Here is a 72089-nt window from a genome sequence, read left to right as displayed (position 1 = left end):
TAAGCTGCATGTTCAAGCTGCGTATTTATGTTTTATAATTATTTACCTTAAAGTTAGGCTGCATTAAAGCTAACAGAATTAAGTTTTAATCGCCTTTTTTGCCGTTGAAAACAAATTAAAATTGTTTGCCTCATAGTTTAAGCAAATTACAGCTCTCATATGAGTTTTGTTTAAGGTTGTAACTCATTTAACTGGCGTTACATTAAGTGTTAAAAGTAATGCAACAGACATAAACAAATGTGGGACACCCCACGCTGAAAGTTTGTTGAGCTTATTGGATGTACCAATCATAACCTTAGAATATTCTCAACTGAACTTGGCAAACCTTTCACTGAAATTCATTCTGTATTAGTAAAAGATTTATTTTAACTTTTTTTACTATTATTAATTAACACTAACCCAGACCTGATTGGATTTTTGGGTTTTCCCCAATCCTTGCAACGAATGTTGGGTCTGTTTATAATAAGTTTATCAAATTTAATATCAAAAACATAATTTTCAATACATTTAAATTTAATTTTAAATATTTTATGTAATCTTTTTCTTTTATCGTCGACTGTTCATAGTTAATAAATAAATAAATAAAGTTTTCGGTTTTTCACTAAACATAAAGTATTAAATATTTTCTAGATTTTTATTGGGACAAGTCTTCATATTTCCATAACTAGCTCAAAGCGAAATCGAATAATCGAATTCTATGGTAAGTCTACTGCATTAAATAATCTTTTCCATATTTAACATAATCTTGAGTTTTGACTCTTTTTTAAGTAGGACACAAAACTATTCATATTAAGATTGTTGCTTAATCATATTCTTTGTATCGCTTCTATATTTATCCTTTACTTATCAACAAATTGAATTAAGCCAAACGATTTGAAGATTCCATGTGCCAAAACCAATGCACCCCAATATCCTTCCAATATATAAATATGTATTAAAACTCAATCACATATCATACCATTTGCGCATAAAATCTTTTAATAGCTCGGCATATTATTATAAAACTTGAACCCACTTTTAAATGCGTGCTTTAGGCTCCTTAAAATATATTTAATATTAATAGCTATAGCTTGCAAATGTGTTCAACACTCGAGTAGCCAAACTCAAGGCACAAAAGGCACTCAAGACAGCTAAACATTCAATAAAAAAGATGACGATAAAATTACATAAATAAGTGTATATAATTTATATATATATGTATATATGTATCTGCATGCACGTAAAATTTGCTGAGTTGTTTTTTTACGGCAGCAACGTGCGCATTTAAAATGACTTTTGATTTGTTGCGCTTGTTGTTGTTGTTGCTGTTGCTGTATTAAATTTATATGTCAACAGCTCACGCACTTGTAATTTATATGGCGCAAGAAAAAAAAACAACAAAGTTTATGTCTACAGCCGTAACAACTTTATTTTTCTGGCATTTAGCTTATAAGGTGTATTTTTTATACGACACACAAATTCACAAATTCATAAGCATTTATTATATTGCAAACTTAACGCTAAGCGTCTTACACACACACACATACACACAATGGCATATGTATTTATCATAATAAATAAGCAACTTTGGCAACTAAAAATTGAGTGCTATCAATAACCAAAAGTTGTGCAAATAGTTTGTTGTTTGCGGAAATTATTGAAATGCAAAAATGTAAACTTGAAGCTTTCATAAATTGATTGTAGTAGAAACTTGTTGAGCTGCCGTAGAGTTGTGAACAAAAAGTAGCAACAAATTTGCATAGCTAATGCTTATGATGATTGCTTGTTGTTGTTGCAACACCGTAAAGAGGTGAGAAGTGCACATCAGATTAGGCAAACGAGTGTTTGGCAGATAAGACAAATGGTGAATAAAGTGAGGCGGGGCTGGGGGCTGGGGCTGGTGCTCGCCTCAGTAAAAACAAATGCAAAGCCGACAGGAACTGTTCGTTCGTTCTCTTGGCTGTGTTGGCGTGTTTGAGTGCACTTCACATTGTCGATGTGAATGTCTGTGAGTGTGTGTGGCATTGCCGTGTGGCACGTTGCATTTGCATGCCACTCAGTTTGGTTGCATGTACGCATCATTTGGACTTTGTATTTACGCAGAGAGACAAGCCAGACATCCTTGCTCAGTTGTACGTACATTGTTTTCGCTCTAATTGAAAATATTTTTGTTTGCACTTCATTAAACTTAAAGGCCACAACAAAGCTATAAACGAAAGAACAGCACAAAAAAAAAAAACAAGTGAAAGAAACAGACAGAAAATTGTGCAAATTTTTAAAAGTATTTTACTGCAATTCACAGCATGACTGTTGCTGCTGCTGTTGTTGTTATTATTTTATTTTAATCCAAAATGCAATCATTGAAATGCATTTTATTTAAGCTGCATTCGTGTATTGCAATTTTTGCATACAAATTTGGTAGCTTTTGTACCCGAATGCCCCAGCGACTTATTTTTATATGCTTACAACTATTGTATGTTTCTTTTTTTATATGCGCCACACCCAACACCAACATTTTGGCTGTGTGTGTGTGTGTAAGTTCAATGAAATTTTGTGCTTTTTGCAACTTTCAGTTGATTCTTTATTGTCAATCGAACAATAACGAAATCATCGGGCAAGTTACGCCAAACGTCGCAGACACAGACAGAGGGCCCAATGATGAAGAAGACGCAAGCACGGCGCAAAACTTTAAGGTAGGCAGCAGCAGCAGCAACGTGGCATGCCACCAGCACCAGTGAGATTTATATGCCCAGGCGATGTGACTCAATCAATGGCATTTGTGTTGTGTGACGACAACAACAACAGCAACAACAACATTGTGTAAAGCAACAGCAGCAGCAAAAGCACAGCAGGACAACAGACAGTGAGCGGGGTGGGGCGGCGCGGCGCTTTATATAGGAAGAGCGACATGCACAGCATTTTGTGTAAAGAAATCAAAAATTTATACAAACTTTGCACAATGAATGAGCAACAACAAAAGCGCCAGAGCAAGAGATAGAAAGCTGTAGCTGAAGTGAGAGAGGCCAAGTAACTGGGTGCCGCATAGCAATTGCCGAAAATTGTTGCAGTTGCTGAGAGCCCAGAACACGCTTTGACGTCAGCAGCGGACACAGGAACTGAGCAGCTGAGCTGAACTGAACTGCAACTTGCAGTTGAAGCAACAACAAAAGCCAGTCAGGCTCAATTGCCGGACTGCTGAGGATATATGTATGTATGTGTGTGTGTGTTGCAAGCAAAGCATGTGCAACAGAATTAATTAAAAATTCCGAAAATATCCGGTTAGCTCTTTATAACAGTTTCACATGCGCTCACTCGCTCTCTCTCTCTCTCGCTCTGTGTGTGAACTTTTGCATCTAGGCCAGGTATTTTCCATTGTGTGTCTGTGAACTTTAATATAGAGCCAACTTTTATACTCAACAACATACTATTTCCTGTCTATTGATGCATTCAAATGCATAAATTGTGGGTTTGCTTAGGCAAACTAAACGTTTGCTGCAAATTAAGTCTCCATGTTAGCTCAAGTGCTTGCCTTAATTTATATAAAATTTAAATACACGCTACAAAACAAATTGCTGCAAATTTAACAAGACAATTAGGTTGGGTCGGAAGTGAGCTGGGCTCATTGATTGCATTGAATTAATTGCCAAAATTAAAAAGAACAATTTAACGCTAAACGCCAGCCGAACAGCAAAGGCCAACATAATGACAAACTTGGCCAACAAGCAAACAATAAACGAAACGTCTTAAGGCCACACGCACACAAATAAAGAGAGAGCGAAGCACGACACTCAGACACAATTGAATTTATTATGGCATTTCAGCACGACAAGCATCAATTGAATATAATATGTATTATCAACGCCCACAAATATGTAGACTCAATGCCAAAGTTGTGTGCGGCGGGAGGGCGTGTCTCTTAGCCTTACTTGCAATGGCATTATTATTGAACTAAAGCAAAACTATTTGACTCAATGGGCCACAACACAAGACACATTTCTAGCAATAGTCAAGTGGCAGCTCGATAGAGATAGAGAGCAACAAGATAGAGACTGAAGCCAGCCAATGGCCCTTTGGGGTATATTTTTCGACACTTGCGCTGCTGCTGCTGCTGCTGGTCACAAAAGTGTTGACTGTCTTTGCTGATTTTGTTTGTCTGCAACGCGCGGCGCTTGCCACACTAAAAATACACATGTATTGGTGCAAAAGTTTAGCATTGAATTGAGTGTGCAGCCCTCGCTATATTTTGTGTATAAATTTATGAGCAGCTTTGGCAAATATTTATTTTTGTTAGACGCTTGCATGTTACAGCCAGCGAGCCGTAGCAACCACAGCTTACAAATATTACGTATACGTGCAGACTTACAAAAAAAAAGGCCCAGTGAGTAATTGACTCATAATAATGCATGAGGCATTAACAGAGCACAACGTTGATTTTACAATACGTGCACATTTGTGGTAATTAACATGGCTTAATTAGCAACTGGCTTAAACACAACATGCAACTTAAATGCAGTTTAAGCTATCAAACACATAATCAGCTAGAGCAAATTAAAGCAAGCGCTGTAATCAAAAGCAAGCTGCCTGCATAAGAATTCCAGGAAATGCATAAGCGCAGCTGAGTTGTGTGTAATGCTCTAAGCTTAATTGCTGCTCTCGATTTGCTTATTTACTGAAAAAGCTTCAGCATATAATTTTAATTACAGCACAGCACAATATGAAACTAAAATATTGATGCTCGTAAAGTGACTTTATTAAACGTTAACTTAACAGTAGCAGGTTTTTTTTTTAAGTGTTTATTTAAAATCTGTTCCTTCAGGGACAATCATTAAATTTTCTGGTATAACTTAGCCTAGGAGATACACTTTATTTTGACGATTCATATTACATTTAGGGAAAGGGGGTAGTGGTTGGAATGTCTTAGCCTGGGTCTCCAAAAGGCAAGTCTAAGGCTAAGCATGAAAAAAATAAGAGCTAAGCATCAGCATTGCAAGTTGAAAGTCAAAGTCTGAAGCTCAGCTTGAGCATTGCTATTTACATTTAAAAAGTTTATATAAGCATAAAAACTCTGAAACTTACTTGATTTAGATTTAATTTGAATTAGTTTGTACGCACATTTATTTTATAAGCAATATTTGTAATTTATAAAGCTACATAAATATCTTGAGAATCTTCATTCATTTATTTCGTCATTAAGCCTGAAGTCCTTTGTTGCTCTGGCTATACCAATTGTATCATAGCATTTAATTCTAGGCTACAATTAAAGTAAATAAATAAATAAATTTCGTTATTAAAATTAAATTTATTTGGTTAGGCCTCACATTTATGGATTGATCTAGTTAATTGACTGAAGTTTACTGTTTGTAATAAATAAAACTAATTCTTTAAAGCTGCTCTTTGGCTTTAGATGCCAAATTTATATAGCAGCTTTACTACAAGTTGCAAGCTGTGTCATTATATGTGATATATATGCAAAATCTTCGATATTATGCGCTGTTCAAACGGCATTAAAATCAAACTTAATTGAATAAGCTTAACATATATTGATTTTAATATATTTATTGTCTTACTGTTGTGTCGCTTAAGTCTTAAGCTTAGCATTTGCCATTGAATTTTGATAACAGGGTCCTTGGCTCTAGATTTTATAGATGCCGAATGTTTCTGTACTTCAAGCGTTAAATTTATATATACGCTTTAGCTTTCAAACCAGCTTGGCACTTCGCTATAAAGACAATATTGAACAGCAATTGACTCGCACTCTTTTCTTTTATGACATTGAACGCAGTAGCGTGACATACGACATGGCAGTTTTTACAATCTGCAAACAGAAATGAGTCAAAATATGACTTGGTCCCTCTGTCTGTCTGTCCGTCCGTCTGTCTGTGGCACTTACCTTCACAAAAGTTATCCTATTGGCCTCGAGAAAATAGCCGCGTATGCAACTGGCACGCTGGGCACGCAGCATCGAGAGCTGCAGCGTTTGCGATAAGCCCGGTAGCTGGCAAGTCATTTCCAGCCAGGAACACTCATAAATGGCCGCGGTAATTCGCATGCTCTCATCTTTGACGCACTCGCCGCAGTAGCAGTAGAGATAGACCTGAGCCAGAATCGAACACGTGAATGCAAAAAAGAAGAGCACATCGGGCTGCAGCAGATTTGTGGCCATCTGATAGCTGAGCACGCACAGATGCAGCGAGGCAATCAGAAACTGCACCGTAACCAGCAGACGAAAACAAGCGTTCAATGTGCCCGTCAAGTCCAAAGTGCGCTGATAAAGCGTCAGCAAGTCCAGCTGCCCCACCCCTCGTTGGGCGTTGTAGTCCGCAACGGTTGCGTGCTTGAATTTATGCTGCGCTATTTGAAACAAAGCGCAAAGGTTGTGCGTCAATGCGCAGTACAGCGTGTCGACGCAGACAGTGGGCAGCAGCACGGCCGCCGCGGCGCAGACATTCCACGCATAGGACACCGAATAGTTGAGCAAATGCCGATTGTGCCAGGGATAACTGCAAAGCACACATGAGCAGAAGTTTTGTGACTCGAAACTTCAGCAAGCCAAACACTTACACGCTGGGAAATGGCAGCGCGGGCTCAACTTGCCCGTAACGGTAAAAGATGTACAACATGCGCAGCAGCGGCATCAGGCACGCCGAGGCGGCCGAAACTATGAAAATATTTTTGTATAGCCCACTAATGAACTGCTCACGTTTATTTTGCTGCGCTATGATCGCTGCAGCGGCCCCTTGACGACACTCTAAGCAAAGAACTTTAGTTAATAATACTACAACAAAATTGGTTGAATGCATGCAATAAATTTTACTTCACATAAGAAGCGTTTAGAGTTTTCCTAGAACTCACATTGAGCAAATTAGCTGCCTAACGAACTTTTAAGCTGCAAATTCATTGCAGAAATCTTAATGGCATTACTAGAATACTTATACTCATTTCGGTGGAAGAAGCTATTAAGAAGACTAACTTATAAATCATAAGCTGATTGGCATTTGTTTCATTGCAGTAGACTTGAACAAATATTAAGTATACGCCAACTATTTAAATAAAATTATTTAAATAAATATTGAGAATTAATTCAGCTATCTAAAAAGTAAAAGTAAAGTTTAAGTAATTTGTTTAAGTAGCTAAATTAGTTATTAGACTAACGAATCTGACTCTCTACTTTAGTTATGCTCCGTCAAATGTTCCACTAAGTTATTAGTTAAGTTAAGTTAAGTTAAGTTATTAGTCGAGCCTGACTCTCTACCTCGCTCACTCTCCGACTCTCCATGCGCCTCTCGCTTTAATATCAGCGATTGGTCGCACACGAGAGCAAAGCAGCAAGGGAGAGTCAATCAGTGCTCGTCAGTTACCAGTCCAAGCTGATCGGACACACACGAGAGCAGAGCAGCAAAAGCGAGCCATGAGCAACGCCCATCAGTTATCAGTCAAAGTTTAAATTGATCGGACATGTAGTCCAGGCGACTCCTGCATTTTAGTCGAGCCGAACTCTCTACCTCGCTCACTCTAAGTCAATCATTCGCTCACCTAATACAAGACAAGCAAAAACCGAGAGAACATTTCCATGCAAGTCTCGCCTTTATAAGCGACATTGACGAGCGATCGATCTCACACAAGAGCAAAGCAGCAAGGGAGAGCCTGCCAAAGTGCCCGTCAGTTATTAGGCGACGCTCAAAGTGAATGGACGTGTAGCCCAGGCCGATCCTGCATTTTACACGAGCCTGACTGAGCTAGAGACCTCGCTCTCTGTCCGTCAACCAATCGCATGCAAGTCGAATACAAATTTAGAGAAAATTTCCATTTCTCGCTTTTTGAAGCGATATTGATCAGTGGTCGGTCACAAACGAGAGCAAATCAGCAACGGAACGCCCGTCAGTTGTCGGGCGACGTCCAAAGTGATCGGATGCATATTAGAGCAGAGCAGCAAAGCAGAGCCTTGAGTAGTGCTCGTCAGTTATCAGACGACGTTCAAAGTAAACGGATGTGTAGTTTGCACCTGCATTCTATAACATAATAGAGTAATCAGTTGGTCGTGCATGGCTTAGAAGTGAATACAGTTTTTGCTTTTGCTGTGTCGCTTAGATTTTTGATAGAATAAGAATAGAGAAACTCAAACCAGATGCTTTTTTTAATTTGATTGCCAACGAAATAACCAAACATATTACTTTTGATACTTTGGAAGTGCCTTAACTGATTGTTAATTGTTGCATGAACGCAAACTGAAACGAATATTAAGTATACGACTATTTCATACGATTCTTTGTACATTCAACAAATGCTTTTGTCTACAGTTTAAATCAATTTGATTTAATTTCACACTCACTGTGTGAAAGTAATGGAAATTTTCATCAGCAGCATAAGCAGCTTTAAATATAAACTCCGCGTAGCTTTATTGCATGCAACCAACCAACCAACCAAACAAGCAAAGAGCATACTTACCTTCATGCAGAAGCTGCTGCAAGCTATGCAACAGTTGCATAATATCCTTATGTCGGCAGATTAACAAACCGAGCTTGAACACAGCCAGCACATCAATTAGCAGAGAGCAGAGCGCATCGGTTAAATTGTTCAAGTTTTGTATATGACGCAGTCCAAAGCAAACAGTTAATGGCAGAAAGCTCAACACGGCGAGCAGACTGGCGAAAGTTCGATGCGGTTGCTGCCAGCTGCAGCTGCAACTCTTTGCTAATAGTTCAAATCCCAGCAAGCGAAAAAGGCAGCTTTGTAGCTTAAGAAACTTGTTCGTCAGCATGTTGCAAACTTTGATTGATGCGCGCCACACACTGCGGCTTGCTTTTATAGACAGCTAATGCGACAAGGCAAGTGGCAGTTGCAAGGCCACGCCCACAGACAAAGACAAAGCCAAAGACAAGGCAAAAGCGTAGGCGGCATAAATTAGAAATTAATCGATAATCAATATAAAATGCCAGGCGCACAACATTTAGAATAATTTAACAGCCTATAATTTGTAGTTTAATTAAAGCAAACGCAAAAAACCATTTGCCATATAAACTTGAGCGCTTGATCTCTTAATTTGCTGCACAATCAACTTTAAATGGCATAATAATAATAATGTTTAATAACAATGCGCTATATGTTAATGCAGCTTTGAAGTGGTTTTCCAATATATATATATATAGACGAAATCTGTTGTTGATTTCATTAAAATGCAAATGCAGCTTTATTTTTTGGTTGGCAAATGACTAAGCAATGCATAAGTCCTTAGACTGTAAACAACAATTGGCAGCAATGAGTTGAAAATTGTGCTTTTGTTGCTGCTGAGGCTGCTGCTTACTGTTGTTTGCGCAATAAATTATACTTAATTAAAAACAATTAAAAGCAAATCCAATTTTGTTTTGCATCGAGAGCAACATTGCCATGACCCAAGGAACTTGTCAACTCTCATGCTGTGTCAGCTAAGCTGCATGTTTGCAGCTCTGCATTTCATTTAGAATCACACACATATATAGGTATATATATGTTGCTTTTGTTTGTGTAGCATGTGCACATGCCAAGGCAAATATTTGGCAACATTTCTGCCAAAAACTAAACAAATCTTTTGTAACAATTCAAATGTGCAAACTTTGCTGCTGCTGCTGATAATCTCGCTTTATATGTATGTGTGTGTGTGTGTGGCATTAGAAAATATTTTAATTATGCCATGTCTTCAGTTAAATTCTCGGAACTCAACAGTTGGTCAAAACGGTTGCCCCACAAATTTCAATGCAATTACAGTTTGCCACCCGAACTTTGCTTTTTGATAAATATATTATATGCAGTTTGCAGATAAAGTGCGAGTATTTGACAAATATTGACAGCATAATTAATTTGTCGCATGCATTTTATAGTTTGCTTTTGACATGCTATTTAATTATTAACAGCAACAATTTCATTTAGGCAACTTTGACGTTATACAATGTTAATTAATTACAAGCAACGTTTTTTTTTTTTTGTTGTTGTTGTTGTTGTCTAGTTTTGCAGTCTAGGCGCATAAAATAAACATTGACATGCAGCCACGCCCACTGTAGTTTTGAAAAGAGTTGCAAACTTGCAACAAAACACGCAGCATGAGCAACGGGCAGCGGCCAAGAAGTTTTTTCGTTGCTACGTGGTATTGTTATAGCAAAAAATGTTTGTTGTGCAAAATACACTGCAAAAAATAGAGTAGCAAAGCGCAGGACATGCAGTTGGACATCAATGCTAAGCAAAGTGTAGCTGAGTCTTCGTTGCTTGCTAGCCAAAGTTTAGTTTAATTTGCCATTTTGTTGTTGCTGTTGCTGCCCGTTGGCGTTGCAATGCCTGGACAGCAGTTGAATCCAAAATGAAATACTTGATTTCAGCCTCTATGGAATTTTCGCCAGAGCGAAGTTGGGCGAAGTTTACAGCTTCTCGCACAGGAAGTCAACTTGGCAAACGTAGCGCCTGCCAACGCCAACGTTGAGCCAACTAGAGATGAAGTTGCGAGCGAGTGAGCGCATAGGCAGAGTCAGAGCCAAGGCAGTTTACTTAAAATGTTTAGTGGAAAGTGTTTTAAAATACATTAAAAAGTTCACGGCTCTCTGCTGTGGCACGCATAGAATTTATGCGAATTTGGTGAACTCGAACTTTTTACATTTGTGCGCGCGCCAGCGAATCAACTTAAATATTTGTTTAGCTCAAGCAGCCGCAAAGCGATTGCTAAGCAGCAAGGCAAATGCACATATGTTTGTATATATATAATTAATGGTCAAAAGAGCACACGCGCTATATTAAATTACAAGCCACACGATATGCATATGGCCGCAAGTAACTGACATATCAATAAAATATATATTACAGCCACACGCTTAATGCTTTGCGTTTAAATTTAGACATTTATGGCTGGCAGCTGCTTTGGGCCCACTTTGACATTTAGCTAGCTATGTTTGTTACTTGTTTACCGTTATAAATGTGTGTGTGTTCTGTTTACGCCACAATTTGTTACGCTTGGCAGCAAAACTGTCGAATTTGCGTATTTTATTTATCATGCTTTTGGTTTTTGGTAGCTTGAGCAGCTATTGAGCTTTGTATGTAAAAACAAAATATTTTTACAAATAATCAAACCTATATTGCTCATATATATGCGCTGAAGTAAGTAATTTGCAATTTTTCCATTTAGTTGGGCGCGTAGCGAATTTACTCATGTAATTTTTATGGACTTAATACAATTGCCAATTGTTTATATGCGAATACTTGCGCGTACTATTGAGCATATGTAAATATTTGATAAACAAGTGTAACGTACGCATTAAATATTGTTAGCTTGACTTAGAATTGGCTTAGCTGCAAGTTTAAGAGCAGCTAACATTGTATTCATTACTTAATTTTTTTAATTACTTTTGCTTTTCAGCAAGCGCATTTAATATTCGCTGCTTTAATATTTTTATGCACCCCTAGCCTGCTCGCTTTTATTTATTATTACAATTTTTGTTGCGCAATTTTACACAATTGTAGCTCCTCAATTTGCTGAAACATTCAGTTGCTTATCAAGCAGCACATCGCGCCGACAGTTGTCGCGCTCAAAATAAAAATAAAGCATTAAATTTTAAATAAATATATACAAATGTATACGCAAACAATAGTAAAGTTGAAATCAAACTGATATTTTACACAATTGTTGGCTTAATGCATGCATTAAACGCATTTAATTAAATAACCTATTTAAATTATTACGCGCTGTAAAAAACGTAAATGTAAAAGCATCGCATATTGAGTTAATTGAACTTGTGATAATGATTGGTGGAGAATAAACCAAATTGGTTTATATATTGCTGCTGTACAATGTGTAATGAAATTAGTTGAATAGCAATGGTTTATGGCAATTGCAATTGGCAGCATCAATTGCCATTCAATTTGCATGCATATGCAATTGTTAAAGCTTAAGTTTAAATTTATGCTTTGTAGTTAGCCCAAACTGTTGCTTGTTTATTTATTTAGTAAGCTTTGGCTGCTGCAAAGTCTTTGCATAAATTTACAGTTTGAGCGCCATTGGCACAGCGCGCTGTCTGCCCTGCCCGTTTAGCTGCAATGTTGGCCAACAACTAAGCCAAAGTTTTTGGCTGCGCAGCGCAACGCAATGAAATGAAATAAAATGGCAGTGTTCCAATGCCAAAACGTTGCGTTTACGCTCTTAAAAAATAACTAAGAGCGCTACAGTTTAGCGTAGGACTGCCAAACTTGTCAAGTTTATGGCCTATGGCTTGAGCTCGCGCAGCAGCTTGTCAACAATTAGTTCGTCTTAAGCATATTTACACGCCTCAAGTGCCAACTGAGCGTATGAGCAATGCGCAACGGTTGGGGGCAAAGCAGCGCGTGAAGCTTTTTGGACCAAACAACAAGTGACTTCTTCACACATTGCGCCAGCAAATTGAATTAATTGCTACATGTTTGTTGTTGTTGTTGTTTGGACAGGTATTTGCTTTGGACGGCGGCCTTGGCTGTTAAATATGCGCATCATATACACGCATAATTTTTATTACCATAATGACAACAATTAAATATAAATCAAGGACGCCTGGCCCTGCGCTCACAGTCAGCCGCGCCCTCAATTAGCTTTTATGTGCCGCCTCTGGTCATGGACCGGATAAAGCGTACTTGGCGTATTTGGTAATTTGAAAATATGGTAATTATATAAAACACTGGCGCGGGCTCCTTCGATAAAAAAAACAACAAGAGCAGACAAAACATATTTCAAATATGTATTTAGAGCCGGCCACACCTCTGACATTGGCATTGTCTGTTCTAATTAGGGGCACATAAATTTTGCGCCACAAACAGGCATAAAAAACAGGCGAAAACAGGGCAACACACAAATCCTAAATAACAATTAAAACAATTTGCAAGATTATAAAAAACACCTTACGGCGCTGATGCTTTAATATTTTAATTAAAAATTCTTGAGGCCACAATAGAGAGCACACTATGGCCAAACGCAGTCTTAACTGCGCTCATGTTTTTGTTGCTGCTGTTGTTACTAATGCCGCCCAGCAGCAGCTACAGTCGGTGGTCGGTGAATGGTCTCCAGAGGCCTATGACTTTGAATTATTGCAGGCCAAGTCATAAATTAAATGCTGCAGAGTGCGTAGCTTAGTTGGGCGTATATAGTTAGTGCCGACTAGGGAGCAGCGCCAGCACCACAGAGCAGTGGCTTGCTGTGTGGTGTGGCTCTGTTGCAGGTGCAAGTAAATAGCTGTCGCCACACTTTGCCATGAACTGTGAAATTTCAATGGGTTGAGCGCAGCTGTAAGTAAGTTAAATATTTGTTAAATATTGCTCAAGGTTAAATTAATAGACTTGAACAATGGCAAGCGCATGCATTTGTTTATTTCTTAATTAAAATGCTAACCCTGTCATTGAGTTTAAGTGGGCGCTGGCTTTGAAATCAAAATTTGTTGCCTACCTTTGTGCGCAAGCAAAGTTAACCTTTTTTTTTGATAAATTTGTAATATTGCACCTCGTTTATTTTTTTGCTACATTCTAACTGGCGCTATCCAATAAAATCGGCTTGGCATATTTTTCGCAGGAATTTTTTATTGATTGCCTTTGATTTTAGCTGGAAACAAAATATTGCTTAATTTACATTTGTAATTTGAAGCTATTCAAAGCCTTAACCTAACTCAATAGAAACTTTTACTTATTGGTCAGTTCTCATATACAAATGCCACTATAAGTTGCAGCTGTAGCTCATTAGGGAAGGTGGCACATGAATTCCTTTCAATTGTGCATAATTTATTTGCAATTATATTTAATAGTTCAATTTGTCTGGGCTTTGGGCAAACTATAAAAGCCGCTTGACAGTTTCAGAAATGCTGCACAGCTTTGAGGATTTTCTCTATATACCGAATATTATTTTTCAATCAATTGGCTACGATGTTATGCATACGCCCAGACCGCTCTGTCAGCTTATGCGCTCTGATTTAATAATTTGCTTCACTGCTATATTATTTACTTTGTACTGTTGCGTTTATTCCAGTGGCAACTGTCGGCGAATGTCTTGATACTTTGCCTTGTTGTCAATTCGGAAATTAAAATATTCTCGTTCATCTACTATCGGCGCAGACTACGTGAGCTAATTAATCAACTACGCGACATTTATCCGCGCACCGATGCCGAGCGTCGTAAATATCGTGTAAAGGAATTTTATTGGTGCGCTTGGTTTTCTATTATCTGCTGATAATAGTGCTGTTTATTATCATAAGTCCGTCTATTGTCTCAGCCGTCATTTATTTCTATGAGCTACAGTCGGGCAAACAAAATGTCAAGTTTCGTTATTTAAGTGATTATCCCATGCCAGACATTTCGATGCCAGAAAGACACTCAATTATGACTTTAGATATTTTATCGAATTAACCTGCAGTCACTTTAGTGTGCATTTCAATTGTGGCACCAATATCTGGATAATGTTTCTAGCTGGTCAGATTTGCATGCATATCGCCCACCTGGGCACGCAATTGGAAACTTATGCGCCGCATAAGGACGATGAGCGCAAGGACTTATTATTTGTCAGCATCGAGTGTTGCTCAGGTTAGAAAGCATTTGGCTTAGTGTGTGATCAATTATACAAGTTTAATTTATGCCTCAGAGCTATTCATTCAATAGAATGTTGTCTGTTTAGATTTCGAAATAGAATTTTTATCAGCTGCCTCAGCAAGTGAACGCAGTTATGCTTTTGAGTCTTAGTGAGCTCCAATTGAAGTTAATATTATCTTATACTACTTCAATCTGTTGAACTGATTTATTATTGGTAGAAGCTTTCAAAGTTCAAACTTCAAGCGACTGTTTCTTAAACATTTAACTTAAGGTAAGAGTAAGGCTCAGTAATATTTATTTTAATACAATTACGCACATTTTTATCAAATTAACTAACAAGCTACAATTAAACTATTCATCAAATTAACACGACTAATGCTTTGCTTATACAAATTTTAGCTTTTATATTTTTTCAAAATTTATATTCATATCTTCTTTAGCTTGCGAACTAAACTGAACGATATATTTGGCATGATGTTGGCCATTAATCTGTTCACAACTGCCACTGCCTGCACCACTTTGCATTGTGGCCTACTATTCAATTGGAGAAGGCTTCACTGTAGATGGCACCAACTCGTTTATTTTGTTCTTTAGCGTTGCAGCGCAGTTCTATGGCGTTTGTTACTACGGACAGCTGTTAATCGGTTTGGTAAAGCCCTGGCTTATATGAAAATAAGTGCAATTTAAATACAAATATTTGCAGATTGAGAATCTTGGCTTGGCTGCTTGGTATGAGGGCACAATTGGCTATTAGAAGCAATTGTTGCTATTTATGACAAGAGCGCAACGGGCAGAGGTCATAAGTGCAAGAGGCGTCATAATAATAAATAAAGGGTGAGTATTGCATAAATTAATAATTGAGTCACTCTAATATTTGTTATACAACAGATGATGGCAATTAAATATAACTCTTAAGCTATAATGCGCACTATAATGGAAAAATAAATAGTTTTTATTTTTTATAAATTATAATTAGCAAGCTGCTATAAATCACAATAATTTTATTAATGCAACAGCCTCAATTTGGCTTTAATTAACAATTTTTAGCATTTAAATTAGTTTAAAATTTAAATTTCACGCTGCACAAAATTTCTTGCTTTGTATTTAACACCAAAAAAATGTAGCACACATTTGAGCTAAAAAATAAATAAATTCTACCTGAAGCCAACGCGTTTTTTGATTTATGTATAAAGTGTAGTCTTTAAGTGTCTGCTTAGGCTGAATGGCTGTCTGTTAATGTTTATGGGCGTAAACAGCTGCAGCTGCGTTAAACAAATGTCTGATCTGGGCCACAATTCAAACTTGTTGCTCCAGCAATTTGAGCGCAATAAAGCCGAGAGAGTCTGCATATTAAATCTGCACACACATACAGACATAAATAAAAGTCCAGTCGAAGCAGCGCGGCAGGCATATCGAAGTTTTTGGGCGTAGACGGGAGCGCAATCAAATTCAGATACTCGTAGAGACTTGACTGCGGCTGCTTAAGTGTCCTAAAGTCCTTCTGCGTGCAACAGCAACAACAACAGCAACAACAACAACTCAAGCGTATACATACATTGAAAGAGGTTTTTATGATTTATGCAACTATCGCCTGCAGCAGACCGCCCAAAAAGCCAAAAGCCAGACCCAGCGTCAGGCTCCATTGCCGAAAATCCTTGAGGCGCGCTCGGCTTGCTTCTTTTTTTTTTGGATAAATGTCTCCTTTGCCGGCGTCGTCGTTGCTTGGCGGCTCTTCAAATTGTGCAATTTTTATGCTGGCGGTGGTGGATGCTGTGCGTTGGGCGGTGTGGGTGTGGCATTCATGAATAAAAGATTTTCAAGTGTGCGCGCGCGCTCGCCTCACGCCGTTTGGTCTCAATTTATTATGCTTTTGGCCTTGCCACCGAGTACTGCAAATAATAAGCAGCAAGTGCACAGTATGCCACGCCCACAAGAACGCCTTTGCTTTTGCCGGGCACCTTGGCACTGTCGCGCACGCCCACACAATTGAAGCCACCCCCCCTGCCCCAGCCGCTCGCGTAAAATTAGCAAAGCAAAGAGTTGCAGTTTACTTGCCATTTAAGCGCCGCACTCGACAGCTGTGTTTGTCAGTGGCAGCAACAACAATAACAGCAGCAACACACAGCCCACGACAACACAAACAAACAACAGTGACAACGCTGAGGTTGCATTTGGTTTGTTTGCCGTCGCCGCTTATTTTACTTTATTTGTTGTCTGTCTTAAGAATGTGTGTGTGCTCTTCAGGCCAAAGTACAAACCGTAAGCCAAACAGACAGACACCTGCATGCTAAGCGCCCACTTTAAGTCTAAATAAAGCAGTTGAGTTTCGTAACTTAACACTTTGCTTAAAGAATTTCAAAATATAAGCAGTTGCTTTGTATACATTATTTGAATTCAAATTGGATTTGCGCCAAATTGCTTGTGTGGCGGCCGGATGTGTCATAACGCACTTTACAGCACTGTTTTGTGCAATGCTGTTTTAGATGCACTGCACAGTTTATTGAAAACCAGTATTTCTAATAGAGGTTGCAAATATTACATGAAAACGTTACTGTTTTAATTTATTTATTTATATGTCTCGTGCACCAATAACTGAATTACTGCACTCATTAAATGAATTTAACAGCGAAATGCGTTTAAACAAATATACTATTAGAATACTCTATTTTAATTCTAGATTAAATATTATTTGTTGTCTAAAAAGCAGCATGTTGAGCGTTAATTATTTCTTGGTGTCAAATATTTATCGGATTATTTTAGTAAAATATTCATAAAGTGCGCACCTAGTTAGAGTGACCATATAAATACTAGCTATAGGAAGCCGATAGCGATAACTATGTTGTTTGAGTTCAATTGGAAATAATTTTAATAACAATAGACGGCCTTGATCGTGTTTAATGCTTATTTTTTTCATGTTTAAATTGTTGCCGTCGCACACACTGCTGCTAACTTTTTACCAAAACTGTTTCTGCATGTAAGCAGAAGCAAAAATAGCGAAAATATTTCAAACCCGATAAAAAAAAGCGTTCGTTGTTCATCTCAATGGTATGAGTTCGACTCAATTGTATGAGTTGCAACGCGCTACTGCCGCTGCCAACGAAAGCAGCGCTGCTTGTTTCTTGCTTGTTTTTTTCATGTTAAAAATTGTTGTCGAATCGAGCGGACGTCGCGAATGTTGTGCGGCTAAATGTGTAAGGCATAGTTTGTGATAAATACCTGAGAATTGTTTAATAGCGCGTCGGTTAAGCTAACAAACGTGATGATGCTAAGCGAATAAATGCAAATGCACAAAATGAGTGCTTGAAGTTTTAAGCGTGCGAAAATAAAATGCTAACAAGCGCGTGCATTGTTTTGTTGTAGTTGTATGTGTGTGTGTATTTGCGTGTAACTGTGTGTGTGTGCGCTCAAGCATTTTGTTGTTGCGCAGAGCGCATTTTGAGTAAATTCCAAAACATAGCTGCACAGTGGCACCAGAGGCAACAAAAATAAATACAAAAACCTATTTTCATGCCCGGCTTTGTGTATGAGTGTGTGTGTATTAAATGCGTGTTTGTGTATGATTGGGTGTGCCGTTGTTGGCCGTGTTTATTAAAATTTTCCTCGTTTTATTTCGAACGCAACTCAAGCTCTTGTCTGTATGTGTGTGTGTGTGAGATTCTGTTTTTTTTTTTGTTTTTGGTGCGTCGCTGCTTTGTTTTTCAACTACGCTTTGGCCCAGTCTTTCACTATTCTTTCATTCTAAGCCTATTCGTAAGCGGCTGTCGAGCACCAGTCAAGTGTCATTGTGTGTAATAATGCGAGTATATGTGTATCTCTGTGTGTGTGTGTGAAGAAGCAACAAATGCGGCGATAGGTTCGCGTTACCAACTGTGGCTGGCACAATTATTTAAAATCTTGCTGCTGCTTCTTGCTCGGCCTACGTGATAAAATGTGACCAGAGGCAAGCAACATGAATAACCGGCCAAAACGCAAATGGTCGCTTGCTTCAAGTACCAATTAGAATTTATTATAAAATTTATTATAATGCTTATTCAACTTTCACGCACACACACACAAACGCAGGCAGACAAACCATTAGGCTCGTCAAAGAAATTTTTTTATAGGCATTTGCTTATGCGCGCGCTTTGATAAGACTCTCGCGCTCTTTGGCGCTCTCTCTTTAACTGAAGTTCCAAGAACAACAAATACAACAACACAACAACAACAACAACTACTACAAACAAGGACAGGCAGGCCAAAGGCAATTGGCAAACAAAACTTCTTTTGCTGTTGCTTTTGCTTTCTGCGTTTGGCTTTGCTTTGCGCGTATTAAATAATATACATCGTAATAAAAAGTTTAATTAATTGCAGCAAATTAGTGCAAAATGTGGCTAAAACGTGTGCGATAAAAGCAAATTACGCGTAAATACCATAAAGAGGAAATTATAAAATTACAACACAACAACAACAACATCAACATCATCATCAAGTGCAGTATCTGTGTGTGCGCGTGTGTGTGAGTGTGTTGCTGTTTATTTGTGTATTTGTGTGCGTTTGCAACAGATGCTGCCAACGTTACAATCTAAGTGTGTTTTGTTGTTGTTGCGCAAAGACAACAACAACAGAAACATCAACAACAACAACAACAACAACAACATTTTAATCAACGACAACAACGACGCCTAAACTAGAGCGAGAGTTTACTACGATACGCTAAAGCGAGAGAGAGAGAATACATACGTCATCACACAACTGAGAGCACAACAACAACAATTCCAACAACTGCAATTACAACAACAACAACATCAGCAACATGTTCAAGTGCATTCCAATTTTCAAGGGCTGCAACAGGCAGGTGGAATTCGTTGATAAACGTCACTGTTCGCTGCCCCAAGTGCCCGAGGAAATTTTACGCTACTCGCGCACCCTTGAAGAGCTTTTCCTCGATGCGAATCACATACGGGATTTGCCAAAGGTAATTATAACACACACACACACACACATACAAAAATTATAAATAAATTAAGTTATTGCGTAGACTAATTTTAGCAAAGAAAGATGTTAACTTTTGATTTATGGTTATTTAAGCTGACTTGTCTAGCATTTTAAAATATTTAATTACTTAATTTTGTATAAAACAAAAGATTTGCTAGTTGTCTGACAATAAATATCAAAATGTTAATCACATCGGTGAGATCAAACTAATATAGCAACATTTTTGAAAAGAACTACAACATTTTTTTAATTGCAAAAACGTGTTTTATTTTCTTTTTATGACTTCTTGCAACACTTAAATTTTATTTATTTTTTAAATTACATATTTAGTTGCTTGAAGCTAAAGTTCTAGCATTTTGCTCACTTTTAAAATGGAAATATCAAATATAATATCGATCTGATCTAAAACGTTTTCAAGCTTGTTTCTTGGTACTTTTTTAAATTGTAAAAATATTAATAATTAATTTAATATGTGAATTTCATACGTATTTAAATACGCTAATATTGCAAAAGATATTTTTGTAAAATTTATAGGAGCAGAAAAAAAGCAAACATGAAATCTTAGATCAAATATATATTAGATTATATTGCAAAAGCGTTTTTAAGCTTCTAGCTATGACTTCTTGGAACTCTTTTAAATTAAATGAATATGACTATATTTTTTTGATATATATATTTTGATTCTTGATGCTAGTATTCTATTATTTCAATAGATTTTATGCTCTCGATCTGAGAAATTGCGAAAGCATTTTTAAGCTTCTAGCTATGACTTCTTGGAACTTTCTTAGCTTGTGAATAATATTATTATTTTTATTTGCGATCGCTTAAGGGGTAAGTGGCGGGTAGTTGTTGTTTGCAGCTCAAGCTTTTTGCATCTTTTGTTCAGCGTCATGGGTTCAATGAACTCTGTGCTCTTTGTTGTGCACTTTTTTCACTATTTTTATGCAATTTGTTATGCAGTCCTTACTTACTCAGAGGGTCGCACTCCAAGATGCTTGTCCAGCTAGCTACCTAACTACCTAAACTACTCCCCATGGCAAAAGCTACTACAAACGCTAACCAAGTGGCATGAGCGCATCTTGAGCGCGCAACGTTGCAACAATAATTACAACAAAAGACGTCCGTTTGCTGCAGCTCAGGCGGAAGTCTTTAATTAATACGCTGAAAGTGAACAACTTAAAGAGTGTGGAGAGGGGCAGCAGCACTGGGTGGGCGGGGCAGGGCAGTGCTTTTTAACAAAGAGCGGCGAGTGTCTGTGGCATGCATAATTGAATCTTAAATTACAACAGCGCTGCAGCCTTAAGAAGCTTCAAAGAAAACACCGGTCAGTGCTTAATTTTTCCTATAAGCAAACTACAATTACAATTAAAATATTATTTGGGGTTGGAAATTGATATTTATTTGCATTTGTTGAAATCCGAAGGGTTGCCAGCAGCTGATAAAATAAACAAATTAAACAAACACAAGTTGTAAACAAATATGAAAGAAAAACAAGCGTTGACATAGCAACAAGTGGGGAGAATTGATTGCAGTCTATGCATAAATAAAATAAAGGGAAGTGGGTGGGGTGGGGTGGTGTAGTGTGCAATTCATTTTTGCGGTCGGTTACAGTTTTAGCTGCATTGTTGTGGTGCGCCAAGCACTCGCTAATAAACTTCTAATGCAAATGATATTGTTGTTGTTGCAGCAACATGTTGCTGACCGCTAACAGCAGCAGCAGCAACAATGCTTAGCAGCAAACAATGCATAGCACATAATAATGATGATGTTCTTTTAGCTCATAGATAAAGCCAAGCAAGCAAGCAGAATAGCAGAATAGTAAAAAAGCAAAGAGAGTAGAACGTTCGTTAGAATTTCAAAGCGAGTTGACAGACAGACAGACAGACAGCGTCGGATGTTCAAGCTCTGCTCGTACGTCAACCCTTTTGGCTCCGCAACAGACAATTTCCGCGTTGTCATAGCAACAATAAACATCAACAACAGCAGCAGCAGCAGCTAGAGCAGCAGCAGCAACAAGAGCAGCGCAGCCAGCAATCGTGCTTCAATTGAATTGCTCTTAACTCGACAACAATCTGCCTCAATCTCTCAGCTCAGTCTATTTATGTCGTTTGTCGTATTACTGGGACTGGGATGTTGCCCCCAACTAGAGAGCAGTCAAAATAGCTGGCAGTTAAAATTGAAATGCCATAACATTGCCATGCTAAATAATTTGTTAAAAATAAAATAAAAGTTTGCTTATTCACTTTGTAGTAGCAGTTGAATGCATAAAGTTTGCCTTTGATGCAGTTTTGCTGCAGAAAGTTAAAACAAGTTCTATAAACATAGAAGCAATAAACTAAACTTAGCTATATGCGTATTGAAAAATGTTTTAATTTGTTTAAACGTTCGCTTATTGCTTTATATAGAAAGCTTTTAATTTGTAATAACTTTCTATTTCTTAATATGTATATAGAAATATTTAAATTTGCTTAAACGTTCGCTTTATATAGAATCGTTTTAATTTGCTACAATTTTATATTTCCAAATATGTATATAGAAATATTTTGAATACAAATTTGTGCTGCTTACATTTAACTAACTTTATGCTCTCATAACTCAACGCTTTGTTCTAATCACTGCCTTTTAACTTTGGAGCTTAAGCCAACTCACATGGAATTCTTTATCATGTTTATTTGTTTAACACTCGCTATCATTATAAATTATTTTTTTTTGGGCATTGCATTATGCAGAACCTACCTCAAAGTATTTTATTTGTAGAAGCTTTAAAGTTGAGCAAGTTCTTTAGCTTGCAACTTGCATTGAAGGTCTTTAACTCACACACACATACAAATACTTTATTTTATTTTTTGGGGTCACACAATTAGTCACGCTTGTTGATAAGATAGCAGCGCCAGTAATCGCAGCTTATCGTAGCTAATGGGCCTGCCTTCCTACCTGTGACTGCTACTTGCCACACACACACACACACCCAGCTGAGTGGTTGTGCGGCTGTCTTTTTAGCCCAGTTATTGCTTTCGCAACCCGAAGCGTTTACGTGCTCTCATTCTCATTGCTGCTGCTGTTGTTGTTGTTATTGTCGCAGGTGCTTTGCCAGAACTTAACCGTCTGTCTGAGCTATCGAGCAACATATTGGAATACAATACGAAACGCCAGCCAGTCAGCCAGCCAGCCAACAGTGGCAATGACATCATTTAGCCCCAAAGCTATCAAAACACAACTGAAAATACTTGCGAGTCTCTCGCACATTTGAAAATTGAATATCGCTGCTTTTGCTTTAAGCCAACTTTACTAACCATACACTTCAGTTCCAGTCTACTCTAAATGCCAAAGCAATGTGCAAACTTTTTTATATTGATTTTCTGTTTTTGTTTAAAACATTTTTGGTATTTCAATTGGTCACAGTTAGTTTAAAAAAAATAAAAGCTGCGTGCTCAGCGCTTTGGTTTAGACGATTACGTAGACTCGTAGACTAAAACCGGTTTCAGCTTTAATAAATGTTCCCAAGCTATTTCAATTAGTTGCAATACCCTCTAAAAAATAAAAATCAAACAAAAGTTGAGCGCGGGGGTATGAGAGACTAAAGAGAAATGAGAAATAATAACAATTGAATAAAAATTTAAAGAGGGTAAGACTGAAAAGAATGTATAAGCTGAAATTAATTTTAGAAAAATATATAAATGTTAAATAATATTGAGCGAATTAATTTTAAATATTTTAGTTTGAAAAATAAATTTTAAATAAATTAAATAATGAGATAAGGCCTAAAATAAATTTTAAAAAATTCAAAATAATATATAGAAGTAATAATTAGTATTACAGAGTTTATTTAGTATTTATTTAATGACGACTGTTCATACAATCGATCGATAAACGGAAATGTTGCCTAAAAAGTATTTAAAATTATATATCATAATTTTCACAATTTATAGTGAAACTATAGCTCAAATTCTCGCAGTGCAGTGCTCTAGTTGAAAATGTTCCATTGCTTTTGGCATTAGCATCTTCCCAAACAATAACTGACGTCAAGGCGAGAGCGAGAGCGAGAGCGAGAGCGGTTAGAGCTTAATGTGTGTACAGTCGCTATGGCAATACAGTTGCAAGCATCGTTAATTGCTGGCTGGGAATGCAGTTGGGATGGGACTGGGAGTGCTGCTGCTGCTGCTTGTTATCGATAAATTTGTGAACTAAATTGCTAAAGTAACAAGCAGATAGCAATTGCGCTTGTTGTGACGCTTGCGGGCAGTTCGGGGCGACTTAAATATGATTTAAAACAGCTTTAAGCCACAAACACAGTTGTCAGCATGACAGCGGCGGCGGCAACAATAAGCGCGTGACTGCAACTAATGCGCGATGGGGATGTTGCAAGTGCGTGTGTGTCGCTAGAAAAATGAAGATGTACAGAATTGAGCAGGCGCACAGCTTTTGGCTGAAAGCAAAGCTAGAGACAGAGACAGAGACAGAGACTCTGCTGCTAGTGGCAGATGGCACACACACGCGGCTAGAGCAAAAGTATCTACACATATGTGCATCTGTATCTGCATCTCTGCAAACTGCAGCAGCAGCAGCAGCGGCTGCCGGTTCAGTCAGCCATATAGACAATCGAGTTGGTGCTTGCTGCTTTTCAGCTAAAGCTACTGAGCTGTTTTTATTGTTGTTGCTGTCGTTGTTCTAGCTCAGCTGGTTTTTCACATTTATGTAGATGCGCCAAGCACAAAAGATATGTGTGTGTGTGCGTGTGTGTGTATCTGTAGCTGTATCTAGAACTCGTTTTGGGCAGCGCGTTTCGCTTGCGACTCTTGCTGTGCGCCCAGTCATTTGCAACATGCACACCACCAAACATTAAACGCATATGTGTGAGCATAAGAGCGAGATACACACACACGCACAGGCACACACGCGCACATGTGTGTACAGAACTTGTTAGTTGCGAGTGCTGCCTTGATGAAATTACTGTAACTCAACCAAGCGCATTAGTAGCTTTGGCTAACGAATAGCTTTAGCTAGCTGTAGCTACAGTGAACAGTTGCTTATAGTTTGAGCATTAAATTAAACAATTCAATTATTACATTTATTTATATTATAATTTATACATATACTATAATTTAAAGCAGTAGTCATTTAAACAAAACTTATATCTAAGGATGAGGCTTGAAAGTCGCTCAATTGAAATAGTTGGCAGGCTCAGAACTTAGAGATATTTTAATGCCGAGATTAATTTTTTTATTTGTAGTAATACAAACCAGAATTATTATATGATTCAAATGACGTAGGCAAAACTTATGGTTATATTATAATTATTGCTTTAACTATAAATACTTATTAATTTGCCTGAGATCAGCGAAAGTTCAGCTTAATTATTTTTCATCAATTAATGCATCAAATGCAACTTTTTGTTACTGGCTACGATGCTGTTTTAATTTTAATTTGTTTAAATTTAATTTCTATAAACATTTGCTAGAATGAATAATTTAATATTTTAGCTAATAGATTTTCACGCTCAAAAGCTGAATGATATACACTTGTAGTAGCACTCAGCTTTTGAAAGTGTCAAAAGTACAAAATAAGATAATTAAACTAAGATAATTAGCTAGCTAAATATAAACTTCCGGCCCAGACGACTTTGCATTATTTATTTTCCACATTATTATGATGACATATTCGATTCTACTTAAATGCGAATTCTCTAGCGAATATTTGTTTGTTTCTTTTAAATAAATGTGTGTATCATAAAGAGAATTTTGTTTCACAGCTGCCTTAGTTAGTTCTTTTAAATAAATGCGTCAGTTTGCTCTTCCGCCGCATAGCTTTGTATATAAAATTGTATCGCAGCTTAAAAGCCTCAACAATTTTGTTCACTCAATATAATTGCTTTAGCCTTTTAGGCCATAACAATAGCCAGTGTCCACTGTACATGGCGCGCTTTGTTTATATTTTTTACTACATGTTTGAGTCATGGTTCAGCAAAGTTGCTGCTGTTGCCCATTAGAGGGCAAGTAAATTGGTTTTTGTTCAAAATGTGCTTTCAAACAAAAGCAAATTGCATTTGCTTTGACCGTAAGTTACTTTGACTAATTAATTGAATTATGTGCTGCTGCCTGGTTTATAGTTTTATATTTAATATGCAAGTTGCTGCCCACTGTACACACGCACACAGTCATGTGTGTGTAGTGCAGCAAACTTGCTTGGCCTGGTCTGCAACTACAACAACAACTGAGTGCGGCTACCTGGTCTATAGTTTGGGCCTGCTGCTGCTGCTTGCTGTGCGCCTGCTCCAACTAGATACAATAGTAAAAGTGTGCTGGCTGACTGAACGTATGCCAGTCGCGTCAGTGAGTGAGTCCCAAGTGTGTGTGTGTGTGTGTGTGTGTGTGTGGCGAGACTGTTTGTGCAACTTGTACGTGGCACAATGCGATGCCGGCCGGCCGGTCTGTAATTTATGTTGCTGCCAAAGAGTGACTGGCAAAGATACAAACACACACACAGTCGCACACACACACACACATACATACATAGGCAGCACTTTGGCGTGGGCTGTCATAGGCTTCAGGGCAGTCAGTTTACAATTCACATTCATTTTTATTGTCATCATGGCTTTGCTTGCTTGCTTTGGTGTCCTGCCTTTTGCATTTTGTCGGCCATTGCTCCGCTCTCTGCTCTCTTTCGCTGCCTGCCGCCCACCTGCATTTCCCCAACCCCCTTCATATGCAATTTGTGGCATTTTATACGCTTTTTTTTGTTTTCCTGCCTTTTGTCAACTGACAGTTACAACTTTTCTGACGCATGATTTGTTGCAAAGGCCTTGCGTTTGTTTATAAATATAGCAGCAGCAGCAAAAAATTGTCATAAATGTAGCTGGAAAATTTATGCGCCTTACAATTGATCAGCACACACAAAAGATTTTTCGTATTTAAACAATTTTTATGGCTTGCCAAAGACTTTGATGTTTAATTAAAATTTTAGCGCTAAATAAATTCATTTTGTATTTTCTTTAAGTTTTATTTTGACTGCTGTGTGTGTGTGAGTGTGTGCGTCTTATAATTGGGTCAGCATCGTTAGCAATTGAGGCAGTCGTCGCTCAATGCTCCAGTCATTTAATTGCTGAAGAATTTAATATACTTTATGTCAACAACTACGAATTATTTTCATTATTATGGTGACTGTTGCTGCTGCTGCTGCTTTTTGGGGTCAGATGCGAACCAACAATGGCCGATAAAAATCGCTGGCGCAAATATGAAAGCAGCAGCGTCGACTGCGGCTGCGACGGCGGCTGTTAACCTTGAGGTCTATGACTCAGCTCTGCAGCGAGTAGGGGGCGCTGCTTTCTTTTGCCCGAAAAAGCAAATGATGAGTGAGTTGAGTGTGTGTGCTCCATATTGCAAGAAGGTCAGACATAAAATGCTGACTTATGGTTGTGCCACGGCCGCCGCAGCGACGAGTGAGCGACGACGACGACGACCCTTCACTTTAAGAAAGCCAAGCCAGCGCTCTAGGTGCGCCGCAAATAATTTATGGCAAATCGAAGAACGTTGCAAAGAAATCGTGATTTTCATAAATGAATTGTATTTTTTTTTTTTTTTTGGCGACATGTTGCGCTGACGAATAGAAAGCTAACTAAGTAAAGGATGCGGCTGCTGCTAAATGCCGGACGCGGGTCACGCCGCCGCCGTCGCTTACGCTGACAAAGACACAACGACGTGGCGCTCGGGCTGAGAAAATTTATGACCATGAAAGCGAGATGAACTGCAACACGTTCAAGCGATTGTCTATGTCTATCAGCAAGGGGGGGTGGGGGTTGGTGGGGGGTTGTGACTGTTTGTCGTGCCGCAAGACTTCAACTCAAGTTTGTTTCTTTTCTGTTCGTTTCATTGCAGAATTTCTTCAGATTGCATCGCCTGAGAAAATTGGGACTGAGTGACAATGAAATTGGACGTTTGCCGCCGGATATACAAAACTTTGAAAATCTTGTTGAGCTTGATGTTTCACGAAACGGTAAGTCAAACGAAACACGACACTGCTGCACTGTGGCATGCAACAAGTGATTAAAATATGTCGCCTGACATGCAACAATTTTTATATACAAAAGATTAAAGCTGCTTTCTCTATTTAGACAGAGAACTACTAAACTTGAAGTTTACACATTGTTGAGTTGCAATCAGCGCGTCTCGCGCTTGATTCATTTTCCGCTTAAGCGAGCATAAATCCGTAAGCAGTAATCAGTAATTGGAGTTAAACTGCCAGCGTGTGTCTATAAATAAACAAAAGGCAATGCCAAGTATAAATATATGAATGCATTCATTGCTTATAACGCCTGCCATTCATAGCACTAAATTAACTGCCAGTTAATTATAAAAGCTGCAACTTCTTGTGGCTTCCTATATCCGTTTGGCTTCCAGCTGCACAACCCCAACTGCATATTAGATTACCTTAGCTTAGCCCAAGTTGATTGCGCTCATTAAACAAAGCTGACAATGCAGCTTGTGGCTTTGTTGCTTGGCTTATGCATATGACCCACAAAATGATCGAAAAGCAAATACAAATCCACAGCCAAAGTGAACGTTGCCGCCAATCGTCGCCTTGTGCTCGAAACTTGAGCTGCGCGCTCGACTTGGGTGAAAGGCCAGCCAGCGACTCCAAAATGCTGTGATGTGCGCCTAAAATGTGATCAAAGTTGATCACAGTGATTTTCACAGCGCGCTATGTGCAACACTTTTAAGCAGTCGCCATGTGGGTGGAAAAGCCTTTCACATGGCCAAAAGACTGTTATTAGTTTTGCTTCGCTCTCTTTCTCTTTCTCTCGCTTTGCTTGCAGACATGACTTTGAACTCTTTGAAAATTGTTTCAATTTGTGTGTGGCAGGTGCATTGCAATATTTTGGACCACACCTTGCATTTTTCATTTTTTAAACTTGCCCATTTTTATTTTTGTTTTGCTTTTTGCTCTGCCACTCGAAATGGTTAAAATTAGCGCCGACTGATTCGCTGCTGGCTTTGTGGTCATAACAATGCCAGTTCTCTACCATATAAATGCAGTCACACACACACACACACACACATGCATACATGTATAAATACCTGGCGATAACACAACAGACTGCGCACGCAAAGCATATATTACGTATACGCCCGCTTGCACTTGACAAAAGAATTGTGTAAAGCCCGCGCAGTCGACGCGACGTGCGCTGCATTTGTATATGGCTAGGCACAGTGGTGCAAAAGCGTTTATAAGTTAAATAAAATGCTTACTTCATTGCCAATAAAATGTAATTTATTATTTATATATAATAATATTTATGGCATTGACATTTAAAATGTTGCTAGGCACAGTGGTGCAAAAATAATAGAAAAATGTATAAAATTATAACTTTATTGGCAATGCATTTTTAATAATAATATTTTGGGTTATGCTGTGTTGTATGTTGCTTGGCACAGTGGTGCAAAAACTATCAAAAATGTATACAATTTTATTACTTAATATGCATGCAATTTTAATATAAATTGTATATGTCATGCCATGTTTTATGTGGCTAGGCACAGTGGTACAAAAATGTTACCTAATAAACATGCAATTTTAATAATAATTTATGCATGGCGTGCCATATTGTATGTGGCTAGGCACAGTGGTGCAAAAGCAACTAAAAATGTTTACTCAATGTGCATGCAATTTTAATAATAATTTATTTATGTAAGCTAGGCACAGTGCTTCAAAAATGATTATAGATTAAATTTAAATTATTGCTTTATTTATATAATCAATAATGACATTGCATAGGCACATTGGTGTAAAAGTGTTTAAAATTTAATAAGAAATTTTACCTTAATTGGCTATAAATTTCTGCATTAATAATTTCATTTATGCCATGCAATTATTACACAATTTGAAGCTGCTTTGGCACCACTGTGCAGCAACTAGCATTGCAACAGCTTGTGGGTGTGTGTGTGTGTTTGTGTGTGTGTATTATGCAGGTGTTGTCGCCATTAGCAGCCATAAGTTTTTGTATATTTGCACGTAAATTTTTATGACAAGTTGACCTGCTTACGAAATGCGCCAGCAGAGGGCGCTGCTGCAGTTCACACGCAGTCGCTGTTTTTGCTTCTCATTTGCTGCACGCTAATTATTTGTTTATTTGTGGTTAGACTTAAATTTCTCAATTTGTTGCAAATTTCATGCCTTGTTTATTACAAATACATACAAAAATAATAATAAACTAAATTTAGCTGCAGTCGTTGAACGCACGAGTAGCGCCTAGATAAGCTTGGTTTATTTATTTAGTTAGCAGAGTGTGAGTAAGACAGACAGACAAATAAACAATGCGTCAGAGTGCGAATTTCTATAGGTTATTTAAGTCTGTGTGTGTGTGCGTGTGTGTGTGATGAGAAAGGGAAGCATTGATTACTGTGGGAACAGACAATAAAATAAATATGGCAATGCTATTGGAAACGCTTGACGCACTGAAAAGTGAAATTTAAAGCCTTTTCTTGCAGTGTATATGAGTCAGCTTATTGCAGATTATAAAAGCAATAAATGCAGCAATTAAATGTCATGCATTTAGACTTATATTTGATATATAGAACGTATGTGAAGCAAATCTGTGCCATCTTTTCAACAAGTTTCTTGTGCTCGCTCAGTTGCAACTGAGGCGTGTCAACTGGGTCAAAGTTAAGCGCTGCATATAGAGTCGGGGCTTTTGTTGTGACATTCAAGTAGCTTTTGCCTTTAAGTCGTTGACAGCAGCAGCAACTAACAAACGCAACAGACACTAAGCTGAGCAAAAAGACAGCAGCGCACACACTCGATGGCTCAATATCAGAATAAGCATTATATATAGCAAGTTCTTGTCCATGACTTACACTAAAGTTCACTGAATGTTTATAACTTAACATTAAAGCTTGTTTAATAGCATTAAATTAAATTGCCAAATCAACAGCAACTGCTGCAAATTATAGATTTTGAATAATAGCAAAATCTATTTGGCTGTACCGTTATACATATGTTTATGTATAAAACAAAAAAGCTGCTGCTTGTGCTCCATTGACGTCACTAGCGTGTGCTGCAATTAAAAACTAATCGACAGTCGAAACAAATTCAAACACAACACAAAAATTCTCAATGCGAATGCGAATTCGACATGAGCTGTCGACATAGTGACTATAAACTTTTGTGTTTTCACTATAAATTATAAACGAATGAATTGAGCTGCATACTGATATACCCCTTTTGTTAATAATTATAGCTCATAAGCCAGCGCGCGCATAACAATGAACAATGAATATGAAAGCGCGAAAAAATTGATTGAAAATCTGCTGCGCTTCGCTGAGTTTTTGCCTCCTGCGCAGCGTTTGATAAGCGCCGCAGTCGCAGCTGCGGGATTTTGTTTAATTGAAAATAAAGCAGAGCAGAGCAGCAGCATATTAATGTGATTGACTGACAGCAAGTGCTAGAGCGGCCCAATAAATGATTTACATGTGTGTAAACCGCTCTAACTGCAACTGACAGCCACTTAACTTGCTCAAGTTGTTAAACACTTGCCGCTCAAGCATTAGAAGTGATTAGCTTGAATTGAGTGGGAGCATAAAATAAATTAGTTAGAGCATTTTTTGAAATATTTAATTTGACAGCTTGCTAACTTAAGCATTCAATTGAAATCAATAACAATCAAAACGTTGCTTGACTCTATATGGAAAAACTTAACAAAATATGCTAACTTAAACATAAAAGTGAGCACCACTTATTCCAAAAAAATGCACTTAAGGCTGCTTAGTTTGAAAATATTCAGAATATTCAGAAATTAGAGCCACTTAAGTTACGCAACTTGCGCGCGGTTCAAATTTACACAAATTTTCATACAAGCATTAGACGTAAAGATAATGAATTGGAATTAAATATACAAGCATTAGAATTATTTTTTAAGACTAGCTGCTGAAATTCATAATTTGATAAAGAACCTTAAACAAGGCTCAATGCTGTGCTGAATCTAATCAAGAGAGGCTTAAGGCTCAGCAGCAAACGCATCACAGCAATTAAAAATTTGCTTGTAACTGCCAAAGCTTCGAAAATTGCTACTATAGACGAGCTCAAAATTGTGTATGAAATCAAAGATAGTTTCTTGCTTTGCCTTGCAGCTATGCCAAAAATTGATTGATTAGTGTGCAGTTTGAAATTAGAGCCCTTGGCAAATTATAATTTGCACTTAGAGCAATGCAAAAATGTCCTGACAAGCGCATAAATTCCAACGAAAGTGCAACTGCAGGCTTATCGCTTATTGAATCAGAATTTTGCATGCAGTTCTCATCAAGCTTAATCGAATATTGTCAACAATTTGCCAACTATATTTGCCAAGCTGCCTGCCATGTGTGTCGTTTGCTTTGTAACTTTGCATGCGTTGACAGCTGCAACTCAACTCAACTCAGTTCTTTATAACTTAGTTAGTGCAAGTGCGCGACAAGTTTTGCACTAATCAAATAGCTTGACGCTGGAGCAAGCAACTGCAACTATTGCTTAATTAAATATAAAGGGGTTTGCTTAGCTAAAAAGTGTCTGAAGCCACAGGCTTGAAATTATATTTGCTTGTTAAACGCTTTAATTGCGTTTAATGCCACCTGTAGCTTTGACTACAGCAGCAACGCAACTTCAATTAAAAGTCATTTACTTAGCGCACTCCCTTGAACACAACTCAACTGCAGCTCAGCTCAGCTCAGAGCGCAGAGCTCTCTTGGCTGCCATAAAGCGCATGCAAAGGCGGCGGAAAGCCATTTCTATTTCCGCAGCAACGAAGGGAGGGGGGGGATTTGCTGCCAACAATGCGCCAGACAACGACGCTCAAGCAAATTGCAAGCACTCAAAACCCAAAGAGCGCTGCAGCCTGCAGAGAATTGAGGTCGACTCCACATTCTGCATTCAATAAAGCAAATGGCAAGCTGCCATAGCTAGAGAGCAGCTCATAATGCTGTAGCGAAGGGGCGACAGATTAAGCTTTGGTTACCTTTGCTGCTGTAATTTTCAAAAATGTGCAGCTCTTCATTAAATTGCAAAAACTCATATCGGAGCAGCTTGTGACCTCGATTGCTTTGACTGGCAGTCTGTGTTTGCCTTGGCTATATAACTGAGCACAACCTGCCATATGTTTGTTCGTTCAATGACATTGAAAAGAATTTTTCATATGCGTATGCGTGATTTTTTGCTTTTTGGCAAACGCTGACGTCGTCACTGACGTTACGCCTGGTCGATCTTTCAATCTGCTATGTCTGTTGTCTGGCGCTCATTTCAGTTTTGTCACTGAAATTTATAAGCTTTATAAATTCAGCTGCTTGTTGTTGTGCTGTTCCTGCTCTGTGCTATTTTTGAAGCTATAGACATTCGTCTACTGACTGCTTAGCACACACACGTTTATAATATTTATGCGCTGCTTAATTTCTGTGTGCACACCCAGGCGTAGCATGTGGCAATGTCTCGTATGCTGCTCTCATTGTCATTGCATAATTGCTACAATTTGATTACAATTTTATTTCATTTGTCGCTTCGAGTGTAGTGTAGTGTGTGTGCTGCTTGGCTATTTCCTCTGCCCATTTCCGTGACACTAAATGAGTTTCCAAAGCCCCAAAGCGCTCACCCCTGGGCAATTTAAAAGGTCAATGAATTGTATGCCCCCCAGAGGTGACGCCGACGCTGCGCCCTTCATCTTATGACCGCCAAGTGTGCCAAGTTGAATATGCTATTTGTCATACTGCCCAATATCCAGCCATATATGCATATAGACTAAACGAAATATGTAGCACAGCTTGTCTTACATTCAATACACGCAGCAACAATTAGCTCAACTTATTGAACAAGCCCAAGCCTAATGCAATTGAGCTGAGAGTAAAATTAATTGTTGCTCTAGAGCTGATTGGCATTTAGTTTGTCTCAAGTCATGCAACAAGTTTTATTCATTTTATACATTTAGCTTTATTTAAATTACTTTTTTTTACCAGATCAGCGTTAAAGTCCCTTGGGCGCTTTTTCGTTTTTTAAATAAAAATTGCGCCTAGTTCTTTTCACTGAATAAATTCATAGCTAAATTTCTATTGTTTAATTCAAGTCTTGTGCAGCTTTTAAAACTTTTAAACATCACTTAAGACAATAATATATTACATAATTTATTTAATAAAAACTTAGAATAATGTCTTAATATCTTTTGTTGTTTAAAGCGATGAAAGTCATTAACTCAGTCATATAAAGTTATCCAATTTGACAATAATATTTCCAATGCCTTTCTCTTGAATGTCTTTACATTTTTCTAGCTTTTCTCTCAGTGCCTTTTTCGTTTTAGTTGTGTGCCATATGTTGGCAATTGTTTTAGCCAAAAATGCCAGCCAGCCAGCGTGTACTTTAGCCAAAATAATTTGTGTGGCGGCGGCGGCGACGTCTACGCACTGCTGGGCGCAGCTTGAGCTCGTCGCACTGTCAAGAGCTTCGCACTAATGGCTGCAAATAAAACGATGAAAACTGCAATTTATGGCACTAGAGCAGCATTTATTGAATAATTTTAATTGAATTGCAGCGCCAAACAATGGAAATGAAAATGAAAATGAAATTGCAATGACTGGCAGCATAGTTAATTTAATTGCTCGTAGCTTTGGCCAGCATTGGCTTTGACCTTAAACTGCAATGCGACAGATACGAAATACGAATATTGTCTATATGCAATATAAATTAAAATCAGCTATTTGCATATATGCGCACAATATTTTTAATTAAATTTACTATCAGTTGTGTTTTATTTGCTGCAATGAAATGAGAGCGGGGCAAAGCCACAAATTCCAAACACGGGGGGCTTGCCAATTGTTTTTGGTTTACACAGATGTTGCACACATATATATGTGTGTGTGTGTGTGTGCTTGTGTGTGTGTTTTAGGGGTCTCTGACTGTGGACTTCCGCCAGTTGTAATGGCATTGCCGGCAAAACGTGGCGAGGCCAAAACAAAGTTCTCATTGTTGCTTGCATTGGGCCGCAACTCGAACATGTCCTGACAGTTGCCCTTACCTTAGCCCGCCCCACGCGCTTTGTTGTTGTTGTTGCATGTCCCACGTGTCGTATTAGTTACATCAAGTTATTATCCCCAGTTCGCATACGTTTGAATGCTTGTCTGAGCGACTTTATGTGTGTGTTTGTGTGTGCGTTTCTATGTGTGTGTGGGTGGACTGGTAACTAGGTCAGTTTAAAATGTTGCGTCGCGTCGCTTTCGTTGTAAAAGGATTGCCGCCCACACTTCAGCGAGCTCAGCTGCCTGGCGCTGACCTTTTGTATAAGTTACGCCCTTTTTGTGGGCGTGTTTGTAACCCATAGACAAACAGTCGAGCGCTTTATATATTTTGTGTGTAACTTTTGCGTGCATATTTCCGCTTTTATACGATCAACAAGTTACGTTTGTCGCTGTTACGCTTCGCCTCACGCTATCAAAGGCGCCAGCAATGTGGCAGCCAATTGTGCATGTTGCAAGTACATCAAACTGTTTTAAAGGCATTCAACAGCTGTTTAGCTCTTCACAGCCTGCGTATAATTTAGAAAATTGTATACAGTGGCCACAGCTTGTGTGTGCCACGCCTCTTGCCACATATTTATAGCAAATTTATAAATAATTATATATATACAGCCAATTCATGCGTAAGCATAATCGATTGAGCTTGGCACTAAACTGAATCTCTCTCTCTTTCTATCTCTTGCAGACATACCCGACATTCCCGATGACATTAAGCATCTGCAGAGCCTGCAGGTGGCCGACTTTAGCTCCAATCCCATACCCAAACTGCCCGCAGGCTTTTCGCAGCTGAAGAACCTCACCATACTTGGCTTGAATGACATGTCACTCACTACGCTGCCCGCTGACTTTGGCTGTCTTACCCAATTGGAGTCGCTGGAGTTGCGCGAAAATCTGCTGAAGCATCTGCCTGAGACAATTAGTCAGCTTACCAAGCTGAAACGCTTGGACTTGGGCGACAATGAAATTGAAGAATTGCCACCATATCTGGGCTATTTGCCGGGACTGCATGAACTTTGGCTGGATCACAATCAGCTGCAGCGACTGCCGCCAGAGCTGGGACTGCTTACAAAGCTCACATATTTGGATGTATCCGAGAATCGCTTAGAGGAGCTGCCCAATGAGCTGGGCGGACTGGTGAGCTTAACTGATTTGGATTTAGCACAGAATCTGCTCGAAACGCTGCCCGATGGCATTGCTAAGCTAAGTCGTTTAACTATATTGAAGCTGGATCAGAATCGTTTGCAGCGTCTAAACGATTCGCTGGGCAAGTAAGTGCAGCATAGCCAAGTTTTAATATTTAACTAACGTTTACTGCTTTGCAGCTGCGATAATATGCAGGAGCTTATACTTACAGAGAACTTTCTTTCCGAGCTGCCTGCGTCGATTGGACGCATGACCAAGTTGAGCAATTTGAATGTGGATCGCAATGCGCTGGAGTATTTGCCGCTTGAGATTGGCCAATGCGCCAATCTGGGCGTGCTCAGTTTGCGCGACAACAAGCTAAAGAAACTGCCACCAGAGCTGGGCAACTGCTCTGTGCTGCATGTGCTCGATGTGAGCGGCAATCAGCTGCTCTATTTGCCCTACTCACTGGTCAATCTGCAACTCAAAGCTGTTTGGCTGTCCGAGAATCAATCGCAGCCGCTGTTAACCTTCCAGCCAGATACAGATGCCGAGACGGGCGAACAGGTGCTCTCCTGTTACCTGCTGCCCCAGCAGGAATACCAGCCTATAACGCCAGGTAAGCTGACGCGTCTACTCGACCACCGTTGGTTGCTGCTCGTTTTGTTTGCTAGCCAAAGCTTCTGCTTATCTGGCATTCCGTTTGCTTTTGTTGCCTATCATGTTGCAATATCTGCAATCTATGCTTGCGATAAGATTAGATAGCCCAAAAGTCTAGCAAACAAAACTTAACACACACATACAAAATTCCAAATTAAATTTTGTCTTCATTTTGTGTAACTAAACAAAATTCTTTAACTAATATTTGGCCGCACCCCAAACAAAACTTCTGCGTGTGCAATTTTTCTATATACACTGTGCTATAACTTAATGCACCTATGTTCACCCATATATGTTTTTTTGTTAAAAAAGATTATCCAGCGCAGACGCTTTATAGATCAAGCGAAAAGTTCGATTCAATGGATTTCTTCAGTTATCAGCAAAAAGGTTTGACTGAACTGATATTTGTTGCATAATAACAAAAGCTTAACAAGCAACTGCATATTGAGCTGTGTGACTATCGATAGTATCGATTAACGATAGTGCAGCTTAGTGTGCATTTGATTGCTAGTTCATAGTTCATAGCTAGCTGCGTAATTTATTCATAGCATGTGCTCAACTCCTATGCATGTTTGATAAGAAACGTAACTAAATTTTAAACGCGCTGCTTGACCGCGACGCTGACGGCAGCAGCAGCAGCTTTAAAGTTGTTGCTCTTGGTTTTGTTTAGAAAAAACCGAAAACCAGTTTAGTTTGCCATAACAAATGACGTCATATAAATCTTATAACAACAAGTTGTAGCTGTGTGTGTGTGTGGGGCGTTGGCTTGTGGCACACACACACACACATAGAGATACAAACGTAGCATGTCTATTGGTTATATGCGTGTGTTTGATTTGATAATGTTATTATTTGCTGTCTGTTAGATTTCCAATGCCCTGTGCCTGTTTCTCATCAACACAACATGCCACATGCCACACATGCTGCTGCTGCTGCTGCTGCTGCTGAGTGGCAGATCAAAGCATCTGCCACTGCTGCAAACAGGCCCAGCGCTTTGTTTGGCCAGCGTGATGTCAACGCCGCCGCCTAGTGACGTCATTAGTAGTGTGTGTGGCATATGTGGAGCAAGATCGAACGCGCCACGTAATTCTCATTCAATGGCTACAATATTATTAATCGTTAACTGCTGAGCAGCTCTTGATGTTGTATGCATCAAATCGTATAGCGAGGCATTGATTAATGTGCCTGTCAGCTGGCCTACAGTGAAGACTGCCTTTAGAGAAATAGGCAAACAATTAATTTAATTTATACATTTCATGTCTACAAATAGAAATTTCTTGCTGTCGCTATTAATTGCATATTTTCAGTTTATTAACGCTTCACTGTCACTTATTGATTTTTATTATTCAACTGGTTGTTTATTGTGATATTTTACATATTGTTATTGTTATTGTTGCCTAGTCAATAACAATTTTGTACATTTCGTAACTTTGTTTGTCAGTCTCTAACCAGTTTAAATCAAATGCAAAACGCAACTAAAAATACTTCTACAGCTATTACGCAACTAATATTTGTTTAAATAATTTTCTGTGGCATATTTCACATAATTTACACAGCTGTGTAAATTGTCGGCTCATCAATAGTTTGAAACTTTTACTATATATGGGCGTCTAACTTTTAATTCACTTAGCTGCGGCTTCAAATTATTCAATTAAAAAATATTTATGCTGACGGCCAAGCGACGAGAGACAATAACAACGCCCCTATTCTTGTTAAATATTACATTGTTAGCTTACATTTACATAAATCTTCATCTGCCTGCGACTCACTTAAGTTGTCAATGTTGTTGGACTCCCTGCTGTTTGTCTCTAGCACAATAAAGATTCGTTTTTGAGTGAATTAACTCGTTAGTTACATACTTAAGGCTGTAACTGTAAGAACGCAACTACTTCCGTCATAAACAATGATTTAAAAATTTGTTTATAGCCCCTCAGTGGTGGGTGGGGCTGGCGCTGTGGCTGTGATTTGTGCTGCGCACATGCTGCAATTTAAATATTGTTTACATAGCTGTGTATGTGTGTGTGTGTGTGTGAAATTTATGGCACACACACACACTTCACGCATTTGATGGATTAGAGTGGCAGTGGTTGAGTTTGTTTATGCCAAAATAGTTGTACACATTGTTGTTTATATTTAATTGTTGTATTTATTGATTTTACATAGACGCATTAAAGTGCTTGCTTTGTATAATTTACGCTTGAAGTACACTAATTTTAGCATGCGCATGCTTCTTCTTCTTCCTCGTCGTCCCTCTTCTTCGCCTCTTTTATAACATAAACATTTGTTTTTAAATTTGTGCGCTAATAAAAATTCTTTTGCTTTTGCTTCCCGCACACACGACGCAGCACGCGATTTGGAATCCGATTCGGAGCCCTATGAGGAGCGTGAGCCATCGCGCACTGTTGTCAAGTTCTCGGAGGATGCCACACAGGAGAAGGATACGCCATTTGTGCGCCAAAATACGCCGCATCCGAAGGATCTGAAGGCCAAGGCGCAGAAACTGAAAGTGGAGCGCAGTCGTCATGAGGAGCATGTCAATTTGGTGGCACTGGCCGAGGAGGTAAATGAAACAAGTACAAGTACAGGTGTTGGTGTTACTAGTTTATGTGTTTACTTTAGATGCCGCTAAATCGCACTTTCCAAAGAAATTTATGCACAAAAGTATTTTTGTTTTAAGTTTTTGAATGCTTTGCGCTTCTGTTGTTAATGTTGTTGACATGCATACACACACTAAGTTAATATTAAATTTATATGCTGCACGTAAATAAGCAACAAATAATGCGTACGTTTATTTGTTTTATTCTTATAAACAAAACACACACAAAATTTATATTTTGCACAGAATGGCACCAAAACAGTCGAGACAGTAACCCCCACCGAGACACGCACCATAGCGAATAATCAGCAGCCGGCAGCAGTAGCTGTGACAGCAACCAATAATGTGCAGCAGACGCACAAACCAGTTGTTGTGGTGAGTTTTAGACGCAACTTGTATGAAGCGCACGCTAGCGAAGTTGCCAACCAGACAGGGTGACAACAGTTGCCGTTTGTTATTTAAAAAAAATGTGTAATTAATTTAATTGCAGGAAGCGCTACAAGCTGTAAACAGCAGCGAGCAGACAAGCGCTGTAGCTGCGGAAGCTGCAGCAGCTGAAGAACAAGAAGATGAATATGTAAGTGCTGTAATTGATGCATGGATTGGTTATTTATTTATTTACTCAATGCAGGAAACTGATCGACGCGTTGGCTTTCAAGTTGAAGGCGAAGATGATGATTTCTATAAGCGACCGCCCAAGCTGCACAGACGGTACGTCAGACATGAGCCTATAAACAAATGCAGCGCTTTAATTTATTGTTTATATGCTTTTAGTGATACACCGCATCATTTGAAAAACAAGCGTGTGCAGCATTTAACCGATAAGCAGGCAAATGAATTGGTCTGCAATGCTTTGGCCAATCCAGAGGCGGCTAATGAGCCAACAACGCCGCAGCACAAAGTGCAGTCACCCATAGAAGAGAATGAAGATGAAGAGCAGCTAGAGCAGGAACAGCAACAGCAGCAACAGCAACGTCCATTTGATAGCTCACTTTCGCCTATAGCAGTTACAGTTGTTGAGCCAACAGCAGCAACAGCAACAACAGCAGCGGGTAAGTTTGGCTAAAAATACTTGAAACTAAGTTAAAAAGTTCTCTTAATTGCGCGCCAAGAGTGTTGGCCATAATGCAATAATCAATAAATGTGCAAAGAGCTTGCAACGCTTACATATGCATTATATATAAATAAACTGTGTTAATTGGCAAGCGGCTGTTATGTAAAATAGTTAAGAGCAGCAGAGTCTCGAATCTGTAATTAGATCTAAGCTAATTATGCAGCTTAAGCTTCCGTTTCTATGCGTTACACTTGTTCGTATGAATGAAGCCGCAGCGTCTATTAAAAACGCGTTACGAAAGTGCGCAAAGATAACAAAAAAAAAAAAAAAACAGGTAAACAAGCACAAAAAAATGAAATAACATTGTTGGCCTAAAAATACATAAAAGACAATACAGGCGAATAAAATGAGTTAAGGCCTATATATAGGCCTCGCTCCCCCTATATAACAGATAGCGAGCGCTATCTAAACGCTGCGAGCTTGCAAAAGCTGATAAACCAAATGTACACACACACACACACACACACGTGTATGTAAAGCAGCGCAAAAAGAGCAACAAATAAAGCAAAAGAGTGTACTTGTCATATAAAGAGCGCAACAAGTAGTGAGCAAGTGTAAAAAATACAAATTGAAATTGAAAGCGGCTCTGCCTTTGACTCATTATGAGCTGACAGCTCAGGTAGAGCGAGCGAGAGCGAGAGCGAGAGAGAGTGTGAGCGTGTCAGATTGTGGGTGAGAGCAATTGCCGTCTGGCTGTCTCCAATTGGGGCTCTGAGCCATTCGCTTTGGGCATGGGCTTTAGTCATTTTTTAGTTACGCTTGCGTTTTGTCAACATCGCGAGCGACCGCGCGTCAACTTTTATTTTTTTTTACTTATTTGCTTTTGGCAGTCAGACGTGTAATAAACAATAGACGAAAGTTGGCAACTTCACATGCCTTGACTTAGTCATAAGACGTAGCGAAGCAGCTAAACAAAGTGTGAATTTAGTTATCGATTTTTGTTGCTGCTGCTGTTGACCGCTTGAATTACAAACTGTCTGCAAAGTTTTGCGGGCAATGCGCATACGCAGCGTGGGGTTTGAGCGCGTCTAAAATAAATTGATTTTCAAGTGGCAAGCACAGAAGGTCAAAGCAGCTATGACTACTCAAGGTTAATATGTATACCGTTAGATGCTGCTGCTGCTGCTGCTGCTTGCCACAAGCCTTGAGCCGGCAGCTTCCGTTATTTGCATTTTTAACTGCAATGAGCTGCTTGGCAAGCAACATTTACCTACGTTAAAGTTGTTTATATAGCCCAAGTCGCTCGCTCTCGCTCTCGCTCTATATATTTGCACATGACAAATATGCAAGTGTGTGTGTGTGCCTGTGTGTGTGCATATCCGGTTTCCTGGCAGCTACTTGCTTGCACTTGCTTCCTGTCTGCTTCTATTATATTTTTCTATAATATTTATTTATTTTCTTACTCTCTTGTCGCCTTTTTTTGAGGTTGGCTGTTACAACACTTTGACAATAGCAGTAAAATCAACATTTGCACAAATGCCTTTTTGCATTCCTTAGGCAAACAATATGCTGCATTTGCTGCTGCTTCAGTTTGCTTCAGTGTGTGTGTGTTTGGTTTTCTTAAAGCGCAAAAATTCGCTCTCAACATTTTACTTTGTGTGCTGCTGCTGCTGCTGCAATAAACAAACCGTTGATAAGCTCAAGGCAATGCAATTGATTTTCTGTATTGTGCTGCTGATTGCACACACATACAAACAAGCAAACACACACACACACACATGTGTGTGGCTTGCTCTTATTAAATTTGTGTTGTGCGTGTTTTGTTTGCAGCTTTGCCTCATGCGTTTGTTTGTTTGCTACGCTTGTTTGTTAACTTGTTTGTAATATTTGCTATAACTGCAGGTCATTTTAATGGATTTTTCATTAGCTAAACACGCACACACACACAAGCACACACACATGCTTTGCATACTAATAGCATTTTTCACTTTTTAACAGTTGCATGCTAACGTGTTAATTTAAATAAATGTTGTCAAAGCATTTTACAGCTGCTGTCAAGCATTAGAGCTGTCGCTGTCTAGAGTTGTCGCTGCTGTCTTTGCGCTTTTCAATTAAATTTTGCTTGTTTACTGATATATAAATCTCACTCGCTGCTTTAGCTGATGTCATGCCAACAGCTTTTGTTTATCAGTAATATATATTGACTGCCTTTGGAGCATATCGCGCACCAATGAACGGACATTGCTTTATTGATAAACAAGTGTAGTCACAAAATTACGCATACGCACTGCTGAGGGCTGCCCAAGGTCATTAACTAATGCTCAACAGGCCAGGCACAGCTAATATTTCGTAATGATTTTCCAATCGCTTATCTAACATTACAAACGGGCGCATTATCAAAATTGGCTTTAGGCATACCAAAGTTACGATAAGATATGTGAGCAGTCAACTCATTGCAACATTTTTGGTGTGCGCAATGTAATTTGTTCTCTTTTTTATGTTGGCTTGTGATTCATTAATTTTTGTCGCCACATTTAAGTTGCGTTCTTTTTGATAGCTTGCAATTTGTCAAATGGCTGCGCGCTGAACTAAAATGCACAGCAATTTATCAAAGCTGCTGGCTGAAATATTTTTGCAGCCAGCAGCGCGTCTCACGTGCTTATCGATAAGTCTTTAAGTGCAATTAAGCACTTGATCTCTAGTGCTTGTAATTTAAAACAAAAGTCGAAGTCAACGCAGCGGTCATTGGCTTTAAGTTATTGCCACACAAAGTTTTGTGACATGCAACCATTAAATTTGCATAAAGAAAATGTAACTTGTCATAAAGACAGAGAGAGAAAATGCCACTGGGCACCAGACATTGACATAACTTGCTAACTCACTGGCTTGGCCCTTTGCTTTTGCCTTTGGACACTTGTCAGGCTGTCAATGCTACAGGCCACAGCACAGCACAGGACAACAAACTGACTGGACCAACATTATTTACATATAAATAACAAATTCTGAGCGAGCTTAGCCTGATTGGCAACTTCAGTTTGATTTGAACGCCATGCGAATGCATTTGGGAAAACATATTTCATTTGCATTTCAGCGCTTTTAATGAGACGCGTGGCGCACACTTTTATTTTACGATACGCAGCGCATATTTAAATGTTTATGTGTGTGTGCTGCATTACTTTTGCGCACTTCATTGAGAGGATGCGTCGTAAATGCTTATGAATTGACAGGAAACGAGTGCGTGGGTGTCGAGCAGTCGAGCCTGGCATTAAGATAATAAAAGTGCGTTCGTTTGCAATACTTTTTGAGCAGCGCAATCAGCACATAAAATATGAAAATACAACACATAAAATGTATTTTGTTTTATGTCGTTTGCTTTGGATTTATTTGCAGCAAAGCAATTTGCACGTGTATTTCATTTTATTGCTGCTGCAAATAATATTTATCAGCTGATTTAAATTGAAAGCGCGTTCAGCAATAATAAACAGAACATCACATAATGTAAATAAGGCTCTAAATTTTGTTGGCCTCATGATTTACTTAGCATACTTAAGTGCGCGCGGCTATTGAACGAGCAATTAATATGCAGACGCTAGCGCCAGTGTTGGCAATTTAAGCTTGTTAAAAGCTAGAAATAGCTTAAGCTTGAAATTAAGCTTATTTAAACTTGCACTTAGAGCTTAAAAGCATAAATGACAAATGTACTACATAATTGTATCAAATTTCTAGACACTGAACTTTTTACTTTGAGGTGCTTCAGTTGAGTTTTGATGCACATTAAGTGTTTAGCTTATTTTTATTTATATAATTTGGCAACACTGATTAGCAACAATTGAAATAGCAGCAAGTGCCGACGCATTTATTGACTGCTTATTAAGCTGTGTGTGCTTTAATTATTATGCAGCAAGAGCTGCCTGTGGCAAGTTCTTAGCTCAGCTGGCCGCACGCAAATTTTCATGTCATTAAAGCGTAATTTATGCCAGCGCATAAATTTCATATTTATTGCTATTGAAATTGAAAAAATCGCAGCGCACAGATTGAAAGCAATATTTTCCATGCAGCTGCGCGCAACAAATTTTTGTGCATTCAAATCAATAAAGAATAAAGCGCAATATGCTTGAATGCGCTTGAAAACAAAGCGCGTAGTAAGAAACAATAACAAAGCCAAAAGATGTTTAATGTCAAAATCAAAGTAAAGGAGGGCAACAATACGCTGCCGCGCAGCAATCAGCGTAGCGGCGCTGCTTTGGCTGCTGGCAGCTACTCCGGACGCAGTAGTCCAGCCATGAGCAGCCTGCGCAGCTCGCTGGCCAGCTCCAATGGCGGCTCGCTGCGCCGCAGCAAGAACAAACATGTGCGCATTGTTACCAGCTATGATCCAATGGAGCGACAACAGCGTCAGCAGTTTGGTAAACAAGCGCAGTTAGGCTTAAGCAGCTTAACTTTAATTTAATGCGTTATATTCTGTATTGCAGATAACATTGATGGGGTGACCGAGCTGCGCTTGGAGCAGTACGAAATACACATTGAACGCACTTCAGCGGGGCTAGGACTAAGCATTGCTGGCGGCAAGGGCTCCACGCCCTTTAAAGGCGATGATGATGGCATTTTTATATCACGTGTAACCGAAGCGGGTCCAGCTGATCTAGCGGGTCTCAAAGTGGGCGACAAGGTGCTCAAAGTCAATGGCATTGTTGTAGTCGATGCGGATCATTATCAAGCAGTGCAGGTGCTCAAAGCTTGCGGTGCTGTGCTGGTGCTAGTGGTGCAGCGTGAGGTCACCAGACTAATTGGACATCCAGTGTTTAGTGAGGATGGCAGCGTGTCCCAAATTTCAGTGGAAACGCGTCCACTTGCAGCTCCAGCTCCAGAGCTGCCGCCGCAAAGTTATGCGCCCATGACTATGCCCACGCCCATGCCTGTGCCTGTGTCTGAGCCAGCGCATGGCTATGTATTTGCCACGCCCACAGCAGCGCCTACAATGCCTAATGGTTTGCTGCTAGAGAATGGCAAGGTAAGCAGCACTAGACTCAAAGCTTAAGCTTAACTAACATTTACTTTGCAGGATGCTTTGCCTTTGAGCTTCATACAGCTGCACACAACTTTAATACGCGATCAAATTGGCCAAGGTTTGGGCTTTAGCATTGCAGGCGGCAAAGGCTCGCCGCCATTCAAGGACGACTGCGATGGCATTTTTATATCACGCATTACCGAAGGCGGTCTAGCGCATCGCGATGGCAAAATTATGGTTGGCGATCGTGTTATGGCTGTAAGTTGAACACTCTTCAAAGGCTGCACTTGCTCATGCTTTCCCCTCTACAGATCAATGGCAATGACATGACTGAGGCGCATCATGATGCAGCTGTTGCTTGTCTAACTGAGCCGCAGCGCTTTGTGCGTTTGGTGCTGCAGCGCGAATATCGCGGGCCACTGGAGCCGCCCACAAGTCCGCGCAGTCCCGCTGTGCTCAACTCGTTGAGCCCCTCTGGCTATTTAGCCAATCGACCAGGTTTGCTTTAACTATGCCAGCACTTGCGCTTACTTTAGTTCGACTCTTTTGCTTGCAGCAAACTTTAAGCGCTCAGCTGGCGACATAACTGCAGCTGAGCAGCCTTACAAGTACAGCACATTGGCTGCCACCACGCCCAGCACACAGCCCACAATCGTTGCTAACAACAACAACAACAACACGCTGCCTAGCAATAAAACAAATGGCTTTGCTGCTGCTGCTGCGACTGCTGCGCCCATAGACAAGTCTACGGGTCAGCCAGTGCCTGCACCACGTCGCACCAATTCGATGCCACTTGGCGATGGCGATGGCTCCACTGTAAATGGCGCTGCTTCTAGCGCTGGCAGCGCTGATTCCAATGAGGCGCAGGTAAGCAGCGCAGTCTTAGTCTAAGTTCATTTAGTGCTAAGCGAGTTTTTGTCTGTTTAGTTTATGTTTAGCATATGCACGTCATTAAATGTTTGCTACCCCCCGTAACGTCCCCAAGCAGTGAACTCAGTTTAAATTATAAAACCCAAAATCAAGTTAAAGCCAATTGCATTGCAGCTTAGTAGTCAAAGGTAAGTTAAAGCTGCAATGCAACTGTAAGCAAATTGTTGTTGATACACACACACACACACACACACACACACACAGACACATACATGAACACAACTCTATATATTTAATTGTGCTAATCGTATACGCCAGTTTTAATTTTAACCCTCTAGCTATTAGACAACCAACCAAAATTATAAACTACGCTATATTTGAATCAAAATTTGTTTGTGTTTGTTTTGCATGTGCAGCAGCGATTCATTATATAGAACATATATCATATATAAATTTTAAGCCATGTTTGTGCTTGTCCAGCGCGTCCAGCTGTATATAAAAAAACTGCTATGCAATCATTTTTAGTTAGTTAGTCAGGCAGCTCTAGCTTAGTTTAATGTGTTAACCAAAATTTACAAAAAACCAACATATTTTTTGTTTCTTTTTCTATCAAACCAAAATGTTGCTTTAAAAAATACCAAAAAAATACTTGTACTACCCCCCAACAAAAAAAAAAAAAATACACAATTTGTTCAAAAATCAATTACGAACTGGGTGCAGCCTTCATCGTTGCGACCACTGACCAGCGATGATTTTCAAGCGATGATACCAGCGCATTTTCTGAGCGGCGGCAGTCAGCATCAGGTGCATGTGGCGCGCCCCAACGAGACGGGCGTCAGTGCTGTCACCGTGAATGTGAACAAGCCCGAGCCCGATCTGCCCATGTTCCCAGCAGCGCCCACCGAACTGGGCCGCGTTACCGAGACCATAACAAAGTCAACGTTCACCGAAACTGTGATGACGCGCATTACCGACAATCAGCTGGCGGAGCCATTGATCAGTGAGGTGACTATCACAACATCACGCATACACTAAAAAAAAAAAAATACAAGACCCCTCAACACATACAAAAGAGAGTTAAAAGCAGCAAAGAGCGCGCGCGTGGGAGGAAGTCGAAACTACATTTAATTTTCATTTTGCTGGGCACGCAAGCCGCGCATCAGCTACAAGGACGAAAGCTTTTCTCTTTTACACATACTTATGCACACACACACACATACACACACTATTTAATTTAATTGATTATAATTGGCACTCGCTGTTGTTGGCCCTAGCTGCATTTTATTTAAGCAACTCTCTATTGATTTATTGTAAATAAAACTCAAACTCAGTTTAACACACTTAAATGTTAAATGTGCAGCACAAAATTTTGTAATTTAAGCATTATGCAAAACACACGCACATTGGCAAACAATTTGTTATTGTGTTTACACAAGCTAATTGGTATTCGAAAAAGAAAAATAAAATTTAATTTTAATTGGTAACAACTTTAGACTGTAGTGCGTAGTTGGTAAATGGAGCTGCACACATAATTTATTTATAATGCAATAACGGTTAAGGTTGCATGCCAGCAAGCTATAAATTTACAAAATAACTAACCAATAAATATAATGAGCAGCAAAATAAAGAATTGACTGGCTTAGTTTAATTTAAATTTAAATGTTCGTGGCGTGTGGCATGGATTTGAACTAAGCTCTGGCTCAACGCTCAGCTCTGGCACTCACTTCAGCCTAAGCTGTCTGAAGTGTCATCATGTCTAAATCTCCTTTTGCAAATCTCTGCAACGCTTGTGGTCGGTACGGCTTTCAGTCATGAATAACTAAATCAGGCTAAACTACAAGCTATAGTCATATATGTAGCAGAGACAGACGCACATGTTTTTATTGTCAACGCCAGTTGCTGTGGCCTGCAGCACTTGGCATTCAAATATTTAATTGTTTTTAATATTTGTTATTGTCTCGCTCATGCTGAGCGCCTTATGAATGCAAGATTATTATTATAAGTTATTAAGTTTAACACTCACATTAGCTTAGCTTAAGTTTTAAATTGCATGCGGTTTAATTGTTTTGGGCATTGGTTCGGTGCTGCTTTGTTTTGTGTCCTTGTTTGTCCAACAAAATCAAAATGTACATATCACCAACAATTTTGCACACCACATCACATCACACAGCAAGCTTAGAGTTTATCATTTAAACAAAAGCAAATGAAGCTTATTAATTTTGTTACTTATTGCTTCTATAGGAGGTGGTGCTGCCCAAGAATCAAGGCTCGCTTGGCTTTAGCATCATAGGCGGCACGGATCACTCCTGCGTGCCCTTTGGCACTCGCGAGCCTGGAATATTTATATCACATGTAAGTGCAGCTAATCACAAACTAAATGCAAAGCTTTCAATACGCTGCTTCGACAGATTGTGCCCGGTGGCATTGCCTCAAAATGCGGCAAGCTGCGCATGGGCGATCGCATACTGAAAGTGAATGATGCGGATGTTTCCAAGGCCACACATCAGGATGCAGTGCTGGAGCTGCTGAAGCCTGGCGATGAAATCAGGCTGACCATACAGCATGATCCGCTACCGCCAGGTTTTCAAGTAAGTTGCAGCCTTTTAATTAATTAATTATAATTTAATGCGCCTTAGTTTGTTGCCACTTTGCTGCTGTATATAAAAAGCTTTACACACCTTAAACTTAACTTGTTTCTCTCTCTATCTATGAATGCTTATAAAAATACAATTCACGACGCTAAAGCACATAGAAGTAGTTTATGTAGTTACCGAGGTAAGACTTTAAATTAATAAACAACACGCGCAATTGCTTGTACCAACTTATTAAGGGCTAAGCTTTTAGTTTTTAGTGGTCACTCATTTGATTTGCTTGCTTTTCGCAGGAGATACTGCTGTCCAAGGCTGAGAACGAGCGTCTGGGCATGCACATTAAGGGTGGGCTGAATGGCCAGCGCGGTAATCCCATCGATCCATCGGATGAGGGCGTTTTTGTATCCAAAATCAATTCGGTGGGCGCTGCGCGTCGCGATGGACGCCTCAAGGTAATTGACTTTGCCTGTCTGGCCTGCCCAAAGTTGGCAAATTGTATTAAACTTGGCTCTCTTTTTGCAGGTGGGCATGCGTCTGCTGGAGGTGAACGGCCATTCGCTGCTGGGTGCCGCACATCAGGATGCGGTCAACGTTTTGCGCAATGCTGGCAATGAAATTCAATTGGTCGTTTGCAAGGGCTACGACAAATCGAGCTTAATGCATTCCATTGGCCAAGCGGGCGGCATGAGCACAGGTTTCAATTCGTCTGCATCCTGCAGCGGCGGCAGTCGTCAAGGTAGCACACAAATGCACCAAAGCTAGTGCAGTTCTAATCTCTATGCATTGCAGGTTCGCGTGCTTCCGAAACAGGCTCGGAGCTGAGTCAGAGTCAAAGCGTTTCCAGTTTGGATCATGATGAGGAGGAGCGTCTGCGTCAGGTTAGTAAGACCGCTGCTAAGCTGTGCGTTTGTTACTTAAACTTTTTGTACGCTCTGCAGGAATTTGATGTGTTTGCCACGCAGCCAACATCCACAGCTGGCACACCCGAGCCCACCAGCCAATCTGGCCTAGCAGCTGCTGCCGCACTGGTGCATGGCGCGCCCTCGCCCACGCCCCCAGCAACTATAACAAGCATTCCAGCCAGCACAGTTTCAGTTTCAGCGCCTGCAGCTGATTTAGCAGACTCCACAGCTGCCGCACAGACCGTGGCGCTTATCCATGCAGAACAGCAGCAACAGTCGCAGCAGCAGCAGCAGCAGCAGTTGGCCACCATTGGGCAGGAGAAGAGCACACAGGAAAAGGTTAGTACGCCAGCTTGAACTTTGGCCTTGGGCTTTACTCACTTGCTCGCATGCCATTTGGAAATTAGGTGCTGGAAATTGTGCGTGCCGCGGATGCGTTTACCAGCGTGCCACCCAAGTCGCCAGCGGAGCATCATGAGCAGGACAAGATACAAAAGACAACGACGGTTGTTATATCGAAGCATACGCTCGATACAAATCCAACGACGCCCACAACACCAGCCGCACCCGCCTCAATTGGCAGCACAGCGACCCCGGAGCCATTGACCGCAGCAGCGCCAGCTCCAGCTCCAGCCCAAACCCAGTCGAATGCTCAGCAGCAGGTATGTTTGAAAAATTCAAGCGCACGTTTTACTTTAACAATTCTCTGTGTCTGTGTCTGTGTCTGTGTCTTTGTGTGTATGCGTGTCTGTCTGTGTCGTTTTGATTTTTCTTTTAACCCAAATTCGAGTTCACCAAATTTAAACAAAAAAACTCTTCACTTTATATTTTTATATGTTGATTGTTATTTTATTTTCTGTGTAACCTGCACTAACGTGTCTGGCTGCTAGGCAACTTAACTGTAAATGTATGTATGTGTGTATGTGTGTGTCTGCTTGCTCTTGTGTTCACATTTTAAAAAGCATTATCTCTACATTTGTTACAACAACTCAACTCAACTCAACTCATATGCGTCATCATTTGTCACATTTCATGTAACCAGCAGCCAAATGACATTTCAAGCTCAGCACACAACACAATCAATGCACACACACACACACACACACACGCAGGCTAATGAACTGTACACACACATGCGCAGTGTGGGCAGCAGACTAAAGCTAAAGTCAATGCGTTTAGCCGCAGCTTAAAGTCAGTTTCGTTATACACGCGGCGTATGCGTAATATACAATGCATGTTAGTTGGCGTACAACACTAGGGAATCGAAACAGACTCATCACACACACACACACACACACACCTGTGCATATAACTGTATATGACAGGCAGACAATTTATTATTTATTAGCATATTCTTATGAGCCTGAGATGTTGCTCACATTTCGTTCATTGTTGTTGTCGTTGTTGTTGTTATCTTATTTATGCTACTTACATATTATATCAATTTCTGTTTGCGCCTTTATTGTTGCTACCTTTTGAATTGCTGCTTTGGTCGGCATTGTTATTATGATTGTAATGCCTGTTGCTGTTGTTCTTGTTGCTGTTGCTGTTGTGCTTCATTGTTTTTTGTTGCTGCTGCTGCTGCTGCCGCATTCAATCCGTGCAGCATTTGAATTTGCATTGAAAGCAGGCGCAGCGCATAAGCAATACAAATACAAATACAAATACATAGCTGTATATACTACACACACACATATATCTCTAACAGAAAAATAATACAAATACTGCTATAAGGAATTTCCATTAAAATGTTTCTCTTATCTTCTTCTCGTTCTTTCTTGTTTCGTTTCTTTTCTTTTTTTTTTATTGCTCTCAATGACGTGCGCGCCGTTCGCCGTTCGCTGCTTCTCAACATATTGTTTTATTTCTCTGCTTATATATATTTAAATATATGCGCTTTTGTTTTTATTATTTGTACTTGCGTTTTGCATTCAAATTGTCATGGGCCGTAGCGCTCAATGCAGCAACAGATTTTCTAACAAGCGGATGTCACCCACTATAAGACTGAATATTTAGTTTAAAAACAACAAACAGAATGTATTTCATTTATGTTTCATCCAAGCAAAAGCAAAAGCCTTGTCGTGTTCAAAGGTCAATGAGTTACTCTCGCATTAAGTCTTCAAATTTCAAACTCTGCACCTTGCCTAGAGCTCAGCAAATGGTTTCAATGCCCGCCACTCACCGACTAAGTAGCAACTTGTACAGCAAATATAATACAGAAACAAAAACGGTCCAACTACCTAATACTTGTAGTACTATCAAGCTAAGCCAAAGAAAGTTGTCAAATTGTTAAAAATGTACCACAAACTGTTGAAAACTAATTGTTGCCTATAATATCAAAATGTTATGTTTATGTTCCTGCTGCGCTCTTGCAGTCTAATATTAGAGATTTGAGTTTGAGACGATGCTGCAAGAGCAATGAGTAGTCGGTTAGCTGAGTTTTTGTTGTTACTACTACTACTACATGAGTACTTAAGCTTAGTTATGTAATTACATTGATGTCAATAAAATGCAAATCTAAATGTTGATTTAAAATCAAAAGTGTTGCCTACATTTGAGCGCGTCCCATACATTTTGCTTTTGTGTTTATGTTACGCTTTATGTTTTGTACTTTTGTCGCTGTTCACTCAACAAATTCGGCCACAGCAAAGCACCAGCAACATCATCTACTCATCATCATCATCCAAGTAACGACACGCGGTTGGTAATTGGCTAAAAGGAGTGCAGGCTGTACGTAAAATATAAAAAAATAATGTAAAAATGTCTCTGTTATCACCACAGCACCTAAAACAAAATAAACATCAAATTGTTGTCTTGCATACACCAACACTAACTCAAGTCACACACACACACGCGCGCCACTATACACACTCACAACTTAACGTCGCACATTGTCAACTCATGCTTATGTGCGTGTGTGTGTGTGTATAAAGTGAAATGATATTAAAATGCACAAATATCAACAAACAAATTTTTAAATAGCGCGGCACACAGACGCCGGAACGCTTGGCGCCAGGATCACGCAACAGCTACCAGCAAATGCTAGCGGCGCAGGAAGAAGCGCCGCCTGCAATGCCCAAGAAGGCGCAGCCAGTTTACATTATAGACGACGAAGAAGAGGATGAGGAGGAAGTGGATTCTACGCCGCCGCTCGAATTGGCATCGCCGCCTTCCTATGCAGACACAGACTCCGACTGCTTTGAGCGCTCACGCGGGCGCTACCCAAGCGACTCTGAAAGCGACAGTCGCGCCTACAAACCAACACGCTCGGGACGCAGCACGCCCGAGTACAGCCGCACGCATCGCAAGAGCGTAAGCTTCGATCTGAGCGGCGACGATGAGCACAGCAAGTCGGACTATGAACGCTCGCGCTCACGCACGCCCGAACGCTTTGCACGCGCCTACGACTCGGAGCAGGAAACGCGCAGCAGTCGCTTGCCACGCAAGGGAATTTTACGTGCCACAAGTCCGAGTCCCAATGCAACGCTAGATCGGCCGCTTATAGTGCGCGCCAGAGAAGTTGAGTCGCCGCAGCAAGTGGCGCGTGTATCACGCGCTACTTCGCCTGAGCGTCCTGGTGGCGAGCTGGAGCGCGATAATCCCTTCAATCAAATGAGCGCTGAGGACGATGATGAGTACACACGCATAGCCAAGCAGCTGAACAGATCGCCGCGTGAAAAGTTCTTTAGCGAGTCCAGCGGCTGCAGCACGCCCAGCACAGTGATAAGCAAATCCACTGAGAGTCTAAGCGGCGCCAGACCCAAAGTGCCGCCCAAGCCGCTGCAGCTAAAGAAAGCGGATCTAGTGCGCAATGTGGCGCTTGAAAGTTTTCAGGCGAGCGATGTGGGTCAGGGCGACTTTACAGTGTTTGAACATGACGCCAGCACCAACACGATACACCCACTGGGTGGTGTGAGGCTGCCAGTGCGCGTGCTGAATCCACGTCCACGTGAGAGTCCGCCACCGCCGCCTGTGAACTACGCCACATTGCCCAAGTCGCCGCTGAGCCGCACGCCTGAGCCGCCAGAGTCGCTTTATATGGAAGCGCTGCCGCCGCCAGCGCAGCGTCGTCCACACGACTTTCAGCATGAGAACTCGCCGGATAATATTCTGGTTACCGCCGAGCAGCATCGCGACTTTTTGCTGCGCGAGAACGAAATGCGCAATCAGCTGCGTGCGCCGGCAGATCCTGCACCACCCGTGCCCAACAGCTTTGGGGTAAACAATCCATTCCTAGACTGTTGCGACAGCGACATTGACAGCCTGCCACTGCCACCACCACCACCCAGCAGCACTCCCCCACAGCGCCACAGCATGCCACCACCACCATCTGAAACACTCAATGATAACCACACTAACGCATCAACTACATCTTATACTCCTCCCACTTATGCTACGCCGGAACAGCCGCTGCTGCTGGGCCCAGCGACGCCAGCGCAAATCTTTCCCACCGCCCAAATACTGCCCGTGCAGTATGCGAGCTTGCCACAACCACAGCAGCCTAATAAACTAACACTGAGTGGTGCAGCAGCCGCCAGCGCTCAGCCCATTTTCAATCTGCTGCTGCTGCCCGCAGCGAGCGCAGGCGACACGCAGTCGAGTTCATCTGCTTTGCTTTATCTAACGCCCACAACAGCAACATCAACATCAACATCAACTGCAACGTTAACGGTGAGTGATAAGCCGCTTGCCACGCCCACGCCCAGCACGCCCTCTTACACCGCAATGAAATTTCCCACATTCTCGGAAATCGTGCTCAGCGATAGCGCCAATACCAATTACCAAAACATGACCACAGCTCGCGTTGCCAGTTCCAGTTCGCATGCGATTAGCAGCAGCACTAGCTCATTCTCCATTAACTCGTCGAACTCATCGCTGCGCACCGCACCGCATGCGGTGGCGCCCACACCATTGAGCAGCTACTACGAGACGGCGGAGGAGATCTATGCCACAATTGAGGAGGAGGCGATTTATAGCAATACCGCGTTTTTCGATTCGCGTCGCAGCAGCGACACTTCGCTCAACTGTCGCACCTCCACCTCGCCCACACCGCCGCCGCTGCCGCCCAAGCGGCCACTTAGACCGCCGCTGCCAAGTAAACTGCGCACCGCCCCACCGCCGCCGGTGGCACACAAACCGCACGGACTGCGCGGCTTGGGCAATTACAAGCTGCGCTCCCAGTCGCAGCCTCAACTGGCGGCGGCGGCAGCCACACCTCCGCCCACTCCCACAACGCCCACGGGCAAGGAGACCACAGTGTAGTTGCGCAGTCCTGGCCATAGCCACAATTTAGCGCTGCACTTTAGCTTACCAACTGTTTCGCTCTCGTTCGCTCAGTCGTCTGGCCTGTTGCTTTAGTGGGTCAAGTTGTCGCCACTCGGCTCTCTGTCCCTTTGCTTATGCATTTTAATTAAAACTCAACACCTTTATTTGCCTAGACCCAGTCACAGCCACACCCACAACGCCCCTTGATCAATTAAAGTTGCAATGACAAGCTGCGCAGCCTAACAGCAGGCTGCACTTATTGCTCTTTCAATATTTTCGTTTGATTGATTGTCTCGCACACACTCGAAGAAAAATGTGCAAAGCGCAACGTAGAAAGAAATTTTTAAAATAATAATTTAACATTTTAACAGTTAAACAATGAAAAAAGTTGTTTACTTCAGCTCATAATTTAAATGTTACTAGCGCTGCATTGAAAGTTTCTAAGTCAATTAGCTTGACTTTGGCTATAAAGCAATAAAAGCAATCAATTATATAATAGTTGTAATTAATTTATATTAAATTCTAGTGCATTTAATTTAATATTGCAGCAATTTTCTAATTCATTCAGCACATGCCTTGACTTTCGCTTTGTCTCTTTAGATGAAAGCAATAACTTTGAAAATAGCTGAGCATTGATACGTGTTAAATACTTAAATATTTATAACAGCCAATTGCAGATTTAAACATTTAGTGCTTGTCTTTGTTGCAAGCAATTAAATCAATTGCGTAACTAATTTTCAATCATTAAATTGCTGCCAATAAATTAAATTGCTTTATTAACTTTAATTCAATTCAACTTTTGCTTGTTTACAGCTGCACACATTAATTATACAATTGCCAATATTGTAATGTAAATTGGCTAGAAATACTTAATGCAATTTATTTTGCAACTTTTAGCGTTTATTTTCTTTCGAGTGTATGCGTGGGCAACAGCAAAAAAAAAACAGAGCTCAAACCACAGTGCAGGGCAGCGCTGCCTGCGCCCAGCTGAACTCATCCGTCTTGCTAATTAGATGCAACATTTTTTGTTTTTGCTGTTGACTTTGGCTGCCGCCAACCAAAGCGCAAATTGCAACTGAAATTGAGCAGAGCTTGGTGCAGCTACCCCCACCACTCCCCTTACATTCGCTTGCTCTATTAGTTTGGCTTGTATCTCTGGCGCTTTAATTTGACGTAGATTGAAATAGTTAGTTAGCTTTGTTGTGCTAGCTGCGCGTTGTGCGATTAACGAAACACGAATAAACTAATAAAAACGAATACAAAATACAACAAACAAACACAAACATTAACGTACTGCAATTGCAACTAGTTTACATTTTTCTGTTTAGTTCAAACGAGTTGGCTAAGTTCTTTTTTATTGAATAAACAACAACAAATGCGTAATGTGCGCTTCTTTTATTTTGTGCTTGTCCCGACTGAAACTTTTGTGTAATTTACATGTGGCAAGATAACAAAAGGAAAAGAGAGTTATCGTTATGCTAATGACCTTGAAGTTGTTGACACGCCCACGCGCAGTCCCGCGCGCTTTGGCAGCACACGCAGCACTGTTGACTACACTTGCCAGCAATGTGGCTTAAATAGTATTGCCAGTTTGTCATTTTATCTTATCAGCTGATTGCTAATTGTCTGGCGATAAGACAGCTGCTCTCTTTCTATGTGTGTGTGTGTGTGTGTGTTTGTTTTTCGCTTGAGCTAGAGCTAGACAACATTTTAGGTTGCTGCATTATTCAATGGCTTATTGGCTTTTAATGCGCTGACCAACTGCGCTGCTGCTGCTCGTTGACCACATTCTCAACACTTTCATGGCTCAATAAATTTCTATTAGACTGCTGCAGCTACGTTTTAAGGGTATTGAAGTTTAATTGAAATTCGAAAAATCCGATACGAAATTAATTTCTTTGCTAAAAATATACAACGTGCAAAAGAGAGAAGGCGAGAGCGAGAGCGAGCGAGGGACTAATGCGGCTGCTGGTCTGGCTGATGGCTTTTTGTATATCTTTGTGCTTGACTTGTCTGTGGGGATTGGCTGCTGATATCGCTTTTCCATGCACTTGTCGCTTGGTTGGCTGCCTGGCCTGCTTGGTCGCCTTCTTTATTTATGAGCATGCGCTTGTGTGCGTGCGTGTGTGTGTGTGTGTTGCTGTCCAAAGGATAAGGTTGCAATTTGTGCAGTTTAACGCTGGCTTTTGCTCTTGCCTCTCCATTACAGCCACCCACCCACCCAGTTAGCCACCCACTGGCATTGCCATTTAATGACTTTGTCGTCTCTCCTACATAGCCTTGCTCTCAGCCCAGCGCCCATTGCTTTGGCCAGCTCATGTTGCCTAAAACGAAGAAATTGCATGAAAGCATAAAACCGACAGTACATGACTTTGCTATGATAAATGGCCTGGCCCCCGGTTCAAGCTACTGCAGTTGCAATTTGCGACCAGCTACCCCCGCGTTTTGTAAATTATATGCCAGACAAAAAAAAACACACCCCCCACCCGCGCCCCATTAGCTTTGCTTTTAATAAACTGCTGCAGTGCCATCAAGTTAGTTTATAGCCGCTTGAATTGCATTTTTTTGCTGCTGCTGCTCTCGTTGTTGTTGTTGTTGTTGTGACTGACAGTTGTTACTCTCGGCATTTAATTGAAAAAATTCACACAGCTATTATAACTTTTATTATTAATTTATTTTTGCATTTTGCAGCTGTCAAGCGACAATGCCAAGTCGCCAACTACAACTAAAGTGCCTAAATCGGTATCCGATAAAAAACGTTTCTTTGAGTCCGCCATGGAGGATCAGCATAAGCCCACACAAAAGACAGGTAAGCTCAAAGCGGAAATTAAACCACCAAAGTTGTGTATACGCCACGTTGGCTGCTTTAATTAGATTTAGCTATAATATTAAAGCATTTCATGCTTTGCAGAGAAAGTTTTTTCATTCCTGTCAAAGGATGAAGTCGAGAAGTTGCATCAAGAGGAGGAGAAGAAAATTGCAACGCTGCGTCGTGATAAGAAATCCAGATTATTGGATGCCGCCAATGACAACATCGACAAGCAGCAGCAGCAGCAGCACGACGACGCCGATAGGCAACATGATAGCGTTGACAATAGCAACAGCAACAGCCAGAGCCGCAGCCGGAGCCAAAGCAACAGTAGCGATGCTGAAAGCGAGGTTGAGCAACTGAAGGATGTCGTTGACAATATTGTTGTTGTTGGCTTGACGCAATACGATGATGCGGAGGACCTTAGGTGAGTGTTTGATGACCAAAGTATTATTGGATTATTGGTGCTTGCCTCTCTCTCTCTCTCTCTCTGTCTCTTTTACTTGCATTTTTCTGTTACATTTCAATGCACAGACACGTCGCCCATAATATACAATTATGTTAATACACACACACACACACACACATACATATATATGTAGCTACATTTCATGGTGTTTGTGCATTTGGTTTTTTTAGACGTTTTAAGTTTCCATTTGGTGAAGTAACTTTCTGCTGCTTTTGGTTTGGTGTCGGTTCAGCGCAAAAAATAAAATACACACAGCTTTGATTTATGTATTGGATTACGCATAAGCATAACTCTCATTATATATACACGATCTACACATAATTTTAAGCTTGCATATAGCATAGTTAAAGCTAAGTTCAACACACACACACACATGTGAGTTTGTGTGTGTGCCCTAAGCGATTTAAGTTTTAAGTAGCACTTAAGCCTTGTCTGGACTCATAAATCGCTGTGCACACGCCTCCAAGGCGTTTTACCACTTAAAATTATGTTATGACCCTGTTTGCTGCAATTTTTTGCTTTTTTTTGCGTGGCCTGGCAGTTGAGTTGATTTTTTAATAACTTGGCTTAAGGGTGAAGTTGTAAAACTCTCGAGTTTATCTATGCGCCCGCTGCTATTTGGCGCGCTTTGTATGTTAATTCAACAGCGCATTGCGTATACGCAGCGTACACACTTAGGCTGCTCAATTGACTGCCTGTTGTGCGTGCGTGTGCGTTGCCTAAATTGAATACCCAGCGGCATAATAGCAGCTGCTTTATACAATTGGATAACAGTATTCAAGCAAGCCGCAAATTGAGTTCTGACTGCTGCCTACGCAGCCAGCAGCAACCAGCAGCAGCAGCAGCTCGTGTGGGCCTTGCAAAGGTCATGGCATGCGCATAATTTAGCAAGTCCCTTTTAGGGGAATTTGATGTTTCAGTTAATGTCAAACATTTGCGCCACTGCAGTTGCAAAAAAAAAAGAGCGAGCGTCGCTGCTTATGCTGTAATCAACGCTGATTCAATTAAACATTTACACACTTCTCACTCATTTGCTGCTTGTTTTTTAAAACTGCTGCTACTCGCACGTGTTCAGCAGTGATTTCGTTTTTCTGTTTTAAGTAGCAGCATATGCTTTTACTTTTTGCTGCGTACACGCTTTGGCAATTATAATTAGTGTCTGAAGCTGGCAGCAGCAGCAGTTGCATGCAACACGTAGCAAGCGCAATGCGCAGCTTTGTTAACTTTGCCACACACACACACACACATAGAGAGTGAGATAAGTTGCTGGCTGATGTCATTCAGTTGGCTTGTTGAGTCGCTGTCCGGGCCAATGTTTGTTGCCAACACCCCTTGGCACTTTTGCTGTTGCTAGTTGTTGGCGCGCTGCTCTTTGCACACATAATAAGCTGCAGCTGAGTAAAAAAATATGTAATTTAATACAATTTAAGCTAAACATATTGTAGCTAAGCAAACAGCAAAAGTCACAGCAGCTGCCCCTTCAAGCAAAGCGACGCTGGAGTTGCAGTGCTGCTAGAATTTCAAAGCTAAAATAAAAGCAAGGCAAAGCTAAAAGCAAAAAGTGATACATATTGAAAAATAAAGCATTGTTTAATGCTTAAATAATGTTACTTCAATATTAAAAATATTTTTTGGGCAAGTCACAAGTTGTAGTTTATGCTTCGTCTTTGAATTGTTTAATAAACTTGTGTAGCTGCTAAAAATTTGCTTTTATTTTCGTTTAAGTGCAGCTTGTTTGAAATAAATAATTTTATATATTAATATAAAAAAAATAAGTGCAGCTTTTATAAATTATGCTTAACTAAAATGTCTACCCTTCATTAGTTTAAATGACTAGCTTTTAAGCTTAAATTGCTTGCTAAGTTTCAAATTATTTAATGCTCATTCGTTCTGCCTTATTCCAATCCTAACACTCAGCATTACTGAAATCTGTGTATCCAAAATATTTTTTATAAGCAATTCAAGGCTTAAACTTTAACTTTTTGACATCAATCAGTTGCTAAAGAATTGCTGCTAGTTCAAAGCTACAAACATAGTCAAAGCATTTAAAATATTTCTTACTTTCTTAATTATAATGTAGATCTAAGCGCTCTGCTTTGTATTTAGCTATCAAATGTCTAAATGTTCAACACTGCGGCGTCTGTTGCTTGTGCATTAATCTCGCTTTTAGCTGAGCATACCCCAGCTACAAGCTGCTAGCTGGCAACAATGTGCGGCAGCTAGAACAACAACATAGCAAAGCATCTGCTAGCACAAAGGACAGAGCAGCGAGGCTTTGCTACTGTCAAGAGTTTTGTTTGCGAATGAAATGTACTTGTGGCAGTAAAAAAAAATATTACATTAAGCCAAAGCCAAAGCCAAGCGCATTCTTCTGCAGAAATGTTTACTGACTACAGTTCGCTTTATAAAGAGTTACACTTTAAAGTTTGATTACTAATTTTAGCTTACATCTTGGGGTATTGTTTACACTAAACAATGCTTAAATTTTGCGCAGGTCTACAGGTTTTTTGCTGTTGTTATTCCCTTAGCCGACTTACAGCATTAAATTTGCATAAATTGAAATCTGTGTTATTATGCTCTGACTCTGGCTGTGGCATTGTTGCGGCCTTGGAATTCATAAACTGCTGACATATTAATAACTTGTACGTCATAAAGTTAAAAAATGTTAACTGAAATTTCCCAGCAAGAATTTCTACTAGTTTTTGTTGCTGCTGTGCATAAATTTACATAATACAAAAAAAAAAGTAGAGAAATCATAAAATCTTATGAGGCACTAAACTCAGCGCAAATTATCAATGTTCTCAATAAGACGCTGTTTTCATATTCAAATTCAAACTCGTTTAAATCTATAAAAATGTTGTGAAACACAAAGGCTCAGCCAGATCCGTGTTTATAAATTCTTTTTTTTTTTCTATTCTGCGCTTTGTTTGCTTGACAAATTTGGCTTCCGTAGCACGACGACCACGATCGTGTTGTCGGCAAATCGCAATCGAATTATTATTATTATTTTTGTGCATTAATCGGCTAATTTATAGTTTGATAATTTATGAACTATTTCTAGTTAGTCGTTGACTCTACTCCCGCGCCAACGCCAAAGCGTCAATTGGTTTTGGCGCAGCGGTTGCCCTTGAAATCAAGCGGCGTTAGTTTTGTTTTGTTGTATATATCTTAATATATATATTTTTGTTTACTTTGCTGGTATTTACATTTATGTACGTAGCTTCTTGGGCCGCCTTTTGTGATTTTATGCAGATGAAAATATTTATGTTTTGTTGATTGCGCATAAATTAATTTATATTTTATGGCGTTGGCGCTACGTCGGTTCATTCGCTCGTTCGTTCGTTCGTTCGTTCGGGTAACACAAATGGACCGAAACGCAACTGACTGTCCGCAGTCGACGTCGCCGTCGCAGTCGCAGTCAACGTCAGTGGCATCGCATATGCAAATCGTCATTTAGCTTTACGTGTGTGCGTGCGTTTGATATAAAAGCATAATTTGACCTTAAGCCGAAATGAGGGCGTTAATGATGCTTTTTGTATCTGTACAAGAAAGAAATATATACATATAGCTGTTGTTGTTGTTGTGTATATATATATATTTTGTTGTTCAGTTTATTATTTTGCTTTGTCCATTGTTTTTTCGTTTTTTTTGGTTTGTTGCTTTTGGCGCATAAATATTAATTAAATTTGGAAAAAACCCCGACAACGTTTAGAGCGATATGAAAACCAAACCGAAACGACAGCAGAAAATTACTTTACACACACATAAATAAATGTGTATGTGTGCAAATTGTATATTTTATTATTTTTTATGCCCCACCACACACCCACCAAGCACAAATAAACTTGCAAGCTCTCCCGCTTGGTGCACCTTAATTAAATGTAAATCACCACAATTGCGTGTTTTTGTTTGCAACAACTTTTTACAGGAATCCACTTGACGAAATTGAAGCAGTATTTAGAGCCTAAAACTAAAACTAAAATACACACACACACACACAGCGAGAGTAATGAGAATGTGACACTAAGTTATGCCTATCACTTGACTAACTAAACTAAACTAAGTTATATAGTTAACTACTTTTATACGTAATTAAGTTTATAACACACACACACTAGCTTAATGTACAATATACATTTTGATATAAGCAACGTACTTTTTATATATAGCTTTAATATAGTTGAGCTGCTAAGTGGGCGACGCTCTTGTGCCCACTTGCGTAGTGTTAATGTTGCTTTTTATTCTAAAAGAAAACACATTTCATTTCTCTCTTTACAAATCGTACAACAAAATGAACGTAATTACAGCTCAGCATTGTTCAGTCCAGCAACACTTGAGTTCATTTCATACACAAACTGCACACTCACACACCTGCAGCGTTTTTAAAGTACACGCCCACTAAAAAAAAAAAGAAATACACACGCCCTCAGCGTTGCCCACAAACTTGTTATTAGCATAAAGCAGCAGCAATGATAGCAAAATGATATATAAACATATAGAACGAGCGCGCTAGCATTAAGTGAAAATTATACTTGGACTAACAGCAACTTGAAAGTTGGGAATATATTCATATATATTGAAATGTTTGCATGCAGTTTAAGTTTAAGTTTTTTTATATATTTTATATGTCAAACTCAATGTATTAACTTTAACCAATCATCATCAGTCACATTGCCATAACATGTGCCATATAAACATCATAGGCTTAATTCAAAATCTATCATCAGCCAAATAAATGCCAAAAACACAAAATCCATAACAATTTATTGCAAATTTATTAACAACCAAACCAACCCAACCATGATGCGTACCAAATCCAAAACATTTTAAAACGCTTGCTGCACAAACATAATTTTAATTGCTGCTGCTGCAGCCTTTATTGAGGCCAACAATGGGCCAATTGACTGGCGAAAATTTTAATAACTGATTTCGATTTGCATTTTACTGGCAGTCAAAGTTCAATGCGCAAAAACTTTCTAAGAGCAATGCATACATAAATCTGTCAATTGCAAAAGTTGCGTCGTCGCGTTTAAATACGCGGCGCACTATATAAATGTTTGTATGTATGTGTGCCAAGTGAGTTGTGCACGCTGCTGCTGCGCTCGAGTGGCAAAGCCAAAGTTCATTTAAAAGTCGAAAGGACAAATGAATGAATAAAGCGTGCAAAACGGCAAAGCGTAGAAAAAAAAATAGAGAGAGAAATTATTTTGCCAGCGTAGAATAGAAGAAGTGCAAGTGGTGCAGCAGTTGCTGCCACTGGGTGGTGGGGTCAAGCCTCAGCTGGCCTGGCAGCACCTTGTTGCCAGTCAGACAGTTGCACTAGCTCTTGGTTTTTTTTCTTGTTGCTCTTTTCGCTTGCCTAGGCGCCAAGGGCGTGTAAATTGAAAAGCATAAATCACTCAAGCAAAAGTTCAACTGTGTGTGCGAATAATTTCGAATTAAACTTGAACTGAAAATTGTGTAGCAATTTGTTTAAGACAAAATCCACTTGCCTGTCTAACAGTCTGTCCAACTGTCTGACAAAGAGCCAGACCCAGGCCAAGCCACAAAGTTCGTCACTAGCAGACACTTGGGCTTTAAGCAAGGCACAGGCACATGGTAAGCTTATTGCAAATAGTTGTGCTGCGTTCACTTTTAAAATTAATTTTGCATACTGCACACACACACACACACACACATACGCATAGTTGGCAGCACAAGTTTTAGTTTTACGACTTGCTCCGGCTGTGGCTGCAACTCCGACTCCAACTCCAGCTACGGCTTTGCAGCTACTGCTCTCTTAACTCTGTCGCTCTGTCTAGCGCCAGTTACTCTAAAGCTCAGTGGCTTTGACTCCGATTTCGTTTTGCCAACTGCCTTAACACGCTAATCTCTGGCTGCCTTGTTATTGCACTTGTTGGCAAAGTTGTTCAAAAAGTGATTTTTGTCAGTGACTGGGATTTGGCAAGAGCTGCAGCATAAAACAAAAATAACAAAAAAAAAAAAGTTTGCAATGTGTTTCTTGGTTTTTAATTACAACAAATTCGACTTGTTATGCAAAGTTTGTTGCATGCCTTAAGGCGCACGCACGTACGAGACACACACACACACACACACACACGCATACGCATATATGTAAACATATTAAATTAACGTCGTCATCTACATGTTTTAACCGCAACTCACACACACCCACACACATTTGTTCGTTGGCCTGGCCCCCACTTCAAAACAAAATACAAGCAAATCTTCTTTGATAACTGTACTTATATGTGTTTTACTTTGCACAATTGTTAAAACACCAACAACACACAAAAATGACAGAACCGCACAAAGTCAAGCGCAGACGACACACGCGCCTAGCAAAATACCCAAGCAACAGAAGCAGCCAGCAACGTTGAAGGCCACGACGCCTGCAAGTGAAAGCCCCAAGCCCTCGCTGCTGCCAAAGCCAAAGGTCAAAGTGGTAATGCCGCCAGCGCTGCAGCAGCGTCTCATGCAGCAGCAGCAGCAGCAGCAACAGCCCGAGGAGCCCAGCATACCCGAGGAGGAGCTGCAGTCCATGGGCAGTCGCATACCCGTGCGCACATTGAAAGCTGAGCGACGCGCGCTGGCCGCTGCGGCGCGTCAAGCGGGCCTAACTGTCGAGCAGTATGTCGAGCAGCAGCAGCAGCAGCTGCTGGAGGCGGAACCAACCACGCCCAGCACCACACCCACAGGCAAGAGCCGCGCCATGATTAAGTAAGTTTATGCGTTGCCCGCTGGCGAGCAGCAAAGGTCGCAGTTCAAAACGAATATAGCAAGTCAATGTGTAGGCGCTGCCCTTTAGAATTGTGTATCAAATATTTGACATAGCAGTAAACAGCACACACACACAAATACACACACACACACACACACACACGCAGAATTAGCGCACTTGGCAAACTATCAGTTTATGTTTTCAGTCTATGTATTTTGTAGCTATCAAACTATTTGTGTGATTTGGTCAACACTTTTATCTTCAAGCTACTTTAGTATTTTATTTGCGGTGTTTGCCTTTTGTACATAGCAGCTATGCAGCTAATCAAATATAAGATTCGTTATTAATTCATTTAATTTGTTATAGCGCTGAGAAACGCGCTTCATGGCGCGCCGCTCGTTTGCGTTCGCTGGAGCAAGGCGCAGTTGAAGCGCAGGATGTGATCAGAAACATGCGCAAGGTCAACGATGATCTGATTGCGCACGAGTCCTCCGCGCACACTGAGGTAAGTTTGTCTATAACCAAAGCGTAATTAAATTTCAAAGCCTAACACGCCCTTGCCTTGCCCCGAGGAACTGAATGCAGCCAACACAACAACAACAACCATAAGATACGCTATGGTTTGCTTACTAACCTGCCACAATTACTAAAAAAAAAAATTGATGTGAATGTGAATGCTGCAATTGTTACTAATGCAACATTTTGTGGCTTGCAATATTTCATTTGCCCTTACTTACGCTCACTCTCACTCTCACTCTCTCTCTCCCTTTCTATGCTCATGTATCCCTTCCTACTATTTTTAAAGCCAAAGATAGTCTTTCCCAAAATTGCCATTAAATCTAGCGACGGTCCGATTATAGTGCGTGAGCGCGAAAAGATACTCGATGAGAAAATTGTGCGTCGCACTGAGGAGATAGCAGATCCTATCACGGGTTTGCCTCAATTGCGCACCGTTGAGTACATTGAGAAAATCATCGAAACGGAGGTTCGAACAAAATTTTAATTTCAATTCTTTATTTTGTACATTATAATTGGCACCCTTTATATGCAGAATTTTCGTTAGCAATTGTTTCGTCTTTGGGCCGCACTCACGTAACCAACTCTTTGTTTTGCACACACTCTAAACACTTTATGCACTTAGCACACACACATGTATAGTATTCATCTACACGCAAAGTCACTCACTCGACTGTCATTGTAAATAGCAGCAGTAGCAGCTCAACATCATGCCCATCAGACTTAATTATTTCATAGCAGCCGCCCGCCCGCCCACGCCCACGCCCACGCTTTTCAAGCTCGAATTGTGTATCCTATTTTTTTATATCTTCTCAGCGCGCTAAAATTTTTAATATCCGCCGCAGCTTGTCAGTTTGCTGGGCTGGCTGGCGCAGTGGCTTTGTCAACAATTTCAGTGTAGCGAACAAGTGCAGCGCATAATAAAAGAAAATAAGCAACGTAAGAGCGACGAAAAGAATAAAAGGACCTTAAGCTACTTGTGCGGGCGGGCAAAAGGTTGTCGCGTAGCTGCTGTTCAGCCAGTTATTGTTGTTCCTTAAGTGTCTCGTGGTTTTAGAGCTACCTGACCTGACCTACGCGCAAACCACTTCAATTTGCAGTGGGAACTCAACTCAACGCCGCCATCAAAGAGTTTTCTGTGTGTTTATGTTTTGCCTTTTTTTATGCTTTTATTTGCTTGGGCTGCTGCTTGTTGTTGCTGTCTATAAAGCGACATAGCATCAGTTTTACGCATTTCTGTTGTCTGATGCTTGGATTCCTGGTTTAAGTATGCAAAAGCATTATAATGATGCTGGGGCTTGGGCTGCGGCTTTTTACGGCATTGTGTCCATTAAAATTAAAGCAAAACTTTTGTCGTTTTAATGATATTCGATCGCAACAAAAACAGCCCCAACCCCAGCCCCAAACAAACCGCAAAACATTTTTATGACCGCCTGCCTGACTGACTAACTGACTGCCTGGCTGGCTGCTATTTTTGTTTGTCTCAACAACAAGCGAATTTGGGTTTTAAGCGCTCTGCTTTTCAATTTGTCGTAGGCAGGAAACACTGCCACAGCACAAACAAGCGACAACTCATATGTCAACGGCACAAAAGTTTAGTCCACTGTGTGGGGTAATACGAGAACGAGAGAGAGAGAGCGCAAAACTTTGCTGCTGGCATTTCCACTCTCTCTCTCTCTCTCTCTTTCGCTCTCTGGCTGCCTGCAGGCTAACCTCATATCCCACAATTCAATATGCATGCAGCACACAGCGGGGCGCAACAACTGCAAGTAACAGAAGCATGGCAAGCAACTGCCATTTGCTTAGTTGGCTTGCTGTCTGTCTGTCCGTCCGTTCGTTCAGTAGCAGCAGCGGTTGTCAACGACAAGCGCCTCTGGCTTATCGTCTTTCAAGAATCCTCTTTTGGTCTCTGCCTGCCAAACGTAGAATAAGCGCTAGCAAATTCATTTTCCACTCGTTTGTCTGCATTTCTCATATCACGCATACGCCCACACGCCCAAGCCCACGACTCAGCAGTTCTTTGCTCTTGGCATAATGACTCGAACTATTAGCCACTCCATTTAAACACTTTTGTAGTTGTTATTGAGCATAATTATAAGCAAAGTTTTGCAAAGCGATAATTACGCTAGTTTATAAATATTTATTTTGTTTGAGCTCTTTATATTGTCTTGGCTATAAATGCGCGTCATAATACCATAAATAAAGTTAGACATATAGTTTGTAAGCAATAAAAGCCATCGCTTATATTAATCAGTCATCGATTTTTTGTTCAACATTTTATTGAGTTCTTGACCAAACGATGTATATTTTAAATATTAGAATCGCAAAGCTGATAAATTTTTTAATGAATTGTATAGACATAGAACAGCTCTGAAAATCTACAATAAATACAAAAATATTCAATACATACTTGCGCTTAATACTGTGACAACAATTTTGCATAGATCAGATCATGATACAATAATACAAGGTAGCGGACTGCGCTCTTCGTTTTGAGTATTTCGGGTACTTAACTTCAGTCGTTCGCTGGCGACCAGCACAAACTAAGTAACCCAAGAGCGCAGTCCGCTACCTTGTATGATTGTATCATAGATCAGCTGACTTTTTTGCTAAGCCTGCAGGCTCTCTGCCTCTTCAGCTCAGTCTCTAGCTGCTGTGCCCAAACTCCCATCGTACGATGCACATTGAACGCTCTCTCAGCAACAAAGCAACGACGCTCTCGCTCGCAAGCAAGTAAAGTAATTGCTGTCACTCACGCTCATTGAGGGCCTCGCGCTCTCACTATCCAGTATTGAGCTACGATCAAGCCTGCGAGCGAAGAGCTGAGCACAAGCAGCTCCTACATGTGTGGGAGGGTCAAGGCAGCAAGCGAGGCCAATTGCACGTCAGTTGTGCATTGCACGTTGGCGATGAAGCAAGTGAAGTGCTAGTAAACGAGTTGCCAGACTAATAATAATTGCGATATATTTTATTTATTTATTTATTATTTATTTTTGCAATATATTTAGTTGCAGTCAATCTATAAAGCTAGCAAAGACTTAGTTTATGCTTAGTTACCTTTAGCTCTTAGTTTCACTTGAGTTTGTTGTATTTACACTTTAGTAAGCACTTAAACTTCTTTCAATTTGCAGTTTGGGTTTATAAATATTTAGCACATACTTTAGCTCAGCTTCTAATACGTAAACTGTTTTCTCACGCTCCTCCCACTCTACTTTTCACTCACTGTCCTACTCTCTGTTGCTTTCTTTGCATGCTTTATCTTATAACACGCAAGCACCGCAAAGAATTTCATTTGTTTTGTTGCACACACACACACACACACACTCTACGTGTACGTAATCTAGTTAATAAGCATGAGTTTGGTTTTGGTTTTGGCCCCATGTCTGGTGCTTGTTGCTATTCGTATTGTATTACTTAACGTTGAGCCATTCTCGCCAAAATACAAAATGCACAACGTATCGCCCATTCCCATGTACTTAGGTGGAGACCTGCAAGGAGCGCATTATATCCTTGGAGCTGCAAGCGCCCGAGCCGGACGAGGGCGGCACATTGGACGACACACAGCCGCCGCTGGAGCTGCATGCAGATGACGATGACGATGACTTTGACAATGATGACTACGATGATTATGATGATGAGGAGGAGGAGGAGGACACCGCCTCGATTGTTACGGTGCAGGCGAACAGCGAGAAACTATTTCTGCGTGCCGACTCGGATGGCTATGGGCCCTCATCGATTGAGAGCGTCTCGTCGTCGGGCAAGGTGCGCATCAAGCCCGCAGCGTTGAGCATGCATCAGACGCTGGCCAAGGAGACGACCATAGTGGAGGTGCTGAATCCAGTGATTGGCGGCGACGGCAGCGCGCGCACTATACAAGTGAGTGGCATATCCTTTGAGGATGACTATGAACTGGGCGAAGGCGGCAGCGCAGTGCTGCGCAGCGAAACTTTTGTGCTGCCAAGCGGCAGCAAGAAGTCCGAGTTGTCGCTAAATGCCAAAATGAAGAATGTGCTTGAGGAGCTGCTGGAGAACGAGCGCGTCAAATTGAATTTGCAAAAGAGTCTCGAGGAGCATAGCGAGGACGAAGAGGAGGAGGAGGGCAGCAGCGCCTATGGCGATGCGCGTGACGACGACGAAAGCGCCTATGGCGATGCCATGGACGATGTCGTTGACTTTGCCACTGAAGTGCAGGTCGATGCTAAAAATGGTAATCAGCAGCTGCTCGATGCGCTCAGAGCCGACAGCAATCGCAATACAATTATGGCCAACTTGGTGCATAAATTGGCAGCCAGCGACAACGAGGAGGAGGAGGAGGAGGATGAAGAGGAGAGCAGCAGCGACTCTGACGACTCGGACAGCGATGACTCTGACGATGAGGAGCAGCAGGCATTGAATGTGACCTATGTGCAAGGCGCGCAGGTTATTGAGAATCTCAACACAGCAGCCGACGCCGCTGCCGCTACCGCTTCAACGGGCGGCAGCAAGCTACAAAAGTCACAGACCTACAATACAATGAAACAGGCAGCGAGCGCAGCTGAGGAGCAAGTGGAGGCAGCTGCTGCTGCTTGCGATACGCTGGCGCAGCTGCAGGCTGAGCAGCGTGCGCTGGCCGAGATCTCAAAGCAGCTGCGCAAGTCTGTTGAGGATTTGCTTAGCACCGAGCAGGCCGAAACGGTAGTGGAGCGCACCTATCAGTTGCCCGCTGCCAGCGATAGCAACGCTATAGTCACCGTTACAGAGGTGGTCAAGAAGAAGAAGAGCAAGCAGCCACGCGCGGAGGAGTCAGGTGAAGTTATATTCAATCGCTTGCTCAGCGCTGGCGACTCCACGCGTCAAATCTTTGATCAGCAGCGTGGCGAGACCATCACAACCACCACAACAACCACAGAGGCGCTGCCCACAGAGCCGACGCTGGCGGGTGAGCCCAGCACTAGCGTCGTCACCACCACGCGCACAGTCTCCAACATTGTGACCAGCGGCATACCCAGACTGGAGACAACGACCACAAAGCAAACGACGCGCAGCAATAACAGCAACAACAACAACAATAGCGGCAGCAATCGCGGCAAGAACAAGCGCAAGGGAAAAAAGAAATAAATATTGCGCATACGCCGCGTCGCGTCGCGTGCTCGGTATGTCACTAAAGTCATATGAATTCTCGCATATACATACCACACTACTCTAATATTAGTTATGCTTACACACACACACACACACACACACCCATGTATGTATGTATATTATGTATGTATGTAAAGCTAATTAAAAACAATTAATCGTGCAAATAACTTGTTGTTGCATTTACATGAGAAAATAAAAAACTCATTTGTTACTAATCCTGCCGATGTGCGCCGCAGCTGCAATAAAAAAAACGCAACTAAAAAAAATGCAATTACAAATATTTGCATTGTAAATTATAAGCCCAGAGCAAGCATTTAACAACATTTAATTTTCAACAGCAAAAAGGTTTTTTTTAAAAACAACAAATGTTAATTAATATCACCCCCGCTATGCGCTGCCAAGCAAAAATCTTATTTAATTGATTAAATAATTTCATTTTGTTTTGCCATCTAATGTTGCATTTTCATTAAGCCCGCAGTTTGGCTAAATCAAAAATTCAATTTAATCAATGCCCAACTTATTTATGCTTTTGTTTTTAGCACAAAAAATAATTAAAACAAACTCGCGCGCGCCTATTCCCGCCCCGACTTGAAGTCTAAAGTATTTAGCGCAGCTACGAAGCATTCCGAATCCCCAAGCTGGGGGTAAAACACATACACACACATACATAGCTCTAAGACACACAAACTTGTAGTTACAAATGGCAATTAAATATATACGCGAGCTTTTAGCACAGCAACAATTTATAATATATCTATAGTAGTGCAGTTTTTAAATCTCGATTTAAATTTAAAATTGTATAAATACAAGCAACTATGATCTTTAGTACGTAAGCAAGGCAAGTGAACATTTTTTATATAAAATAACAAACGACAATGTAATAAACAAAAACAATTCATTTTATACAGCAGCTTAAGCTGAGTTTTGTATTAATTTTATATCTGCAACTCCACAGTCTGGCCGCCTTGTTTGCTATAATTAAATCTGTCAAACGGCCTTTTGAGCATATAAATAGCACCGATGTTATTTTTATACAGCTGCCAAATCTGTGACGGCAGCGGATTATAGACTTGACAGCCCAAATCCGGCACGTTGCAGCTTCAGCTGAAGCGGAGCATATTCCAAACGACGCATATATCAAATTTACGTTTGGGAAGTTGTCTAGGCGCTGTGATTATCGCACAGTTAAATTTCCGCTCGTACTCGAAATTTTAAATAGAATTCAAATCAAACGGTAAGTAAAGCTGGATCAATAGCTTTAAAATATTTAATGCTGCTAACGGCGGCTAATTGTCAAGCCTTGCTTTCAGTTTCAGGCACAATTAGCAGCTTGACAGCTCAGCAGCTGGCACCTTATTATCTCATTTGGCTAAAAGGCATAAGCAGCTTATGCAAAAGCATTTCAATGCTCACAAAAATTGTAGCAGCATAAAAAGCAAATTTAAAGTCGTGTGCGCAATAAACAAAGTGAAAATACATACGTTATATATAAATTGAGAGTACATAACACTTGTGTGTGTGTGTGTGTGTGCTGGCACGACTGGCAGCTAGCTACACATGACTGTGTGTTGGGGCTGTCATGAGGCAAAATGGCAAAGCGGAAGGCGTTGCCATTTTAGAGTACGCAACAGCCATAGAGAATGTCTTCCGACACTGTCTGTTGAGTTAGTCAAAAAGATAGACAGTTGACAGGCAGGCTGCGAGACTCTGGGCGCGATTTGAGTAGTGTGCTTTTAGGTTAAGGCGTCTTCGCTGCTAATGTAAAAATCGTTAGAATTTGCTGTGCACTCGACGTGGCTGAGCTCACGTTGCGTATGTGCAATGTGCATAATACGATTTCAAGTGCACAACAAGTTGAGTGT

At 40.5% G+C, this 72089-nt stretch overlaps 2 protein-coding genes across 21 annotated transcripts; one reads left to right on the top strand and one right to left on the bottom strand.

Annotated features, from left to right (window-relative positions):
* Positions 1-5743: 5743 nt before the first annotated feature.
* Positions 5744-8737, bottom strand: LOC108601374 (putative odorant receptor 98b). The gene is made up of 4 exons (XM_017989274.1): positions 8425-8737; positions 6541-6727; positions 5870-6479; positions 5744-5794 (listed from the first exon to the last, which is right to left on the bottom strand). Exons 1-4 carry the CDS (start codon positions 8735-8737, stop codon positions 5744-5746), a joined length of 1161 nt encoding a protein of 386 aa, XP_017844763.1.
* Positions 8738-17682: 8945 nt separating this feature from the next.
* Positions 17683-71130, top strand: LOC108602776 (protein lap4). 20 transcript variants are annotated; one of them, XM_017990964.1, is made up of 32 exons: positions 17683-17723; positions 18883-19486; positions 27378-27495; positions 35209-35791; positions 35846-36264; positions 36618-36692; positions 38651-38865; positions 39148-39276; positions 39392-39478; positions 39533-39612; positions 39676-39953; positions 44428-44966; positions 45018-45221; positions 45275-45461; positions 45520-45830; positions 46554-46838; positions 48075-48185; positions 48242-48421; positions 48579-48608; positions 48718-48876; positions 48947-49160; positions 49214-49302; positions 49363-49665; positions 49734-49988; positions 52309-53997; positions 57283-57400; positions 57503-57827; positions 64173-64589; positions 64957-65095; positions 65396-65575; positions 68587-70238; positions 70767-71130. In XM_017990964.1, exons 2-31 carry the CDS (start codon positions 19325-19327, stop codon positions 70201-70203), a joined length of 9498 nt encoding a protein of 3165 aa, XP_017846453.1. In that variant the 5' UTR covers positions 17683-17723; positions 18883-19324; the 3' UTR covers positions 70204-70238; positions 70767-71130. The 20 variants fall into 20 exon arrangements, with proteins under 20 accessions (XP_017846453.1, XP_017846460.1, XP_017846452.1 ...); XM_017990971.1 differs by having other exon boundaries at positions 52309-53544; positions 68587-71130; XM_017990963.1 differs by having other exon boundaries at positions 68587-71130.
* The last annotated feature ends 959 nt before the right edge of the window (positions 71131-72089 follow it).

The sequence above is a fragment of the Drosophila busckii genome, chromosome 3R, assembly GCF_011750605.1.
Source record: "Drosophila busckii strain San Diego stock center, stock number 13000-0081.31 chromosome 3R, ASM1175060v1, whole genome shotgun sequence".
NCBI classification, from domain to species: Eukaryota; Metazoa; Arthropoda; class Insecta; order Diptera; family Drosophilidae; genus Drosophila; species Drosophila busckii.
Note: the sequence above shows the minus strand (reverse complement) of the source record. Positions and strands in the feature narration are given on the sequence as shown.

Coding starts and splice junctions, on each gene's coding strand:
- LOC108601374 (XM_017989274.1), bottom strand. CDS start 8,737: ATGCTGACGAACAAGTTTCTTAAGCTACAAAGCTGCCTTTTTCGCTTG. Junction 6,480..6,540: donor GCGCTGCCATTTCCCAGCGT/GTAAGTGTTTGG, acceptor TGTGCTTTGCAG/TTATCCCTGGCACAATCGGC. Junction 5,795..5,869: donor ATAGGATAACTTTTGTGAAG/GTAAGTGCCACA, acceptor TTCTGTTTGCAG/ATTGTAAAAACTGCCATGTC.
- LOC108602776 (XM_017990964.1), top strand. CDS start 19,325: ATGTTCAAGTGCATTCCAATTTTCAAGGGCTGCAACAGGCAGGTGGAA. Junction 19,487..27,377: donor ACATACGGGATTTGCCAAAG/GTAATTATAACA, acceptor GTTTCATTGCAG/AATTTCTTCAGATTGCATCG. Junction 36,265..36,617: donor ATACCAGCCTATAACGCCAG/GTAAGCTGACGC, acceptor TTGTTAAAAAAG/ATTATCCAGCGCAGACGCTT.